At 28.7% G+C, this 71,942-nt stretch overlaps 6 protein-coding genes and 1 pseudogene across 6 annotated transcripts; 2 read left to right on the top strand and 5 right to left on the bottom strand.

Annotated features, from left to right (window-relative positions):
• Window positions 1-8,834: 8,834 nt before the first annotated feature.
• Window positions 8,835-14,616, bottom strand: LOC145750810 (uncharacterized). Its single transcript, XM_082566886.1, has 17 exons — window positions 14,520-14,616; window positions 14,135-14,229; window positions 13,356-13,919; window positions 13,056-13,244; window positions 12,696-12,789; window positions 12,504-12,589; window positions 12,352-12,425; window positions 12,069-12,275; window positions 11,228-11,956; window positions 10,875-11,050; window positions 10,625-10,777; window positions 10,313-10,486; window positions 10,161-10,223; window positions 9,863-10,068; window positions 9,474-9,733; window positions 9,226-9,366; window positions 8,835-9,016 (listed from the first exon to the last, which is right to left on the bottom strand). The coding sequence occupies exons 1-17, from the start codon at window positions 14,594-14,596 to the stop codon at window positions 8,867-8,869; spliced, it is 3,438 nt and encodes a 1,145-aa protein (XP_082423012.1). The 5' UTR covers window positions 14,597-14,616; the 3' UTR covers window positions 8,835-8,866.
• Window positions 14,617-22,641: 8,025 nt separating this feature from the next.
• On the bottom strand, window positions 22,642-29,147 carry LOC145750809 (uncharacterized). The gene is made up of 9 exons (XM_082566884.1): window positions 29,009-29,147; window positions 27,357-28,670; window positions 26,980-27,191; window positions 26,709-26,840; window positions 25,776-26,610; window positions 25,423-25,625; window positions 25,079-25,172; window positions 24,539-24,613; window positions 22,642-24,470 (listed from the first exon to the last, which is right to left on the bottom strand). Exons 1-9 carry the CDS (start codon window positions 29,145-29,147, stop codon window positions 24,229-24,231), a joined length of 3,246 nt encoding a protein of 1,081 aa, XP_082423010.1. The 3' UTR covers window positions 22,642-24,228.
• A 1,675-nt stretch (window positions 29,148-30,822) lies between these two features.
• LOC145750808 (uncharacterized) lies at window positions 30,823-38,871 on the top strand. The gene is made up of 23 exons (XM_082566883.1): window positions 30,823-30,832; window positions 30,915-30,989; window positions 31,051-31,134; window positions 31,672-31,854; window positions 31,920-32,079; window positions 32,260-32,405; window positions 32,469-32,605; window positions 32,869-32,979; window positions 33,104-33,154; window positions 33,231-33,347; window positions 33,472-33,664; window positions 33,876-33,976; window positions 34,095-34,277; window positions 34,497-34,688; window positions 34,867-34,980; window positions 35,111-35,309; window positions 35,444-35,668; window positions 37,462-37,569; window positions 37,849-38,005; window positions 38,093-38,200; window positions 38,403-38,538; window positions 38,664-38,763; window positions 38,834-38,871. The coding sequence occupies exons 1-23, from the start codon at window positions 30,823-30,825 to the stop codon at window positions 38,869-38,871; spliced, it is 2,928 nt and encodes a 975-aa protein (XP_082423009.1).
• Window positions 38,872-39,304: 433 nt separating this feature from the next.
• LOC145750807 (uncharacterized) lies at window positions 39,305-40,021 on the bottom strand (annotated as a pseudogene).
• Window positions 40,022-43,467: 3,446 nt separating this feature from the next.
• On the top strand, window positions 43,468-48,139 carry LOC145750805 (uncharacterized). The gene is made up of 11 exons (XM_082566882.1): window positions 43,468-43,525; window positions 43,688-43,784; window positions 43,847-43,995; window positions 44,218-44,353; window positions 44,407-44,569; window positions 46,200-46,348; window positions 46,737-46,920; window positions 47,255-47,365; window positions 47,441-47,464; window positions 47,620-47,821; window positions 48,039-48,139. Exons 1-11 carry the CDS (start codon window positions 43,468-43,470, stop codon window positions 48,137-48,139), a joined length of 1,374 nt encoding a protein of 457 aa, XP_082423008.1.
• On the bottom strand, window positions 47,228-55,315 carry LOC145751509 (cell division cycle 5-like protein). The gene is made up of 16 exons (XM_082567681.1): window positions 55,233-55,315; window positions 54,982-55,077; window positions 54,474-54,643; window positions 53,920-54,153; window positions 53,452-53,670; window positions 52,697-52,814; window positions 52,200-52,361; window positions 51,604-51,764; window positions 51,195-51,336; window positions 50,514-50,678; window positions 50,192-50,370; window positions 49,722-49,774; window positions 49,113-49,300; window positions 48,832-48,984; window positions 48,574-48,723; window positions 47,228-48,235 (listed from the first exon to the last, which is right to left on the bottom strand). Exons 1-16 carry the CDS (start codon window positions 55,275-55,277, stop codon window positions 48,143-48,145), a joined length of 2,328 nt encoding a protein of 775 aa, XP_082423807.1. The 5' UTR covers window positions 55,278-55,315; the 3' UTR covers window positions 47,228-48,142.
• A 301-nt stretch (window positions 55,316-55,616) lies between these two features.
• LOC145749971 (phosphatidylinositol 3-kinase catalytic subunit type 3-like) lies at window positions 55,617-58,864 on the bottom strand. Its single transcript, XM_082565872.1, has one exon. It carries the CDS (start codon window positions 58,602-58,604, stop codon window positions 55,857-55,859), a length of 2,748 nt encoding a protein of 915 aa, XP_082421998.1. The 5' UTR covers window positions 58,605-58,864; the 3' UTR covers window positions 55,617-55,856.
• Between the last annotated feature and the right edge of the window lie 13,078 nt (window positions 58,865-71,942).

Raw genomic sequence — 71,942 nt, 5'->3', positions numbered from 1 at the left:
TAAATTTAGTTTACTTTTATATTACAATATCAATGAATGCGTGTTCGTTTGTTAAAATTAGGTTTAAATTAAAAAAAGTTAATATTTAAATTTATAATTTATTTAATAAACCTACTAAATAAATTATATTTATAAAGAAGAATCAAACGATTTCGAACCATATTTTATTTATCAAATAAATCTAGTTATTATGGTTCGAAATCTTAGATTTCGAAACATATTGTTATTGTCATTATATTTATTATTATTATTATTATTATTATTGTTTTTATTCTTATTTGACAAAATTTGAAAGACGATAACTTTTGTTCTTTAAAACTAAAAGTTCTAAATTTTTAGTATGTTTGTTATTATCCCAACGAATCGCAAACCTCCTATTAACGACATTTAAATGTCACTAATTACTAATTAATATATTTTATTATTAAAATTTAAAGATTAAATTTGCTGAAATTTTAATATGTTGTTGGTATTATTATTTTGTATGTTGCTATTTAAAATGAAGATTTAACTCTAGCTAAATATCGTTTAATCATTATTTTAGTTTTTTTATAAAATAACGAATCAGTCTGAGTTTAACGCTTGAATAATTTAATAGCGTTCTGGTCGCCGTCAAAAATCGTCCTTTTCGCTGTCCATTAAAGTAAAAAATATTGGTTGAAAATTTAAGTAAAATGTTAAAATATAAGTAAACAATGTGTAAAATTTTCGTTTTAATTGTTTTGTTATTATTATATTTTAATACTTGTTTGATTACTAAAAAATTAAGATCGGTATTTTGCTTTTAAATTTAGTTTACTTTTATATTACAATATCAATGAGTGCGTGTTCGCTTGTTAAAATTAGGTTTAAATATAAAAAAGTTCATATTTAAATTTATAATTTAATTAATAAACCTACTAAATAAATTATATTTATAAAAAAGGATCAAACAATTTCGAACCATATTTTATTTATCAAATAAATCTAGTTATTGTTTTTATTCTTTCTAGTCAGAATTTTGAAAGACGATAACTTTTGTTCTTTAAATCTAAAAGTTCTAAATTTTTAGTATGTTTGTTATTATCCCAACGAATCGCAAACCTCCTATTTACGACATTTAATTATCACTAATTACTAATTAATATATTTTATTATTAAAATTTAAATGTTAAATTTTCTGAAATTTTAATATGTTGTTGCTATTATTATTATTATTATTTTGTATGTTGCTGTTTAAAATAAATATTTAACTTTAGCTAATTATCGTTTAATTATTTTGGGTTTATTTATAAAATAATGGATCAGAGTGAGTTTAACGCTTGAATGATTTAATAGCGTTCTGGTCGCCGTCAAATATCGTCTTTTTCGCTGTCTGAGTTGAAGTAAAAAGTATTGGTTGAAAGTATAAGTAAAATATAAAAATCTAAGTTAAATGTGTGTAAAAGTTTCTACTCAAAAACGGTATAAAAATTAATTTTTGGTTGTTTATAATAAATATTAATTGCTTTTTTTTTTTAAAAATCAAATCAATATTTGGTTGTTACATTTTTATTGATTTAAAATCATGATACAAATAATAAATTTTATAAAATCTCCATAATATTGTGTAAAGAACATTTATTCGATAATTATATTATAAAGTTTAATACATAAATTGGAATTTTGTGTTGGTTTAATGAATTTTTATCGCGTTGGTTATGCTCTATTTTTTCTTTGTTTAATAAGTTTTATCTTTTCTTATTTTTAGGGTCGCGGGACTGGACTAGTTTTATTATGGTTCGAAATCTTAGATTTCGAAACATATTGTTATTGTCATTATATTTATTATTATTATTATTATTGTTTTTATTCTTATTTGACAAATTTTGAAAGACGATAACTTTTGTTCTTTAAAACTAAAAGTTCTAAATTTTTAGTATGTTTGTTATTATCCCAACGAATCGCAAACCTCCTATTAACGACATTTAAATGTCACTAATTACTAATTAATATATTTTATTATTAAAATTTAAAGATTAAATTTGCTGAAATTTTAATATGTTGTTGGTATTATTATTTTGTATGTTGCTATTTAAAATGAAGATTTAACTCTAGCTAAATATCGTTTAATCATTATTTTAGTTTTTTTATAAAATAACGAATCAGTCTGAGTTTAACGCTTGAATAATTTAATAGCGTTCTGGTCGCCGTCAAAAATCGTCCTTTTCGCTGTCCATTAAAGTAAAAAATATTGGTTGAAAATTTAAGTAAAATGTTAAAATATAAGTAAACAATGTGTAAAATTTTCGTTTTAATTGTTTTGTTATTATTATATTTTAATACTTGTTTGATTACTAAAAAATTAAGATCGGTATTTTGCTTTTAAATTTAGTTTACTTTTATATTACAATATCAATGAGTGCGTGTTCGCTTGTTAAAATTAGGTTTAAATATAAAAAAGTTCATATTTAAATTTATAATTTAATTAATAAACCTACTAAATAAATTATATTTATAAAAAAAATCAAACAATTTCGAACCATATTTTATTTATCAAATAAATCTAGTTGTTTTTATTCTTATTTGACCGAATTTTGAGGGACGATAACTTCTGTTCTTTAAAAGTAAAAATTCTAAATTTTCAGTATGTTATTATCCCAACGAATCGCAAACCTCCTATTTAGGACATTTAATTATCACTAATTACTAATTAATATATTTTATTATTAAAATTTAAAGATTAAATTTTCTGAAATTTTAATATGTTGTTGGTATTATTATTTTGTATGTTGCTATTTAAAATGAAGATTTAACTCTAGCTAAATATCGTTTAATCATTATTTTTGTTTTTTTTATAAAATAACGAATCAGTGCGAGTTTAACGCTTGAATAATTTAATAGCGTTCTGGTCGCCGTCAAAAATCGTCCTTTTCGCTGTCCATTAAAGTAAAAAATATTGGTTGAAAATTTAAGTAAAATGTTAAAATATAAGTAAAAAATGTGAAAAATTTTTTTTAATTGTTTTGTTATTATTATATTTTAATACTCGTTTGATTACTTAAAAATTAAGATCGTTATTTTGCTTTTAAATTTAGTTTACTTTTATATTATAATATCAATGAATGCGTGTTCGCTTGTTAAAATTGGGTTTAAATATAAAAAAGTTCATATTTAAATTTATAATTTAATTAATAAACCTACTAAATAAATTATATTTATAAAAAAGAATGAAACGATTTCGAACCATATTTTATTTATCAAATAAATTGTTTAAATTATTAAGAAACAAACCTAACTAAAAACTTTTAAACAAAATCTCGGTAACGGAATTACAACTAAAAACTATTAGATATTTTTTTAAATAAACTGTTAAACAGAACAAAACAACCTCATTTCAAAAAACCTAACTACCATTTTAACAAAAACTATAAACATAACTGCAAAAACAAAGTTCCCAATCAAAGTTAATATGTTTAAAACTCTAAATGGCTAAATTTTAAATTAGTAATAAAATTGATGTCACAGAAACAATTCGTTAGACCTAAATAAAATAGGTTTATTCAATTTTATTTAGTAATATATCTACCCATAAAACCAATTAATAAATTTCATAACTACCTTCTCACAAAACTTAAAAAAATGGATATTATATTACAATGCCATTCCATTTTTTTACTAATAAAAATAATTAAAATGTTTTAAATCATTTAAACCAGGCAGAAAAAGCATTTCTACAAAATCCCTGATGTTGTAATTCCGATACCATTATAGTAGATAAAATTTATAAGGAACATTAAAGTTTAGTTTTTATTTAAAGAACTTAATAACTAAAATTAGAGAATTAAAAATATTAAAAGTTGCATTGGTTTAAATATCAAGTTATAAAACTTTTTGTTTAATTTCGGTAACGAAATTACTCATAATTATTTTTACAAGTTAAAAACCTAAAAATTTCTGATTTTTAAATTTGTTGTTTAAATTATGTTAAGCATATGTTTAAACCTCTTAAACTAACACATTACAAATCTATTGTAATCTGTTTTGTAACTATTATATTAACTTAAAATTAATGCCTAAAATAAGCATAAAAGTGCAAAATAATTTGTACATTTTAAGTTTAAAAAAAAATCACTCTTAAAAAAGTATTTGCCTAAATTTTTTTAAATTTAAACTTTAAATACCAAAACCAAAGGAACAAGTAAGTTAATTTAACAAATATTTAAAGTTTTTATTTTTTTTAAATTCACTTTTCCAATAAGAATTGCCCAAATATATTTACATAGCATAGAAACATAAAAAGAATGTATTAGCAAACAAAATGTTTAAATTATAATCATCTAACAAATAAAGCGTTTCTATTACAATTTATAAATCAAAATTTTTGCATGTTCGATATATTTTTAATAGAAAGCCTAAAAGCCTGTTTACACGGCGTACGCAACGCAACGTAATGTAAGATTTTGCAACCATTTAAAATGAACACAGTCGTTCACACGTAAGAAAGTTTGCGAAAGTTACGCAAGATTTCGTAAAGTTTTATAGCTGAAGCATAATTTAACCCAGATTTCGAAAGCGGTATACTTTTATTAGATAATTCGTATTTGTTAATCCCTACAACCCCTAAAGTTATAACGCAACCCTAATCATGCAAAAGCACTCCTAACTTATTCAATTTTTAAAAAAAATTGCAAGATTCATGAAATCACGATAATTCATTTAAGTTATAAATGACCTTAAAGTCAACATTATACAATATTACTAAATGAAAGGCAACTAAGAACAAAAATATGAAAAGAAGTCACAATAAAAAAATTAAAATACGTAATTGGTAGATTCAGCCTTTAAACCTATACAACTTAAAAACTATCAATACCTTCAGATTGGCACAAAAGTTAAGTTTATTTTTTAGGTTTATGATGGTTAATTGGTTTACAATCAAACATTCCTTGGTGGTTAATTGGTTTACAATTAAACATTTCTTAAAACATTTCTCACACAAGCAATAAATACACCGCTATTTTTTATAACCCCTTTCTAGATATATATTTTTGTACGGGTTTATTAGCAAGTAATCTTTCAATGGCAACTGCCAAAACCATGTTTTAAAATGCTGAAATTGATGTAAACCAAATTTAGTTTTTTTAATTTAAATTTGGTTTACAAATTTTTAAGATTTTTTTTGCTACCTAGAATATCAATCTTTTTAAAAATATTTTAAAATATATTCATTTCCGCAACATGGAGATAGAGGTTATTTTAACTATTTGTATTAACTATTATTCATTGTTTAAAATACTTACGACATTTTTAAAAATGCTTACGATTAAGCAAAATTAAAATTTTATTAACTAAATAATAATTTAAATAACAAAAACAAACAAAAATTTAATCCAAACAGTTTTAGTTACTTTATTAAAAATAATAAAGGAAAATTAATTTAACATGTTAAAAAGATGACTGTAAATCATAAGAAATAAAATTAATATCAAAAAAATTTTAATAAAACGATTATGTTTTAAAAAAAACGACGTTAGGTATTGTTTAAAAGAAAACAAATTCAAACACGTTTTAATGAAACGTTATAAAAAATTAAAAAGTTTATTTTTACCGTTACACACATAAAAAAAATTTTAAGAGACAGCGTTATTAAACAATAAAATGAATTAATATTGTATAATTTGGCTTCAAATACTTCAATAATGAATTAAACAAAAAAAAACTTTTTTTTTAAGGATTTTAAAAGGAATTAAAAGTTTTTTATGTTTTTGTCAGGAACATGTTATATTAGCATTATTACGTAACAATAATACAAATAGTTTTATAAAACTTGTATATTTTTGCGTAGTCATTTTAGCGATTTTATCGATAACAGGTCCAAAGGTTGCAAAGCATATTTAAAAGTGTAATTCTTTAAATATTTTAATTCATAAGATATTTTTTTAATTTACTTGTTTTATCGACTATTTTGTGTTATATTTAATATTTTAAATATGTTAAACTAATTCTAAAAATATTTAAAACAACATATCATATACTTTATAATAAAGTATAGTGTGAAGTGCTTAAAAATCGAAAGCAAAATAATTAAATCTACTACTTGTAGTTTCTGTTATTACAACAAAAACTAGGAACTATGGATGCCATAGGCTATCCCATTATTAAAAAATTGTTTAAAAATTTTTTGACATATATTCATCAATCTAAATGTGGTTTATATAAAAAATAATTGGATTTATTTAACTATATATTGGTTATGCGAAAATAACTAGGTTTATTAAAATCATAATTTGGTTTACGTTCACAAAAATGTGGTTTACTTAATCACAATTTGGTTTACTGAAAACAGCATTTAGTTTATCAAAATCGATTATTTATTGTAAACTAATACAACAGTAAATTAAGCATTACAGTAATTATGACAACGATTTAAAATTTTATATGTATTTCGAAACATTCTTTCTTATTAAGTAAAAATACTTCATTTAAAACTGTTTAAGAATTAGAATTTATAGTTTTTAAAATGTACTTTTTTTTAATTATATATACATTATTCAAAAAAAATTTTTTTAAAAACTGTTTTCGAAACAAAATTTTGTTACCAAAGTTGACATTGTAACAATATTTTAGCTTTATTTTTTTAAAACAGTAATCAATAGTTAGTTTTTAATTAAAATTCATATTTATATTAAATATTTGTGTTAATATGATAACAAATTCATATTGCTTAAAATAAACAATAAATTATGGTAAAACTATTTTTAAATGCAAATTCCTTACAACATATTTTTCTGTATAATATTTGTTTTATATTATACGTTAATCAAATATAATTATGCTTTAAAAATTTATAATTTGTTCAATAAATTTAATAGAATTAAAATTTTGAATCAATATCTTAAAAGCACACAATTGTTTGAATTTATCATATTAGTTAAATGTTAGTGATAATAAATAAAAAATAATTAATTTTTTGTAATTTATTTAAATAAATGTATTTCGAAATATTATTACTTAATGATTAAACCTTTTTTATTAAAGTTTTTATTATACCAGTGCAGTTATTGTAACCATTTTTTTGTATATTTATATGCGTTGTTCGTTTTTTTTAGAAACTTTAGGTACTGATTCTTGGACATGGGTGAACGTTGTCTGCCGTTATTTAGGGTTATTAAAATACATGTAAACGAAGTGTTTTTTTTTTCAAAAAGAGTTATTACTGTAGTGTGCCTCTAAGCACTACTTACTTTAAAAGGCAAACGGCTTTAGGCGGTTACAGTTTTGTTATTTTATTAAGCACTCTAGCTTTTGACCACTAGGTGCCCGCTAAAGAATATTTAACAGTTTTTATGAGTAAGACTTACATATAAACCGGTAGTGTGGCGAACTGGTCATGGCGTCGGACTACGAGTCGAAAGGTATTTTATAATTTTCTTGCAATCATGTTTCGATCCAGTTCTAGGAGTCAAAGGGTTACTCCATTGGTTGACTCTGTGCTTCTTTTCAAAGTTCCTTTGATTAAAAATGTATATCACCATTTTGCCCTAATTAGAATATTGAAATTGTGAGGACCGTTTTTTGTCATTTTAACTTGTTTTGAATTGCCCTATACAATCAAAATACCCATCGAAAAATTATAGGTAGGGCAATTTTATTGCGACTATTCTAAAGATTTTTTTTGTTTTATTTCCATATCACCTTAAGGTGATATGTTTAAATTTTTAGAGGTAGGGGTGTGCTGTTAGGACGTGGTTGAGCTATCCGTAAACGCCGGGCTCAAGGACGAATAGTGTGACGTTGGTGTGGCTTAAACCCGAAACCTTTCGGCTCGTAGTCCGACGCCATGACCGGTTCGACACACTACCGGACAACTATTCTAAAGATTGAATATTAACATCCACAAAACGTCCTTAATGCCGCCTAACGGAACGAAAGATTGCAAAAAGAACCCAATTAATAAATACTGCCCACTGACGGTTTACAGTTTATTTGCTTAGAGACAGTAGCTGTTACAAAAATCTAATAAAAAATTCCCTCTGTTTTCGCTTTACTGTATTTTTCCGTTGTCAAAAATCACAATTTGTTGTAAAAGGTACCAATAAATTTTTCTTCTTGTGTATTTGGAATTAAAATTTGTTAGGTTTGCAAACTTATTAACAACAGACAAAACATCGTTTATGACAAAAAACAATGATGTTAAATAAAGGTGAAGAACGTCAACGTACGGTGGTAGTAATTAAAAAGTGTAGTAAAATACAATAAAAAACACACAGGTGATTGAACTAAATATAGGGCTTAAATGTATATACAATTAAACGTATAGCTAATCACAGTAAATAAAAACACAAAACAAGACATAGAAAAATACCAAGTTGTGTATCTAAGTGGTTCCAATAATATTAGGAATAAATGTTTTAAGCATAAAAAGTGTACAGTGGTAACTTAAGCAGTGTGGTAATATCATGCGCACACAATTTGAGAAGTTTAACTATTGACTTGGCAAGTTATTTCTACGACTTACGTAAACACAGGTCGACGATTTTCATATAAACAGTGTAGGCTATATAAAACAGTTACGTGAAATAAAAGCAGTGAAGCATATTCCTTAGCAAAGTAAAAATATCAAATTAGAATTTTAAGTGAAATATACTGTACCGCTTGAAATTAAACTAAAACAGCAGAAACACATAGCAACAAATACTTATAAAAACAACAAGTATCAGAAGCCTTTGCGCCTTGAAAAAAACCCTTAAAACAATACAAAATCTTATATACATCAAATAAAAATAGTTCGATTTGGTGATTTTACTTAAATCAAATAAAAATAGTTCGATTTGGTAATTTTACCCTAAATGATGAACTCAATGTAAAAGCGTAATAGAAATATAGAACTGATTGTCGTTAAGCATTAGAAAAACAAAGAACGAAAATTAAAACTTGAGGGTACAGCTTCTTGTACTGCAGCCAAGAGAGCTCGATTTTCTAAATTTTCCTGGTTTAAAATGCGTTGCTTTAGTTGCTTGAAATAAGAGTCAGCATTATCTTTAGTAGGAAATTCCTGTAAAGCAAAGAAATTAAACATAAGCTCCAGTTGAATAAATAACATAAACAACTTTTTGCGGCACACTTATATGTAATATAGTAAAAATTTATAATTTACTTTCTATTTGGGCACATGTTGTTAACACTAAAATCTTATTTTAAATAAATTTGACTAAGATATTATGTAAAAAATTATGGTTTATGTTTTTAATATTAAATAAATACCCTAGTGTGTGGCAATGCAATTCCAGCCAAGTAACCTAAAAGTTCTTGTTTTTTCATTTTCATCTGATTTAAGTCATTCAATTTTATTGTAACATTTTCGATTTGTTTAAATTCATTTGAAATAGATAACTTGGATTCATTCTTAAACGTATTACAAATGTTAGTAAATTATTTATTTTTTTAAAGCATTTACTTACTTTTAAACAACATTTAAAAAATTTAACAGTGTTTTTAACAAAGCTGCTTACCTCGATTTTAATTTGTTTTTTGTTATTAAACATTTCGGTTTCATCGTAACTTGGGTTAACTGTTGTTATTTCAGTTTGTTTGTAATCTAAAATTCTTTTAAAGTTATTTTCATTAGATAACTTATGGGGGTGTTTTTGAATTAAGCTTTTGCTAGAGCTGGTCTCTAAGCAATTGTTGTTAGAGGGTAGTCTTATCACATTGAACGCTTTACGTTTATTGAGAAAAGGTTGTACGAAAGGTGAAGGTGACAGAGAAGTGCCTGTAAAATAGTAACTTTACTTTAAAATACATTTAATACAAAAAAAAAGTTGTATAGCTAATTTAAAAAGCAATTTAAACATTGTAGTGTAACTGACCAACGTTTTTTAAAAAAATACTTAGTACTTACAAGCAGACAAAGACATTGGAATGGGCGATATAACTGGAGAAACGACTTCAGTAACTTGAGATCGTTCGCTACTTCCCTCTAGCGGAAACAAAAACGGGTAGCTAAGCTTGCGATCTTCAATGTCTGCTAACGACTTGGAATATTGACTTCCTACTGCGTCATTATTACTAGTTCGATTTCTTTTTGCCATTGGACAACCAGATAAACTAAACAAAAAAAAATATTCTTATTTACTTAAACTATTTTTAAGCACAAAGTTAATCCAGAAAAAAAATTATGCAATATTACTATCATCCACCTTCGATGTGACGTATAATTTCCAGTCACGTGACCTGAACCGTTACAACCTTCAGTTGGGCATCTGAAAAATAAAAAAAGGTATTGTTACGAAAGGCTTAGCATAACAAAAATAAAAAAAATAATCGATCAGAAAAATACAAGTTAGCTTACTTCATTTCCAAGGCGCAAGCAGTCACCAAACCACGTGGTGCAAGGGGGCATCCAGACAAGCTTCGATGTGAGGTATAGTTACCAGTGGAATGGCCACTTCCATCACAGTCTGGCATAGGACAAGTTAACAAATCTTTCTTTTTGCCGGGAATTCTTTGACGAACTGGTCCAATTCTAATGAACAAACACATTAAGCCTAAATAAGACTGTAAAATACAAAATAAACCGTCGTGACATTCAAATAATAGTATTACGTTAATTTTACTACAATAATAACGATCTAAGGTGCAAAATATAATCAAGAATACTTACGGGAGGTTTGCCAAAGCAGGGTTTACTTTAACCTCTTTTGAATTAGTAAATTTACTAAGTTTTCCAGCAATCAACTGTTTTGATTGAGGAATAACAGCGTACTTATCTCTTTGTAAGTCAAATGGTTTTGGTAACTTGTATTTGTTAAACCCACTAAAATAAAAAAGGGATATTTTAAAAACAAAATTTAAGAAATTAATGTTTTGTTAAAATTAAACCTTTTTTTTTAATTGTAAAACACTGTTTTTACTTGTTTGTTACGTCGTTTTCCTTTTCAATCATTAATGTATATTGAAAATTTGTGTTGTTAGGTTTTATAAAATGGTTTATAGATTTTTCAGCCACAAAAGACGAATTCGATTTCTTGTTAGCTGTACAAGATAATGGCAGCAGTCCTCCAAGTAATCGTGTTAAATCTTGTTTTCTCTACCATAAAAACATAGATAATACCTTAATATTTTACAAAATCTCCAGTTTATTTGACCTTCGGATAAGGTGAACCAGACAACGAAATATATTTTAGAATTACTATTAAGTTTTAACATGTTACATGCCAAAACAAAAACTGCAGTTAAAGATTTTAAAATTACATTAAATACTTACTTTCTCAAATTCGGATACATTTTTAAAGTCAGACGCCTCCTTTGCCAATACAGAAGTATTGTTTGATACTTTTGTAGAGGATTTACTTAAATCTAACGGAGATTCAGCCGATTCTTGACAACTTAAAGCACATTTGTCCTTTACGTCTAAAATCTCTGCTGACAAACCCCTCGCGGTTAGAGAAGGTAACTCAAAAAAAGGTTGTTTTTGTTGGTGTCGGCCTGGGCTGCCATCATAACCCGAATCCCGGCGGGAATTTTTGCAATTTTCGTCCGAATCTGTGCTGAATTTAGCAAACGCTCCGCTAGGTGGACCCGATGAAAATTTTTGCATCATTAAAACATGTGGAGGCAGTAACGGGCTAGGATTAAACATGGCTGAATAAGGATAAAAACTCGTGCGTTTGGGCTCAAATAAAAGCGAACTATCTGTGTTGATAGCAAAGGTTTGTTCTGCAGTGCCTGATCGTTTTAGACTCTTAAAAACATGTTCTGGGGGGCCCGGATTAGCTAGTACAGGCGATTTTTTCATAATTGTTTCAATGCTATGAGAAGTGGTCACTTTTGCACGTTTTTTTGTGCCATCATCGTTGTTTGTTTCGTTGGATTCGGTTTCGCTTGATAGTGAACGTCGCCGTTTGTTAGGTTGTATTCTATTTTCTAAACCGGTGGGTGGCGTAATGGCGACGTGTTGCCTGTTAATACGATCTTGCAGTAGACTCGGATTAAACTATAAAAAATAAAATTGAATTTTTTTACGACAATTTTATTTTAGATAATATCTTTATTTTTATTTTAGATAATAAATGTAATAAATCCAAATAAGAAACGAAAACACAAACCTGTTGGGGCGCTGCAACCTGTTGTTTTATTCTCATAGCTTCAACAACCGATGCAAAGACTTTTGCATTAAATATACTTTGATTAATTATAGCTTGATTTTCGTGAGGTAGCAATTGTAATGAGTTCGCCATTGGTTGTTGATGATTTGTAGTCGACTCCACCGGTACGTGATTTAGACTTTGTTTGACTTCTTGCCGTAGGGTTGCCTAAACGAAACGATGATATATTATATGGTTTTAAAATCCCGAAGTGTTATTTTTAAGTTATAGCATTTAAACTCACTGCTTGTTGGATGGCCTCCGATATTGAAAGTTTGTTTAAAAAATTTGAACTCTTAACAGCATGATTGTAGGGTACTGTAAAAAAATAAAATTATTTTTCAATAAAATTACAAAAATAAACTTTTTTAATTATCTGCTGTGTGCTTTACTTACTTTGAACTGGCGAATGCGCCTTTTCCGTTGCCTTTAAATGTTGTTGATGTCGCTTATTTAGAGCCGCAATCGGGCATCCTGAAAGACTGTCAAAAAAAGGAAAACTCTTACGTAACGCTTAAAAATATTCACAACCTTTAAAAATTTACATATAACAAAATTTTAAATCATAACACGTGTTTATTAAGTTACCTTCGGTGAGTTTGTCGGCTGCCACTGACATGGCCCTTTCCTACGCATCCTGGTGTCGGACATTTTACAGCTCCATCATGCATAGCGTGAATAGCTAGTAAAGTTTAATTTCAAATTAAAAATTTAAATGTGTGATATAATTTAAATTACTAGTTATAGGAAGCCAAATAATTTTAGTTTGCACACTTGATGTTTCTGAAGGTTTTTGTCTTAGGTTACCTTATTTAAAAATTTTTATATAAAATCCTTTAATTCGTAAGAAAAAATTTATTAACATATTTTTAAATTATTTACAGGCTGTAAATTGAGTTTTTTTATTTTAAGTCATTGCACTATTTTTAATAATTATTTATAATATACCTTCTTTAGGCATGTGCTCCTTTAACGGACACCCACTAAAGCTTCGGTGATTGGTGTAAAGTCCTGTCACGTGACCACCACCGGTACAACCAGGGGTGGGACATTTGCTGTCTTTCCGGTAGTTATTTGCGGATATCTGGCAAAATAAATTGCCTTCTTCCTGAGTTTCGCTGTGTAGCATTGCCGTTTCTAATATAAAGAAAAGGGACATAAATTATATAACTTAAAATTATTTTAATAACTTGACAATTATAAAATAAGACCTAAAAAATCATTTTTACAGAAAAAAATCAAGTTTACCTTTACATTCTTGTCTTTTCTTTATTTCAGCACCGGTGAGTGGTTGTTGCAGCTCATCGGTGGCATCATTTGAAAGCAATTTATCAGAAGGCGAGTTATGCGTTTTGCAGAAAGACAATCTTGGCGATGACAATTTTAATTGTGTATTTTCATAAAACATTGCTTTTTTGTTAGCAGAAGCTTTTAAACCTGAGTTTATTTCATGATTGCAATTAACCGGCGAATGGCAAGTGTCGTTGACATCGGTATTATTCTTTTCTGTTGCGGTCTGACAGAGCGATGAATTCCAGCAGTTTTCAGTTTCATTGTCCCACCTCTCGTCGGAATGGATGCCAGCTGTTTGCGCAACTTTGTTTTCTTTTCTGTCGTTTGCTATCTTCGATAATATTGCCCAGGCTGCAATGTAACCCTTGTTTTGCATCTCGCTTTGATTTTCGTAATCTATGACTTCTGTCTGCTGGTAAAAATGATTTGAAAATGCGTTTCCACTTTTTTCGCTGCTAGAGGGCGACAAAGAAATACTTCGGTCGCTTAGACTGGCAGTTTGTTCATAAATAAAATCATCTATCAAGTATGAAAAATTAGTTTTTAAATTACAAAAAAATAAAAATAAGAACATACATATGCTAAAAATAACAACATTAATATCATTATTTTTAACTTGATTTTATAGCCTACTAAGTATAAATTGATGATTAATACTGTTTAAACTCTTAAAACTATTTTTTGTACAAGCGTGTTATTGTGATGGTAGTATACGATTAGGTATTAATATAAACCTTTGTGATTTTGAATAACGTCGCTCAATTTTAAATCTTCGATATGATCGCTTCGTGCATCCTCCAGATCCGAAAGTCCGGAGGAAAGATTAATCCTAAATATTAATAAAAAATGATTTACCGTTTAGGTAATCGAACTTCCATGAATTCTAACTTCGTTAAAGTAAAAGATATATTTAGGATGTCCCAGTTTAAACAAAGGGATAGCGTGATAAGACAAAACTCAACTCAAAGTTGAACTCAAAATCATTCATTTTGGCGACCATAAAATAATTAAGAACGGATAACAAACACCATTCTTTTATTAAAATTTTATAATTACATGTTTGTAAAAAAAACTAAAAAGGAAAAAAATCTAAAATACCTAACAAAAAAATAAGCTCACCCGAAGCGATTGTCGTTTTCTTTTGATACTGGTGACGTGACCAATGACGTCATCGATCGCTCAACGGCGGTATCCATGATTATGTGTTGATATCTTACTAATAATATTAATAATGTCCAAACTAGTGATAAAAAAAAATTTTGTAATACGTTTTTGTTTTAATTTAAAAAATTAAAAATTTTATTTAAAAATACAAACCTTGAAACAAAATGTCGATATCAGGTTTGGTTTGAATTAACTTTATTGTCAGATGCTAATAAATTTTCTAAAAAAAATAATAAACAAAATAAAACCTTGTTTATGCAATAAAATTTATATTAGAAAACTTTGGTTTAGCATCACATAAACCTTATTTAAAAAAAGATAAATGGCGCTTTAATATAAGTTTTTTATCTTTGGTACGAAAACTATGTTAAAAATAATTTCAACTGTCCGCTAATGCATTATAGTATTTTTATTGATTTTAGGTGTACTTTTACAAATATATCTGACAAAATTATTTTGTTCATTTACGCAAAATCATTTATAACGCCTTATAGCCTAAAAATCGTAAAAAAAACAACTTGTTTCTCGCTAAATTGTCATAACCAGCCAGTCTCTAAAACGGCACTAACTCCCAAGTTTGCGGCGAATTTTTTTCCAGGCAAACTTTCTCGACAACTCGATGGGGCATCTGTTAATCGCCCCCATACGACACCTGCATGGCGTGCTATCCAAAGTAAGCGTCCTTGCTAACACGACACAACTTTGCATTTGAGAAAAGGAGAAACGAGAATGACGTCTTATGCCTGCCATCTGTCTCTTACTACTGCAAACTCATTGGCTCTTTTTTCCTTTCTCCCTCTCTCGAATTTCGAAAGTTTTTTTTATTACTTTTTGTGTCGTCCTCGCTTGATGTTGCAACATGTTAAAAAAAAAGTAATCCACAGTGGTTTTGCATCTTACCACTTTTTTAATTAAAAAAAAACTTTTTAAACTTTTAATGCCATTGAGAAATCGAATCCTTTTTTTTAATTATGTAGCAAATTTTAAAACCTACAAAATCAAATATTTTAATTTAAAAAAATAAATATTGCAAAATATTTTTTTGACACGTTTTTAAGAAAGAGTGTTTAAATCACTAAGCAATTAAAACACTACAAGTGCAAAAATAAAGAAATTACTTGCGCCTCAGTAATTGCATGTACCTGCGCATGCTTTCGTTTAACGAATAGCTAAATCAAACTAATCAAAATCACCTTTTAGATTCGCTTCCTATTAGAGGTCAGAATGTAAAACTTGGCATGCAACAACAAAAGTAAAAGCGAAAAAGTGCAATTACCAACTGCGAGGCGAATTTAATTCGACAACAAAGCGTGTTTACTTTAAAGATGAGGTAACTCGAAACCGAGGTGCACGGCTGTTCTGAGGGAAACAAATGGAAAATTTAGACCCGTTTCCTTCCTACAGGTAGATTAAGAGACAGGTGATTTTGTGCAAGTATACAAAGCCCAGGCGTGATGTATGTACATAGATTTATTGCTGCACGTCGTGCTAATTATTACTCGTTATGTGTTCTTGACAATAAACACCGTCGCGTCAATTTGTTTTATGAATAATAATGCCCCTTTATTGCCCGAAAGTAATTATTTTATTACGCGCTTTCCCTAACGGTTCAATCTCATTACAAGCGCATTAAACTCAAATTTGCACGAGTTTAAGTTATTGTTAATTTCGATGAGAAAATAAGTCAAAATTTACATATTATTAAGGGTAATTAGATTTTTGTCTAATTCCGACAATGCGTGGTGCAGCTGAATTTGGACGAATTTGTTAAGTTCCGTCGTTAAAAAAGAGATTGCAGATGTTTTTGCCAGATGGTTAAACATTGCAAAACAGGGTCAAAAACTAGTTTTGGTGTGCTGAACTGCATAGGATTAAGTTATCATCTACAGATAAGCGATGATCTATTGGTTTGTTTATTAATACCTAATCATAAAACACGTATATCCATTTGCAACGTTAATCCGGTATTACAGTAATCATGAAAATCCTTAGTTCGGCGAAAGAAATTTAAAGTCAACGACCACGCCATTAAACAACAAAATATTGGGCACCAGTCAATTCTTTTTAAAATATTTTTAAAACGTTTAGTTTTATTCTATTGGACCAAAAAAGTTTCAAAATTTTGTATTTAAAAAATAATAAAATTATTTTAGGTCATATTTTTTTTTTTTTTTTTTTTTAACTTTTTAAACGTTTGCTTAATTTTTCATAAATGTTAAACGGTACTATATACTTTATATAAAACCTTTTTTCAAGATATATATCAAACAAAAATTTTAGGACCGCGCAGAAGTTATATTGGCAGGTTTTTTAATCACTTGGTTTAAAACAAACGAGCGTTGCGATAGAACGGACAATAATGATATACAACACGCTTATAAACATATATTTTAATACAATAACGTGCTTTGGTAATACGGCAGATGTTACAGCGCACTTTATCTTTTACAGAGTAATCAATGAACAGAAAAAATCGATAAAACTAAAGATAAAAAGTGAGTTATCACTTTTACAAAACTATTACCTTACGCAATATTACTCAATATAAATTTTTAAAATTACAATGTAAAAATATTAAAATATATATGTAATTCAGTTAACCATAAATAGAGAAATTGATGATTTTTAAATGTGTATTGACTTTTTTCAATTACCTGCTTGTTAAAGATTTTTCATTAACAAGATTATCACAAAACAAAGTCATTTTTATTGGCCAATTAGTACAAGGCCACGTATAGGCCATCTGTCCAAATTATTGCCGTTTCAAGAAAATTCAATTTATCATATGATAATGAAGTTTGATTTTGACTTTAGAAGGTATTCACCTGTTTGTTAGCCTGCCTTTTAATTATCTGCAGTTTATGTGTTTGACTTGTTATTTCCCTATAACGTCTGCGATTGGCCTTTAAATTTTAAAAAGCAGTTCTTGTTTGCTTAATACGATCTCGGAAACCAGCAAAGCGAAAGCCTAGTTACGTGTTATTTATAAGAGGTGCGAAAAAGCAGCACGCGACGCGCGCGTGTCGAAAACGACCGGATTTTAATAAAAGTGCACAGGGTTCGCAAAATATTTCTAATAAAAGGTACAATATAGTTATAATTTTAGACTGGCTAAGTCGCGTATGGGTATCGAGCGATCGATGAACCAGAGTTGTAGCAATGTTGACAGTTCGGTTAAGTCAACAATAAGCATCTGGCCAACGGGACTTACTCTTCCAAACAGACGTCGAAAATAGTAAAACTCCAAACAAATCACTTTTCAATACGCAGTGAAATGTTATCGATTTTATACAAAATAAATATTTCAAGTAATATTTTAATATTGTTGTGCTATTTTAAAATGCTATAGCGTTTTTGGGCACACACAAAATTCTTGCCACGCCTTTTAGACCTCACTTTTGATAGTATCACAATACAAACCTACTTAAACACAAACATTAAAAATTAATATAGATTATACCCTATACTAATTTTTTTGTAAAAAACTAATATTTAAGAAATCCCGAAAATTTTCTTAAATATGAAAGTTATTAAAACTTCACGTTAAAAAATTATTTTAATATTGCTCTGCATAGTTAATTAGTTGCCTTAAACGCATATAATTAGTTCTTAGTGACAGAAAGTGTTATTTTACAGTGCGTCGCGGAAATTTGCAAAGAAACGCGATCACATAACTGCTTCCGTTTGCACTAAAAGAACAACTAATGCTAAACATAATAGTTTGTTTCTAACACTTTAAAACATTTTAATTGGTAATACGATAACGTTAGTGAAAATATTTAAATTGGCTTGTTTTACGACAAGACATAAACAGTTAATGTATTATTTAATTTAAAAATGAATGACTATTTTATTTCTTATTTATAATAAAATTAATTAATTAAACAATCGATTCACAAAAGGAAGAACTAATTCCTAATCCTTGGATGATAAAAGGCAAAAAATTAATTTAAATAGGATTAATGTTTACATCCAAAATCAAATTATATTTTAAAGGATTATTAAAATAATTTAATCAATTTAGTTAACAGTTTTTTTTTTTTAAAAAAACAAAATCTTTAAATACGCAGGAATTTATGTCACTAAACGAAATTAGCTTAGTAAATAACCTCCTAAGGAGTCAGAAATTGCCTAATTACATTGCATTTCAATGTACAATACCTTACAAAAATAATTTCTAATGAAACGTAATTGTATTAGAAGTCGCATCATTCTAAATAAACCGCTATGTTAGGGTTCGATTTAGTTTGTTTTAACCTCATAATATCAATATAAATGGTGGTTTAATGTCGATAGCAAAGCTAAATTTAATTTTTGCAATTGAATTACAATCGGCCGTTTAAATTCTAACGCGTTGTTTGATCTTGGTAATTTGATTTTGCGGTGAAGGGTTGACAAGCAAACAAAACTATGCCCATGCAGTCGCTTGAATCAAAACAAAAATTAAAATTCTTGTTTGCGGGAAACACATGTTGTTATTGATATTTAAAAATCATTTAAGAAAATTGGAATCGAATATTACACAATAATTTAATTCAACTAAATGAGCATCATAATTGCAATTTGACATTTTTTAAAAGTTTACTAACAAAAATTGTTTGCAGTGGTCACAGAGATTTACTAAATGACAACGCATGACATATGGCATTTACGTACTTGAAACCTCAAAATAAAAAAACGTAAAATAATATCTTTTAATTGAAATCTGATTGACACTTTTAGTTACTTTATATATATTGTTCTTAGTTTTTTAATGTTTTCACATGCTGATTAAAAAATAAAAATGGCGGCAAAACAAAATTTATTTTTTTCTAAATACTTTGGAAACTTGCACAAAAAATACTAATATTTTTAACATCTGTGTAACGTTAACGTTTTTATGTCTAAAGTAAATCTGTAATAGTGTTTTAAATGTATTTTAACGTGCTTTTATATGTGTAATGTTGTACGCTTTAGTGTTTTAGTATTGAACCATAAGCTTTCCCGCTTTTAATAATACAAGTATAGATAACAGAGTTAGCTGAAGTGGTTTTTACGGTAATCCGTTAAATGGGAATACCTGGGGTTTAACTATATTATGGAAATCGCCTTGTCCTAATAAACATTCAGGGTGAGGGTTATATACAATTAGAATCCTTATTATATCGACACCTAAACGTTGGGCCAAATTACGAGACGCTCGAACTTTTCTTGTAACATTTGTTCATACATTTCTAGATAAAATTTTGCAGTTTATTTTACAAAGTATTGGTTTTGTCTAATTTCCATTTTACAGACATTAACTATAGACTGGTAGAGTTTTGTGTTTATACGTAGTCTTTAATTCTGCTTTGCGTCTTGGGAAAAGCATTCGAGACGCCTGTCGATCTGAAAAAAGCTCAGACCTTTTTCACCGTGTCCTATTCGATTTGGTAGACAAGAAGTTTCGACTAAAGTAAAGGGAGTAAAGTAGATGGGAAAATAGCGTGACGCTTTAGGACCGAATATTCGACTCTGTGCGGTTCGTAAAAGAGGTTACCTTCCCCACGCGACATAAGCGATTGTAATTCAACAATGAAGTTGCTTTTAAAGACCATTTACAAGGTTTAAAATAGCGTTTATAAGATCCTGGAATAATAAATATTCTTTGCTATAATAGGCCTTAAGAACATGACGGTAGGTAATATAAGCGACGCGTTAGCTATATCCGCCTGGCTAATCCCGTCGTAATTAGATTGAGCATAATTTACGACAACAAACACCGGCAAGTTGATGGATTTACGCGAAAAACAAACTTAAATGTGATTACGCGTCAATGACTCGTTTATCAACGCTTATCAAACGAACAACCTGAAATCTTTAATAAATTTTTAATGAGGTCTTATCGCTGACATCCTACAAATTCCCAGGCGTTTGCTGGTCAATTACAGCTCCACAATATGTCCTTTACCTACAAAAAATGTAAGTCCCTTACATACAAAAAAGTTTTTGAAAATGCGTGAATATTAATAAGGACTTATTTAAAATGTAGCTTTATCATAGTTTTTAATATGTTAGATATAATCACAAAAATATACTTTCGTTTTTTTTAATTTACACAGTCTATTTTTATTACCAAGAACTATCTAATAACCTATAATACGTCAAGCAATTATGTGGTCTTTGTTTTTTAATCCAAATATCGTTTTAATGTGCGAATAGATGAGTTAAATCGATTTCGCAATTGCCTTAAACGCACTAAAACATCATAAATATTTGATTTTTCCATTATATTTTCATAGCGAAACTTTTGCTTATAACTTTTGTAGTGGGCATACTATTTTTTCCTTAACGCAATATTGCATAAAAATATCGTATTGCATATTAACTTTATGCATATTTCATGTGGAACTTAATTGCGTACCCTGCTTCATTAAAAGTCAAAGCATAAACTCTAATATATCAAAATCACTGACTCCACGGCTTAGTTAAATTACCAATATACTGTCGCCACTGTTAACTAATTTTTCAATAGGTTTTATTTTTTTTTAGAAAAAGAATTCTTCCAACAAAATTTAGCGAAAAAAGTATATTCTGAAAAAGTCAATTAAGTCAAAAATTGTCATATATATTTTTATTACACACACTAACTTTTTTACCTGTGACAAATTGGGCGCCAATTGGTTTTATTACCCTTTTCTACTTTTCCTCTTCTTATGGCTAACAAAAACATTTCTCTTTATAAAGGTCCTAAACCCTAAATATTTAAAACAAGTTAACATAATTCACAACATATTAGAAATATTTATTAGTTAATTTAACTGACATTCAAAAGCCTTGTTTGATATTTGAAGATAGTTTTTTGATGTTATTTAAACACGAACTGGGCAAATTTTATATTTTTTATTACACCCGGACCGGATAATTTTTTTATGTTAGAATACTAGACGTCCTTAACCGCGTTACTTTTTAAGTAAAATGTTTTTTTATATGGGTGATGTGGTTAAAATACTTCACAGGATAAGTTTTACAATCGTACGGTCGGTAAACATTATTGTGTAAAACCCACCCTTGAATTTAATAGTAAAGGAAATTGAATGGTTTTATATTATAATAAATACAAACTTTTTAACCATTTAGAATAGCCCGTTGCCATATAAATATTTTTTTCCCAAAATTATTAAAAATCCTATCTTTTTAAACATATTATTTTAGTTGATTTGTTTTTTAATGTAAATCGAAACAAAACAAATCATTGAATGTAATGTCATTTGCATATACCCACATAATGTCCAAATGTAATTTATGTGCGGGTTAAAATTGATTACAACATTATAATCAATTTGTGAATGCAAAAATAAATTCTCCATATGTTTCTAACTTTAATGTGTATCGCTGACAGTTTATAAGATTTATTTTGACATGTTTTTGCGAAACATTTTCATTAATCATCAATTTTTAATGACAGAACGCCATATAGTATTATTTTTTTGTCTCTACAAAAATCTTAAAACTTTTGTTGTCAATTTTTGGTGCATAATAATAATTTATTTAGTCTAAATACTTACTGTATAATAATTTAGTCTAAATATAATACTTTCTTAATTAAAAATAAAACAGAATTAAAAATAAAATGCAGGCGTAAAAATTAAATTTTTTAATATTAATTTTTTCCCTTTTTCGGAAAATTAATTTTTACACTTTTAAAAATGCTTCGTCTGATGCATTAAAAACAACTAAATTATTACTTCAACCTAAACCAGATACGGTTTAATTTTTTTAAGAGATTTAATAAATAAAGTTGAGGATTAAAAGCTATATAAGTGTATAGTAAAGTTTTGTATTACTTAGTCGTTGTAGATATTACAATACAAATGTTTAAGAGGAAAAAGATCTACAAAACAATAACCAGTTCTTGGTAAAGCACTTATAAAGTAATAAAACATTTAATGTATAATGATGATGTACTATAATAATACATTAAAATATTTAATACATAAATATTTAATACATAAAACAATTTTTAGGGATTTAAAATATTTTGTTAAAAAAATTATTTAAAATCATTTTTCGAGTTCTTTCATATGATTATTTATACCTTAATCAAGTTATAGCGAAAGTAACGTTTAAAAAACTATAATTCATCGAACACCGTCGCTTAATGTGACTTTTATTACATGGTGTAAACTAATAACTGAAAATATTTCTAAATGGACTACGATTAATTGTCGACTTCAATCGCTTGAACAATGCGACAAAAGTCCTGACCGATTTAAACTCAGATCCCACTGTAAATTATGCATGAGTCCTTTACATGACCGACCCTGTATTAACTTTAAATCATTGTATTAAAGACTGTATTGTCACAATTTGGTATTACGTGATAAAAAAAATGGTTTATGTCGCTTTATAGATAAAATCGTTTTATAAATTGCGTAAAGTTTTGTAAAGATCAACAATATTAGAGACATACATGGCTATTAACCTTAAACAAAAAAGCGCCTTACACCTGTTATCATCTAAAAATAAAGTTTAATGTAAAATATGTTGTTTTTTTAAATGATTATCAATTTTTTAATAAAAGCGAATAATATGACAAGCTATAAATTATCCTTGTTCGCAAAGTAAATTTGTATTTACGGTCGTATTAATTGTAAATTAGGCATACTAATTTCAAAAATAAATATAAATAATGTTATTTAAGTTGATATAAATAGAATTAATTCTTACCTTATTTCTAAGAAATGGAAAAAAAATATCCACGTAAACAGTTTGCGGTCGAAAGTGCAGAATTCAATGAATAAAAATGAGTTGAATATTTTCCTAACCTGCTGATAGGAATATTGCGGTTTGAGAACTAATAATGCGTCTTTCCAAACAATAACGCAAATCTATTCGATGACAAGAAATTGGAGAATTAGTTTTACTTTGTCACCGTAATCTAAATTCATGCGGTTAGCGCAGTTCAATACATTTTACTTTTATACAACGTATGCTTAAGGACATTCATTGTATTAAAGTAAAATGTGTCTTGAAATTATATAGCAAGTGTTGTGAACTAAATTCGTTGTAGAATCAAATAAAACTTAACTAGTTTTAAAAACACAAAGTTAAAGTAATTTTGATATTAAACAAAAAAATGTAAAAAAATGCGTAAATGTTGTTCTTTTCGTTGAGTAGATGATACAATCTTCCTGTTAAAAATTTGTCTAGTTGCAAATTTTTAAAAATTTGTGCTGGAGGTTTACAAATGTTTTTGATGCATTTTGCATGTATGTATTGACAACGTTACACGATGCCTTTATCTCCTCAACAAGCAAACACTTGTCTTTTGATTCCTTCAAATGATCGCTTGTTAAGTTACATTACTGTTGAGGAAGTGATTTCACACAGCCCAGCAGTTTAAAATGAATTCACTGTTTTGAGACTGGCATACGATTGCTTCGTCCGCTACAAGTTAATGACAACTTCACAACCAGCAGAAAGGAAGTAGGGTATTTTACTTTTTGTAAAGCGAATAATTGGTATAAGGCAACAATAAACAGTGTAAAGCGTAATAAGTGTTGTCCTATTTGACGCGGTGTTGTGTTACCAAAACGAGAAAGTAAGTGGTTGCAACTGTCAATCAACAAAATTTAAGCTAATTGGCAATTTATGATTTTAAAATATAAAAAATAATATTCGAGAGAGCTAACGTATCTAAAATTTAAGCGATAGTTTTTGGCGAACAAGTTAAGGCTAAATGGCTCTCGCCTGACACCTGGCGCTTAGTGTGAGTTCCATTATCTAAAAGTGATGGCGAAATTTTGTTATACGAAAGCAAAAGTTTTGGTTCGTTTTTGCCTTTTTCGCTCGGAGTTGTTTTTTGCTCAGATTTAATTGTGTGTTTGTTTTGTTTTGATGGAACAGGCTTAACAGTTCTTCCAGTATTTCGAAACGTTAAAACTGCTGAGTGATAAATATATGTTAAAATTGGATGATATTTAAATTAAAGGTTTGATTATCAAATATTTTACCTTGATTATCATAATATTTATCTTTATCCCTTTTTTGAAGGTGTATACGGGTATTAGGAGTGAAAGCTGTTATTCCTAAAATAAAATTGTTTCTTATAAAATTTTACTTATTTTTAATATTGATTTAGTAGTACCTGTTATATTAATTTCACAATATAATAATTTTTGATATATTATAGAGCATCTGCAATTGGTTACAAAAAAGTCAAAAGCATAAATGTATTTGTATTTAAGAACAGAATTTTGAATTTCGGCTTTCTCAGTGAGTTGTACATTTGTCATATGCAAACGATGTAAAAAAATGACAACAAAACCAAAAAAATGGTTTTTAAAATAGATAAAAAGATTTATAAGATAAAAGATTTTTGAAAAATTTTTCATTAAAAAATGATTTACTTTTTAATTCTTACTTCTTTTATTAAATTTACACTTAAATTATATTCTATTTATTAATTTTAACTGTCTCTTAAAGAAACTTTTGCTTTCTACTACAATTTTGAAAAAATTTTTCATAATTTTTTTTTTAATTCAATTTCTTACCCAGTGATTGTACTGTTACAGTTCCGCAACTACTCGATCTTGACTTTTCATCTAAAAAATTACTTCTTTCCGGTAAATCACTAAGATTAAGACTCTTTATAAAAAGAAAATTCAGCATTAGGTACACATACAATTTTTTTCAATTTTAGTAAAACTAAATATTTTGACTTTTTAAATAAATATGTGTTATTTAAAATTATCAAATTCGGTTTATAATAAAATGTGATATGCCACTCTATTTTTTTTTTTTTAATTTTTAATATTGCACTTGTGTTTTTCATATAGTTAATTTATGTATATTTTATCAAAAATTTAAGAGTAAAATAAAAAAAAATATTTCCTACATCAAATCGCGAACTAAGAGACGAAGTAGCAGTTGAAATTGATCTGTTTGAGTTGTTTCTTACTGATGGAATTACACTTTCTGGCAAAAGATCGTGGAAATTGCGAACGTAAGAATTGTGAGCGTCTTTTAAAGCGCTTCGTGCTCCTTCTGACAATTTGGCAAAATTAAATTGATTGAAGGAAGGCTCATTTACAAATTGAGCTTAATCAAAATATAAAAAAGTTTAACAAATTTAATATTGTTCACTAAGTTTTTTTGTAAATTTGTCGTATAAATGTAGTTTGCTTTTTAATGTAGCGAGTTGTGCCCCAAACCTTTTTTTGTAGTTTACATCTTATAAATGTATAATACCTGAAGTTGTTGCCTTATCTTTAGCATTAAGTTTTATTGGTCGCTGTTTGGCTGCTAAGGTTTTTGGACTTGTTTGAGTTAAAACCTTTCTTTTTTCACGAGATTTGACAATTGCTTGTAGATTATTATTGGCAAATTGTCTGCCACAATCGTATTGAAACTGCCTATAGGTTCGACTGTGCATTTTTGGGCTAGCCGGGCATTTTTGCAAAGTTTTAGCCGATGTTTTCGTAGGCACAACAGATGGAAAGTAATCTTTTGCTTTGTAGGGCTGATAAGAATTACCTAAACGAAGTTGAGCGTTACCAGAGCGACTCAATATAGAGGGGTCAGCTGACATTATACGACGAATTCCAAAATTTGAATCACCCTCGGAAACTTTATTACGTTCAACGAATGTTTCTTTTTTGTCCAAGGCGTCATGATAAGTGGTATTTAAAACTGGCAACTCATTTACTTCATTTGTCTTGTGAAAACCTTCTTTACAATTAGTATGTGTAGAATCGTACAGTTTTGGCTCACTGATAGTTTTGTTATATGTTTTAGGTTCGTACAACTGTTGCTTTCTTCGTCTTCTATCTTCCCATTCTTCGTATTGCCTTTGCAGCTGAAGATGAGTGTATCTTGGTACCAAATTTGTGTGTTGTGATGTCGATAAGCTAGATTGCGAATATCTACCGGGCGGAGGCGATGTTTTTGAAACCTTCAAAGAGTTTGACGAAGATTGGGACAAAGCGTTTATCTTAAATTTTGCATTTAAAGACGCATTTTTCCTATTAGTTGATGATGAATTAAGCGCCCGTTCTCTAGCTTGTTGTTTTAAGAATTTTTGCATCTAGATTAAAAAATCTTCAAAGTACTAATATATTACTTTGAAAAGTTATAAAACAAGCATTATATTGTACAAAAATTTAATTGCAGTGTTTAATTTACCTCAATAATATCTAGTGAATCACGGCGGGTCGGATAGTTATTAGTTGTAAGCGAAGGTGAAGAGCGCCGACTAGCGGGAAAATAATCTCTTGATATAACACGAAACGGTGTCAGAGTTCCACGAATCGAAACCTGGCAAATATATAAAAAATCACCAACCTGAATTAAAATTTTAAAAACAATTATGGCAAAGTTAGTAATACATTAGCACCCAGTTCATATTAATTTATTTTTATGATATTTTATTAAGGACAAATATTAGGGTTTATACCTTTCCAAAAGCGTTATTAAGATCGTGATTCATTTCGTTGTTTTCATAAGTTACTTGATCATTCAAATTTTTATCCAAGTTAAAACAATCGGCTTTACCAGCCAGTTCTTCGTCTGTAAAAACTTCTTCGTCGCTTTGCATTAGCTCAACTGGGGTAAAATGAAGATAATCTCGGGGAACAACATGGATTTCAAGATCCAAATCAAATTTCACTGTAAAATTAAAATAACAATTGACCATAGAAATAATACTACAAACAAGATATTATTTTTTTATCAAAAAAAGAGAAATAACACATTTTATGTTACAAAATGTAAATTTTAGACAGTTTTTAAAAATACAACCTTACATTTGTTTATAATTAAGTTAAAGTTTACCTCTTTGTTTTTTCCCTGCGCTCCCAATACTCCCTCTTTTCTTCAATGCACTGTGAGGAGGTGAATTGCTATATTTTCTTTCGCCAAACTTGATCGAAGATAAATCATCAAGAGTGTCACTCTCACTTAAATTATCGCAGTCGTCTTCGGGGTTTACCAACATTGAATTTATGGAGTAACTGGAGGGTGGATACCTGTTGTAGGAGGCTGCAGAATTCATATTTTCTCCCAATTGATTTTCAGTAGAGTTCGTATCAGTAAAAACTAAAAAGTTTGTTTCTTGGTCTTCTTGTGGCCTATCGTCTATGTTAATTTTGTCATTGTCAATCTTTTTTATTATTTTTTCTAAATGTTGTTTTTCGTTAAAATCAAATATGTCTTTGCTTGACAAGGATTGCGTGCTTGTTAAAGGCCTACTTCGGGGAATTGTTTGGTTCGAAAAGTCGCTAAAATTACGAATCAGTTCGTTTTTAAACTTATTGTTAATAGTATTGTCTATTTCTTTACTTTTGCAGCGTTCACGTCCTCTACTTCTAGCAACAATGGGTTTGAAAAGTAACTTTTTATTTGTAGATCTTTGTAAGTTACTAGTATCCAAACATTGCCATTCATCGGCGGCCTCGGCTTGGTATTTCAAATTTGTTTTGATAATTTGTTGAAGTGCGACCCTATTCTTACTTTCGCTTTGACTTTTCTTTTCTCCGTTTTCAAATCCACAGTTTTGATCTAACTCTGGTTCACAAGATAGATATCCTGATGTCACCTTTGAATAAGACTCGTTACTACTGCGATCGGCACTTAGCTCATCATAAACGGAATAGTAATCGCCTATTTCAGATTGCGTATAATCTTGTTCACTTGTGGCATGTGGTACGCTGTATTGTTTAGTGTCGTTTGTATCTGTTACGTCAACCTTGTTTTCTTGTTGCGCTAATATCGTTTTACAATTGTATTTTCGGGAAGTGAATGGCCGCCGCATATTGTCACCACATTGCCCTTTGTCTGTTGTAATGATTTCACATTGAATCTCGCACAGCAAATGACTTAAATCTGACCCGACCTCGGCATCATTATCCGCAATTTTGCTTACATCACAATGCTTTCCCTCCCCACTTACATCTTTAGAACTGTCGGTATGGTGACAGATACTTGCATGTGCTGTATCAGCAGCGCTTTCGTTTTTAAGGTGTCTTTTACCCTGACGACTAAATATATATTTTCGCCGCGGCTTTCGCTTAAAAAGACCGCTCACCTCTTTCTCGTGATACGGCGTAAGGAATTCAGTATTTTCTTGCAAATTAGGGTCAGCAACAACTACAACGAGACAAAATTTGTTTAATTAAAAAAAAATTAAATTTTTAAGGTTTATTTCCTGCATAGTAAAGTTAAATTGGGAGAATACTTATATTGTACAATAAATAAAAGTCCAAAAACGACTTACAGTAATATTCAAAAATAAAAACTACATTATGTTCAAAGCAATGATCTAGATAAATTCATATTTTAATTTTCGTCTAAAAGTTGCCAGTGGATGATCAAAATGGCCCCAACTTAAACAATTTTAAAACCAGTTGAAAGCATACAAATAAATAACAAAAGTTCGATTCGGACTGCTATATATTTAGAAAAAAACTTGTGTTAAAAGTCCTAACCTCTTCGCCTTGTTCGTTTGATGGCTTCAACGTCAGTATTAGATCTAACAGGCCGTCGTCTTGGTGTCAAAAATCGTTTTAAATATTCTTTTTTAGTTTCTGAAATAGCTGTAACTGGTCTTGCCCTTTCTCTAGACATTGTCAAAATTGTCAACGTCTTTTTGTATTCTGTATCTTCCTGTTTACTTAGAAATCAGCTAGTATATGCAGGGCCTGTTAGAACATAGAATATATCAACCCAAAATAAAGTTTAATTTATAATTTAAAGTAGGTATAATACATAAAAGTATTTAAGTTGAAATTAACTCCAAAATGACGCTTGTAAATTAATTTCAAGTATCGATTTACAATAGCAAATGTTATACTTGACTATCGATTAAAAGGTTATTGATATATGTCAATTACTAAATGTGCGCTTTTTTATATTACGTTAAAAATATATATGAGTTTTTTCAATAAAATGTTTTAAATTAACTTTTGTTGCATGTTTTACTAAGTTCACCACTGTTGAAAAATTTTTAGCCTTTACACTGTCCGTTTTTCAACAAATGTTTTGCTACTGTAAAGTTTGTATACATAAATAAAATTGTTTTACCAACGAAAATTACCAATTTATTAAAAATCCATTTTTTTGTTTAGACTTTACGCAACATTTAAACATACTTGTTTTAATATTTTTTAGTACTTGAGATTAATGGCAAAATAATTTTAAAATAATAATTAATTTTTATCCTATTAAAATTTTATTAATGTCTTGCTTGCAAGTGTTAGGTAAAATGCTTTAATTTGCAAATACAAAGAGATCTTGTTCTATGATTTATTAAACCAGTCAGACAGTTTAAGTTACTGCCGCCTATAAACTGGTAGGTACTTCTATGACAAAAGCTTTTTGACTTTTACTCCAAAAATATTTGCAAGCCTACCTGGCCAAACAAAGTTAATATAAAATCACTACCAAACTTCAAAGCGCAAATCAAAACATTGCCAAAACGTGTGCTGAAGCAACGTTTGTACAATTGTTACGTCATAATCGGAGTGACAGCTATTTGCGTTTTAAGTTTCTTTTAAATGTTTTTTAAAGTTAAATTAGAGCCGATTTATAAAAAATGGAGTTTTTTTTTATTTGCGTTTTTTGCACATTGATAAAAGTAAATAATAAATACGATATACAGTTAATATTACAACAATGCGACGGGAAAAAATGACAAAATCAATTTAATGATTTGAAACATGCCAAAAGTAATAATGTTTACATAAAGATTTTAAGTATGTTATGGCATGGTCACCAAACCCAAAATAAATTAAAATAATATTAATTACGATAAAATAAAATACATTAATACACATAAAAAAATAAAAATGAAATAAAATAAAGTAGTGAATGAAATAACAGAACAAAAGCAATCCTATGATGGTACAGTGTAAAATAATCGACATAAAACAATTACATTTAATATAACCTTATTTTAAACCAAACCTTATTCTATCCCATACTTTAAGCGTTAGCGTTAAAGGCATCTTTTAAATACAAGAGTTCCAAACACAGAGAAAGTAAATCGATTTTACTTCAATCGATTAAATAATTAATTCATTGAATATCGATTTTTTTTAAAAAGTCATTTAATTGCATAGATTTTTATAACACTTCACATTTCATGCGCATTTCACACAAGTAGTTACCGTTAGTTTTTTACTGCAACGGAAAAACAGTCGTACTTTTATATAACTCGGTAAGACAATTACAAACGTGCATCAAAATAAAAGACTATAGTAAAGTTTTTACTTGGTATTTGATTTTTACTGAAGTGTAAAACATGAGATGTAGTAAGTCTAAGTTTAGTTAAACAAATATTAAACTTGTTTTTAGATAACATCAAGTTTTCTGTCTTATTTTAATTTTGTTTAGGTTTAATACAGGCAATACAAACATTAAGCTGTATTAAAGATCCAGCACTTTTTAAACAACTACCTGACTTTATTGGTAAAATTTTAGAAATATATTTTTGGGTTAAATACCATGTTAATTTTTTGATTTTTTTCAGTTCATATTAAAATGTTAGGCAGTTGTCCTTGCTTATTGTGTTTGATAGTTTTTACTTCCTTAACAAATGGAAATTTAATCCTAGGTGAGTTGTTTTAAAGTGAAAAATGATATCGCCATATTTTTACTTAGTGAAAAAGGATATCGCCATATTTTTACTTAAAATTTAAAACCTATGTTTTATTGAAAGATATATATTTTTTACATAAAATTTTTCTATTTGACTTTTAAACTAAATTAAAGAGGTCTTTGCAATTTAAAACATTTTTGTAACCATATAAAATGCAGTCTATGCAGTAAATTAGATATTTATATCAATTGCCTAATTTTAACACAAGTTGTACTTTAAAAAGGTGCAACTGTTTTTACATTTAATTGTTTAAAAAAATTACATTAACTAAAATTTTGGTAAAGTTTCTATACTTTAAAACTTAAACTATGAAAAACGTTTCAATTTCTAACTTATATGATGTTGCTGACATTTGAACAGTGTAATTAAAAAATTACACAAATATTTACGTTTAAAAATAAAAAAGATCAAAATTGTTTTATTTTAAGCCACAACGCAGTTAAATATTGATAAAAATGGAAACAAATTATATATTGCTGATTTATATTGTAGGTTTTTTGTCTGATGTACATATTGATCCTATTTTAATTCGACAATCTGTACGGGAAGTGTGGGATAATAAAATAAGTCACCTGTTTAGTAATTCCAACCGTGAGCGTAAAGCAAAACAATTTCAGGCGATTGAAAAAACGAAAATTGTCGATCTTAATAGTGAAAATGACGTCATGAATAAAGGTAATTTATCTTTATTTTTATTAAATTGATCTATATTGTAAAGATAATAATTTTTTATATGACAGTGTGCCAATCCCTTCAATACAGACCAGACATCTTAATTGTGATAAACCGCTGTGCGTGCTCAAGCAACCTTTTGTTTTTATCTACCGCGCTTAAACTACCAGTTTTCGAAATTTCAATCCATCCCAAAACGTTGTGTAAAAAACTATGCCAAGATAAAGAGTAAGTCCGCGTGTACAAGATATATTGAGTTATAAAGATTTTATTTTAAGTGTGTAAAGAAGTATTGTACAACGCAAGCGATAACCTAAGTACTAGTTTTCTATGTAATCGATACTAATTTAACTTATTCCTTAAGTTTTAAATCTATATTACCTCCTTTGCTGTAAACTGTATCTGTAGGTGTACACAATCAAAAATTGGTTTGAATAAAATGGGATTCTCTGTAAAAACTAAGAAATATTTTGGGGAAACTTACAAAACGCTAGGAAAGCAATTTCAAAGTTGTGGTTGGCGTAAAATGATTTTAATCTATGACGACTCCATAGGTAAACCAAAATCCTAATTTAAATAACGAATGTGAAAATATAAATGATATTATTGTTCTGCAGATGTTAGTCAGATTAGTATATTTATCGACCAATTAGAAAATCGAATGCATCAGGTAATTGTACAAAAGCTGAACGCCCGTTCAAATTCCATTCAAGAGAATCTTTCTTTTACTTCTTCTCTTATTAACAATGCTATGGTAAAGACTAAATAATGTTATTATTTTGTTATAAAATGTATAATTTTGTTATAAAACTAACCAATACCTTCTCCATAATATGATATATTAGCAATACTAATAGCCAGCCCCCCTTGTGGAGATATATTAATATCGTAAACTATGCTCATTATATATAAATATAGAAAATCCATTTGGGGGTAATTACTTATTAATTAGCAATTAGGTGGAAGTTCCTTTGTGTTTTTTGACTGAGTAAGTTTGTTAAATAACTTATTTGACAGGAAGACGTTTGGGAGTCACTGAATGGAGATGCTGACCATGAAAATTCTGGACAAATTGCCTTTCTCTTATTCACAAGCGAAGCAACTGTGGGAAATTTTGTACTAAAAGTGGTAAAAGATATATTTTCTTGAAATTTTTTCTTGCAAAAAGTTTTTTTACAAATTAACCTATATTTGTTAAGATATCTTTTTTAAAAAGTTTATTAACTAAAACATTTACAAAAAAACTTTGCAGATACCAGACCTTCCCTTTAGTTTCTACGTCCAATATTACATTGTTGATATGGTAAGTATATACATAATTAATCATACTTTATAAAACTCACCTTTTGTGCAAATTAACTGATATACCTTTAAAAAAGGACTGGATGAATTATTATTTTGTGCAAAGTCTTTTGTTCCGAGATGGTGTTACTGTAATTACAAAATCGAAAAAACATGAATTTTCACCAGTTTTGGAAAACTACGAACGAAAAACCGTATAAAATTTTATATTTTTAATGTAATTATTCAAAACAATTGTTTTAACCTTTAAGTTATAATAAAATAACTATAGCAATTAGTTTTACTACAAAATAACGTTTATTTACAATGTTTTAACAGAATATTATTAAAAAGTTGAACAGTCGATTTGGTCTATTATCTTTGGTTATCCAAGATATACAACAAAACCAAAGTAACTATTTATCAGTTACGTCAAAAAGTTGTGTTGAAAACATAAGCAAATATTCGAAAAACGATAATGGTTTTAACATACCCAACTTGATAAGAAAGCACATGGGATCACCTGAACAAGGTAACATGTAACTTATTTTGACCATGTAATTTAAACCACTAGCGACTTAAGCCTGTATGGATATTTTTATAATTTTTGCTGATCGTTCTTTTAGGGTCTGTAAAAAAGTTACATGTTGCTATTTCAGTTGTTAAATAGTTAGACAAATTAAAAATTAAATAATTGTCTATACACAATTGGTAGGCCTAATCGTTTAATATGTAATTTACAGAAACAGAAAATAAATACCCGTATTATGTAAATGATATTTCAACTGAAATAGCTAACACGACAGATGACTTACAATTTTGCAATATTGATGCTACTGGCAAGGTATATACATATTATCTTGGAATGAATTTTTTAAATGTTTTTGATGTTGCATTTAAGTATAATATTATATTCATTCTGCTTTATATAAACCAAGTTTTCGTGTTAATTTCATTTAAAGGTGATATGCCAAGATTTGGATCAAAATCCAACATGCAAAGAAAAGAAAAGTTACCAAAATATAAGAATTAATTCACGTACCACTGTTAAAAGTAAACTTTCTCAACCTGCCTTTTCTATATCTGCCCGTTCTCACTATGGAAATCGATTCAAGAATAAGACGTTTCGAGTTGTTACAGTCGAGGTAAATAAATAAACAATTATTATGTTACCCAAATAGCTAGTTATTTGCTTCAAAGCAAAAAAAGATGATGTTATTAATCTCTTTATTTTTGAGGCATAAAAGTAGATTACATAATTAAAATTAAACTTGTAAATTATTCAATATTTGTTAACCTACATCAGTGGTTGAAAGCGCATACAGCATTTTATTTTTCTACCCTTTTGCCAAAACATTATTAAGGATGAACCATTTGTGTTTGTACGTAACGGATCGAACGGCCAACAAACTTTCTCCGGGTTCTCGATTGATCTACTTAACATGCTCTCTGAACTTATTGGATTTCAATATGAAATATATCAAGTGAAAGATAAAAAATACGGGACGGTTAGAAATGGAAAATGGAATGGATTGGTTGGAGATGTTGTTTCCAAGGTGATCTTAATTGATTAATAGAAGTTGCATCGCCCCTTCTTTTAATTAAAATTGTATTTTTGACACTTCTAGGCTCACGGTTAACTATTTAACAATTTTAACCTTGTCTTAGTTAAGATTACACTTTTTTTAACTGCTTTAAAATTTAAATGTATCCCTGCTCACTTATTAATAATAGAAAGCAGATATTGCTATAGCAGCAATGACAATAACTCCACAGCGAGAAATGGTACTGGATTTTACAAAGAGATACATGGACTACGCTGTTGGAATTCTCATGAAAAAACCAAAGGTATTTTTTAATTTTTGGCAAAAAAATACCACGATAATAGAAGTTAAAATAAAAAACTAAACACTTGAATAAACACATAGTATTTATTTTAAAAAATAATATTTATTTTTAAAAATACTATGTTTTCAAGAGTGTAAACAACCTTTTTGCCTTCTTGAACCCATTTGACAATACGGTTTGGTACTCAATAATAGCTGGATTATTTTTGGTTTCAATTTTGTTATACGTCTTAAACCGAGTTTCGCCCAAACGTATGCCAGGTCCTCCATATCATGATACATCCCTACACGGAACATTTTGGTTTGTTTACAGCTCTTTAGTACAGCAAGGTAATCTAAACATGTAATTGTACCTTCGTAACATACAAATGCAGCGGATTTTCGTACGTAATACATATTTAATATATATTTTTTTGCAAAATATTATAAAATAAATTAGGTAAAATAAATTTTTGATCAAAAAGGTACGGATATGAATTTGGTGACGCTGTCTTCTCAAATAGTGACCGGGGTTTGGTGGTTTTTTATTCTTATCATCATTTCATCGTACACTGCCAATTTAGCAGCTCATCTGACTGTAACAAGGTTGGAAAATCATATCAGTTCGTTTAGAGATTTATCCAAACAAAATGAGATAACATTTGGAACTGCTCTTGACACCAGCATATTTGATTTTCTTAAAACCAAAGGTAAAGTGACAGCTTTGGAGAAATATTTTCTCAAAGAATTTTGTAACTACAAGTTAAGTTTAATTTTTTGCTTACAAAAAAACAATCTTGTTTTATTTAAAGGGGAACTCAACAAAAAAATAAGGCCAGCTAATATGTTTTTTTAAACTGTACTGAGTTTAAACTCTAATTAAAAATATTTTCGAGCTTATAATAAGCCTGATTTGTTGTTTTGAACTTCGACTGCGAACCCTTTATGACGTCACCGGGTTGTACGCGAGTTTGTTAGCTATACGTTATGATGCGGCCATAAGCTGTTTCAAAGTCGCACAAGTTTTATATAAAAGTTAAACTATTATAAAAACGTTTATAAGCTTCCCCAAGAATAGTTTTACATTGCACAAGTGTTTTTATTCGTTTAGATAAGCATAAATAAAGTTTTTAGGTATGTTGCAAGAGTTAACATTTAACTGTTTTAGATTAAACAAATAGACTCATCGCCATGCCAGACTAACTCGACTTATCATGTAGCAATACAAAAAATGATGTTAGTAAAACAACGCTATAATATGTGGTAATTTTTATTCTGTAACTAAACGCTTAAAAATTGGTATTATTGTATAAAAGGCAAAAAAATGAAGTCGCAAAAATGCAAACGCTTTTTATTAAAAACTTAAACCTTTAGAAGAATTGTTATTAGCCTTTTAAGATATTCTGTAAACCATAGTTATGTCTATTGCTGAAAACCAAAATGATGTTAAAGACTTAAATTGTTCCTGTTGGACAATTACAATCCTTTGCATTTAAACCGGTTTGGGAGGCTGGAATTACTAATAGCAGTGATGGGAGTAGTGTTGTTTTACAAGAAACTGAGCATCTGTTCGTGTAAAATTATTTAAAAACAAGTGAAAAAGAGAGTCTAAGTTGCAACGAAATTTTAAATTTTAAACATGCATTTATACAAGAACATTTTTTTTAAAAAGAAAAACCTTTATTTAATGTGGTTTGTCTCAATAGAAATATACATAATATTGCATTACTTATGATAAGCGAATTTAGTGAAAATCAACAAATAATTTGGCCTGTTTCATCATAGTTTATACATACAAACACACAGTGGCATAAACTTATTTCTTTTAACAGCTAAACGCAGATATCACACAGTTTGCGTTCAGCAGTCTGACAATAGAACAAGTTTGTAATTGGCATAAACAACTTTTTGCTGCATCTAAACGAACAAAAACACTAGTGCAATGTAGAACTATCCTTTAGGAAGTTTATAAACGTTTTTATAATGGTTTAACTTATCTAGAAAACTCGTACGACTATAAAACAGTTTATCACCGCATCATAACGTATAGCTAACAAATTCGCGTACAACCCGGTAACGTCATAAAGGGTCTGCCGTCGAAGTTCAAAACATTGAACCAGACTTATAACAGACACAAAAATATTTTTAATTACAGTTTTAAACTCAGTACAGTTCAAAAAAATATATTAGCTGGCCTTATTTTTCTGTTGAGTTCCCCTTTAACGCCGACCAAAAAACAAACATTTCTATTGACTATTCAAGATACTGTCAAAAGAGTTTCTGGTTTGAGTAGCACTAAAACCACAATATTCGTTCTTAAGCCAGGCGTTTACGTATAGCTCAAAGACGTCAAAATACAACACCCTTCATTGATAAAAATATACTTAACCCCTAAAGGGAACATGGAAAGTGTTGCATAGCTTAATTCACTATAGTTGTCTTTTATATAAATTGGTTTGCTAATTTGCTGAATGAATATCACACATCGTTTCGATATCTTAAGGTAAAAACAGCAAAGACGCCGAATCGATGTGGTCCAACTTGTGGAAAGTAGTAAATGGTTCAAACTCAGTGAGTGATCCTAAACAAGGATTTGCTAAAGTCAAACGCGGTAAAAAAATCAAAATGCTAAACACATTTTAACCTTACTTTTTTTTGATTAATTTATATGTGATTTTGCATAACAAAAATGCACTTCAGCAGAATCCCTTGTTATCTAAAATTCAAAAATTTACGGCTATAAGTCATGGTAGAAAGACGGCTAGATAAGAAATTAAAGTATATTTTAACGCTACTTAATTTTTTTTAATTAAATAACAAATATTTAAGAAAAGTATATTTTATAGTTAACTTCAAGAAAATATTTTAACAAAAGTATTACTATTATTAGAAAATTATGCTTTTATGTGGGACGTGGCAGTTATTGAATATTTAATACTAACCGACCCAGACTGCATGTATTCTACTGTATCTGATTCGATCTATGATAAGGGATACGGAATTGGTGTGGCACAGGGTAATGAAATACGGGATGCAATGTCAATGGGGTAAAATGACGTTCTTACAAATATTATTTTGTGATGTAAAAATGCAAAACCAACAATAAAAAATATTGATGTTAATGTTCCCTTTAGCATTCTTGAGTTACAAGATAGCGGTGAAATCAGTCGACTAAAACATAGATGGTGGTCGAGTGTTGGTATGTGCCAGATGGACCACAGTGGTAGACGAAGTCACTCAAGGTAATTTTCAATGGGATAAAAATTGTTCTTGCTTTACTTAAAAACGCAAAGCTTTTAAAAAAATATAACAAAAACTAGACCAGAAAAGGTATTTTCCTCGTCGATCAAAGGCATAAAAATGATCAAATTTTGAATGAATTTTGGTTACTAATTTAACCCAAGTTTCAATTGATGATTCTGTTTGTTAATCTGCTTTTTATAGTGAGTTAACTCTTGAGAATTTTGCTGGGGTGTTCTGTGTGCTTGCTTGTGGATTAGTTATAGCAAGTTTGGTGGCAGTATTTGAAATATGTCGCTTTATGAGGCAAAGCAAAACCAAACGAATGGAAAATGATGAAGTAAGGTTTAACATAATGTTCCTATACACACTTTATGAATACTATATTGAATTTAAATACACTATAGTTTAGAAAAAAAAAACTACTTATTAATTCAATTTATGTAAACATTTTTACGGTCACAGAAAACATCACAGCTTGTACAACATCATGTGGATAAAAGAACACGACGTCCGAGGGCTTTTGTTAAGAAAATGGTTGGCGACGATATTCATATTGTTTTAAGTGACAGATATCATTAAATAAAATAAAACAAAAACAGATATGTTATTGTCTGTTTTGTTATTTTATCTAGGGTTATGGGCACAAAAATATCAGCTTTTACAATACTGACAACCAAGAGGATTTTTTTTATTGGTCGCATTGTTTTAAATTTTATTTTGTTTACCTAAAACACCATAATACTGAATTGTGACTGTGGTGGTCATTAAATAGACATTTTTTAGTAAACTTAGGCTTTATTTAACTTGATACAGTCATAAAGAAACAGAGTAGATAATGAAAGAAACAACAATTAAACAAGCCAAAAGAAAGCCAATTCACAGTGTTGTCAAACAACAAAATCAGAGTATCCAAAATACTTAAAACATAATAGTCTTTATTAATTTTACCACATTCACCCTAACTCAAGAAAACATGGTTAAGGTTACAGTAAAAGGTTAAGTAATAAAAACAAACAAAGAATAAACAGTTTAGAAACATGTAATGAGATTGTCTCTGATGATCAGGTGCTCAAATCTCCAAACCGATCAGGTGGTCTAGATTGTCAAGAAGATCTGCGTACTTCCACCAACTTCTCAGCTGGCTTAATGAGATCTATATTGGTAAGGTTGCTATCTTTGTCAATATTATTCTCATTCTTGACTGGAACTTGAGCAATATCAGTATTATTTGAACTGACAGATTTGTAAAACTTAACATTTTCCAAAGCAGGAGGAGGACAAGGGGCAAGATCCCCAATAAAAACCGTTGACTCGCGGCCATCAGGAAACTTAACATGGGCAAAACTGGTATTTACATCCAACAGCTCAACTTCTTCACACAATGGGTCATTTTTATTTCACAAACTTTCTCAAGAAAACACTGTTAGGCTGTACTGGCCAGCTAGGAAGAGATTTTCCAAGCATAGAGCGTCTATCAAACATGAAAAATTGTTCATTTGGTGTGCAGTTAGTAGATGTGCATAAAAGAGACCCAACAGAATGAAGAGCCTCTGGCAAGTCACCCACCCTTCATCTGGCAACCCCTTTTCCTTAAGTATAAGTTTAACTGTGCTCCAGATAGTTTGATTATATCTCTCACATTAAGAATTGCCAGTACAATGGTAAGGAGTTGTTTTGCTGGTACAAATTCCCCTGGAGCTTAAGTATTCTTTAATTTCTTTAGACAGAAATGCTGAGCCCCTATCACTGTGTATATAGTAAGGTAGGCCGAAAAGAGCAAAAAGAGTGGAAAGACAATTAATAACAGTTTTTGCAGACATATCTTTACAAGGAAAGGTAAATGAAAAACGGCTCCATTCATCTACAATAACAAGAATATAAGAATAGGAACCTCTAACAGGTCCTTTAAAATCTACACTTAATCTTTCCCAGGGACGTGTTTCTTTGACTAATTTTTCTTCACTCTTTTTGTAAAATCGCGGCTTGATTTCAGCACAGATTTAACAATTTTAACAAACTTGTCGAGTATTATCAATTGAGAAAGGATGGTTTCTTGACTTTATAAAATGATAGAGACGAGTTATTCCAGGATGACCTAGCTGAGCATGCAACTCTTGGATGTTTAATTCTGCTCCTAGATTTCCACAAATTCTAGATAAGGTATCAGGTACTCTTGGGGGGACCAGAAGCTTCGGCCTGCAAAAAACGCGGGGGTCGGTGACGAAATTGCCGCGTAAAATGTCAGCTTAAGACCATATTTTACCGATATTCAAAATAAAATTTCACAAATAGTATAATACATAAACAAATTTTAATAAGTTGTTACGATAAATATATATGTTAGTTTTTAGAATATTTTTTTTTTAAATTGTTGTCTTAAAAATGTCTTTTTAAAACGGATTAAAGACGGGCGCTCATGCCCTGCAAAATTTACTTACGGCCTGCATAATTTTTCATCTAACTGCGGGAAGTCCACGACGTAAAGCCCGCGTTTGATGTCAACGTAACACCGTATTTATCGAAATTCAAAATTTTACGACGAATCGCTCTCGGCCTGCGAAATTTTTCATAAAACTGCGTGGAGTCTGCAACGTAAAGCCCACGTATACCTTTAACGCAAGACCATATTTTACCAATATTCAAAATAAAATTTGACAAAAAGTAAAATAGTTAAAAAAGTTTTGACCTGTTGTTAAGATAAATATATATGTTAATTTTTGGAATATTTATTTTTTATAAATCTTGGGCTGTATATTAAATAAACTTGGATTTTTTTATATAGTAGATTGAGTACAAAAGCGTAAAAAAATGATGTTTATCTTTTAAATAGTTGTTTTAAAGCAATTTATTTTTTCCTAAAATTTTATGCTTATGTGTTTGTTATGGTTTTTTAATTTTTTAGAAAATGGGTTTTATTTCAGTAGGATTGAAAAATTATAATTAAACTTATTCGTAATTTCGTTTTAAATATTGATAATATAAGTTTAAAATCAATGTGATGTGTTCTAGCACGAAGTTTTTACCTCAAAAGCGTTCGTTTTTAATACGTTTTAAAATTACGTTTTCGAGAAAAAAAATTAAAAAAAATAAATATTCCAACAATTAACATATATATTTATCTTAACAACAGGTTAAAACTTTTTTAACTATTTTACTTTTTGTCAAATTCATTTTGAATATTGGTAAAATATGGTCTTGCGTTAAAGGTATACGTGGGCTTTACGTTGCAGACTCCCCACAGTTTAATGAAAAATTTCGCAGGCCGAGAGCGATTCGTCGTAAAATTTTGAAGGCCTAAAGCACTTGTCTTTAATCCGTTTTAAAATTAGTTTTTGAAACATAAATCTTAAAAAAAAATATTCTTAAAACTAACGTATGTCATTAACGTAACAGCCAATTAAAATGTTTTTATGTATTATACTTTTTGTCAAATTTTATTTTGAATTTCGATAAATACGGTGTTACGTTGACATCAAACGCGGGCTTTAAGTCGTGGACTTCCCGCAGTTAAATGAAAAATTATCCAGGCCGAAAGTAAATTTTGCTGGCCATAAGCGCCCATCTTTAATCCGTTTTAAAAAGACATTTTTAAGACAACAATTTAAAAAAAAATAAATATTCTAAAAACTAACATATATATTTATCGTAACAACTTATTAAATTTTTTTTATGTATTATACTTTTTGTGAAATTTTATTTTGAATATCGGTAAAATATGGTCTTAAGCTGACATTTTACGCGGCACATTCGTCACCGACCCCCGCGTATTTTTTGCAGGCCGAACCTTCTGGCCGAAGCTTCTCACGGCCGAAGCTTCTGGCAACCCTCTTGAAAGCATGTCAGGCACTATGTTTTCTTATCCTGGACGATGAATTATACGATAATTAAAGGCACCAAGTTCAGCTCTCCATAATTAAAGGTTAGCATTTATAATTTTACCTTTCTTTGTAGGATCAAACATAAAAGAAATTGCACGCTGATCTGTAATTAGCTGGAACTGATGACCATACAAATAGTGCAACCAACGCTGAACTGGTTCCATAATTGCTGCAGTTTCTTTTTCAACAATGGGGTAGCGTTTTTCACTGACAGAAAAAGTTCATGAAAGGAAGGGCACAGGGCGACCTTCTTGACATAGTGTTACAGCTATTGTATGGTCAGAAGCATCGCATTCTACGCAAAATGGTAAATCTTCTCGGATACAAGAAAGGCAAGCGGACAATAATTTCTTTCGGAATTGTTCAAAAGCCGAAACAGCTTTAATACAGAGAGAAAAATGACAACTGTTGGTCAAGGGACGTATCTTTTCGGAAAATCCTTTAATCCATTTGGCTTAGTTAGCAAACATTCCTATGACCCGCTGTAGTTCTAACTTTAATCAAGGAACAGGTAATTTAATTAAAGGTCGCAAGCGCTCAGAATCGGGCTTTATTACTCTGTTAGTGAGTGACATGGTAATTGTTAACTAAGTAGTTTAATTTCCTTTTTACCTATGATGAACTTTTCTTCATTGAAAGTTAAATTTTCAGTTTTTGCAGCAATATTGTATAATTAGTAAACTTAGGCTTTATTTAACTTAATACAGTCATAAAGAAACAGAGTAGATAATGAAAAACCACAATTAAACAAGCCTAAAGATAGCCGGGGACGCGGAATTTGAGGGAATGGAAAATGAAGGAACGGAAATTGAAGGAACGGAAAATGAAGGAACCGGAAAATGAAGGAATGGAAAATGAAGGAACCGGAAAATGAAGGAACGGAAATTTAAGGAAAGTGAAAAAAAGAGAAGCGGAATCTTAAAAAAATAAAACGCGGAAATTCCGTAGACTATTTATTTGTATTTAAGTCAATATTATTTTAGAAATTAACGGGCATTTTATAAAAGAGAGTTAGGGTATGCTGGGGTACTAAAAATTAATTCATTATCGCTTATCAGTTTTCGATTAAATGACAGTAATCCTAAATAAACAGTCAACGGTATTTCCGCGTTTTAGTATTTAAGATTCCGCCCTCTCCTTTTTTGCTTTCCTTCATTTTCCGGTTCCTTTATTTTCCGTTCCTTCATTTTCCGTTCCCAGAAAGCCAATTAACAGTGTTGTCAAACAACAAAATCAGAGTTTCCAACATACTTAAAACATAAGCGTCTTTATTAATTTTACCACAGTGACATCACAGATAATTTAAGACTTAAGTATATTTGCTAAATAAAATAGTTTATTTTTTTAGCATAAGTGTTTATTAAACAGTAAATAGAAAAGGGCAAAAAATGGGCTCGAAGCCAGCTAAATTGTTGGGAAATGAAATACAAGGAAAAATCGCACCCGGTAAGGCTAAATATTAACTTGGGTAAAAAGATATATATTTTAATTTTGACATGTTATTTTTACCAACCTTATTAGTTACCTATCTAGTTTACCAGCAAAACATTAAACCCATAGCCATACCTGTAAATATTAATAATTCTAATATAATTTATTTTATTTAAGTTCAAAACAAACGTGCTAGAAAACGTAATTACAAGTTAAAAAAGCGACAAAAAGATAAACAACATAGTGCACCATCCGAACTAAAATTTATACAAAGGTTTAAAAATTTTTAAACAACTTTAATGCTTGAAGTAAGTATTTTAATTTAAAATATATTAGTTGCCTAAAGAGATGGCTAAAATATGAGCCCATGGACCGACTTCTAAAAGAAAAGATAGTTCCATCAGTTCTTCAAACATTAGCTTATACAGAAAGTAAAACTGTATTAGAAAAAGAAAAGAAAAACGCAAACGTATATGTAATAACAGGTAGCTTAAAACTATGCTTAAGTAATGATTGATATATATATATATAATAATAATAATAACAAAGCTAAGTGGGCAATATATACCCAGTTCATTGACCTTCAAAAGAAAAAATGCTGTTTGTGGAGCGGAAGTAAATTATCACAACAAACAAAATGTAGCCTGTGCTGTGGCAATTAACTAAAACAATAGATGCTGTAAATTTTTAATTTTTTAATAACGCAGAAGGTACTTGTAAAATTAAACACGAAACTGAAATCGGCGACATTGAAATAGCCATACTGAGAAAAGGTGACATATTTGGTGTGACGTCATCGCTGCTAAAACCAGGGTACCAGGACTCTATAGTTTGTTGCAGGGGGTAAGTCAATTTAAAATTTTAATTATATCTGACAAAAAAAAAATTAAAATTAGGTCCAAGCTGATGAAGTTCAGCATCGATGTATTTGATGACGTCACAAAAAAAGAAATTAAGCCAGTCACGTGGTTACCCGAATTACGAAAATTCTGTTTAGATACCACGACTGAAATTGGAAAAAAAGATTACAAAAAAAACATTACCCGAGTTCTGGAAAATGTAAGTTTAAATTATATTAAAACAAATGTTTTAATATTTATATATCCAATTTTTTTTTTCTACCCAGAATCTATAAAAAATCAATAGAAAGGAATTAACTGTAATTTTAATAAAGTAAACGCAAATACAAAAACAAAAAGGGAAAATGCAAACTAAAAAACAGTTTAAAATGAATATAACACATTACCACAATCACTGCTATTGCTTATATTATAATAGTTCTATTTATATGGTTAGGGCGGGGCGCTAGAAACTGTTGGAAAGAAACAAATGGAACGGAAACAAATGGAAGGAAAAAAATGAAAAAGAAACAAATGGAAAGGAAAAAAATGGACAGAAAACAAATGGAAAAGAAACAAATGGAACGAAAAAACTGGAACGGAAAAAAATGGAACGGAAACAAATGAAAAGGAAACAAATGGAAAGGAAACAAATAGAACGGAAATTAATGGAACGGATTTTAATAAAGCGGATTTTTTTGAAGGATAATTTTTTGGCGGAAGAAAACGAAACGGGAACTGTTGGAAAGGATAAAACATAAGCAGAACGGAAGCTGTTAGAAAAGGATAGATGAAAAACTGTTGGAACGGAAACTGTTGAAAAGTATTAAACGAAAGCTGTTGGAAATGATGGAACAGAAACTATTGGAACGCATAGAACGAAAGCCATTGGGACGGAAACTGTTGGAAAGAATAGAACAAAATTATTGGGACGGTAACTGCTGAAAAGTATTAAACAGAAACTGTTGGAAATGATGGAACAAAAATTGTTGGAAATGATGGAACAGAAACTGTTGAAAAGGATACAACGAAAGCTATTGGGACGGAAACTGTAATCCTTTCCAACAGTTTCCGTCCCAATGGCTTTCGTTCTATCCTTTTCAACAGTTTCTGTTCCATCATTTCCAACAGTTTCCTTTTAATACTTTCCAACAGTTTTTGTTTTATCCTTTCCAACAGTTTCCGTCCCAATAGCTTTCGTTCTATTCTTTCTAACAGTTTCTGTTCCATCATTTCCAACAGTTTCTGTTTAATACTTTCCAACAGTTTCCGTCCCAAAAGCTTTTGTTCTATCCTTTTCAACAGTTTCCGTTCTATCCTTTTCAACAGCTTCCATTCTATTCTTTCCAACAGTTTCAGTGTTATTTGAAATTATTCCTACAGTTTCTTTTTTTTCAATTTGTTCCATTTGTTTTCGTTTTATATAAACTTATTCCAACAGTTTCCTTATCCAATATAAATCCGTTTTACATAAATCCGTTCCAACAATTTCTGCCCCATAAGTTTCCGTTCCATTTAATTCCGTTCCATTTTTTTCCTTTCCATTTGTTTCCGATCCATTTGTTTCCGATCCATTTGTTTCCGTTCCATTTATTTCCGTTTCATTTGTTTTTTTTTTCATTTAAATCTGTTCAAACAATTTCTTTCCAATAGATTCGGCGTTCCCGTTTGGGCAAGCAAAGATTATGTTAGTAGCGGTAATATAAATTTTTTATTCCATTACTTTAAACTAAAATTGTTTTTTTTAAATCCGTTTAAAAATCATGAGATCAACCAAAAACCTTAATTTAAATCTGTTCTAATTAATTCTTTTTATTATTTTCTACCGTCCCCAAAATAATCTATTGCAGACTTTAATTTTTTCAAATTGGAACAAGGAGAATCTAACCAATTTAGTTGACGAGTTGAAACCGGAATCAATTTGGTTATTACCCAAAGGAGCAACCTTGGTAGCAAAAAACGAAAAAATTTGTGGATTTTGGATTTTGTGTAAAGGCAGGTAAGACAGACTCTTTAATATGCAGAACAAATCTTAAGACATATTTTAGACTAAAGGCCTGTTCACACGGCGTACGCAACGTAATGCAAGATTGCGTAACCATTTAAAATCAACAGCGTGACACGTACGAAATTTTGCGAAAGTTACGTAAGATTTCGTAAAATTTTGTGGCTGGAGCAAAAGTTTTCGTAAGCGGTACACTTTCAATAAATATTTTTTATCAAAATTTAAAAAGAAATCCCTAGAACTTGCAAACTTACAAGACGCAATGCAACGTTACCCTGTCATGTGAACAAGCCTTGCCCCTTACCTAAAAACAATATAGTTGTACAAAATATAAGTAAATCACAGCAACTTAATTTTACCTATTTCTAAATATTTGTCACAGTTTAATGGTTAAAGATGAAAAAGACTTACTAGTATGCAACTTACAAGCAAACAAATACCCGTTTGTTATATGCGAAGCAGAAGCACTTGTGCATAAACCTTCAAGATTTACTTTGGAAGCAAACGAACCTTCATTTGTTTTGTTTTTAGATCCGGACTTTATACAACACATTGCTATTTTTTCGGTAATTAACAATCGATAGAATAAATAGAAAAACATAAAAAATGGGCCTGCTATAATAAGACGAATATTCCATACTAAACCTTGACGCAAATTTTCTATTACGCCACAAAGATGGTTTTACAAAGTCACCCAATGGATTTGTCCTTATTCACAGACTATTGATTTTAACGCAATATAAACTAAAAACCTTAAAAAACCTGCAGCATGACTGCAAAACTTTAAAGATACATTTGCACTGTACAGTCCCCTTAATCTTATTATGTTAAACATATAGTTGTTTTAAACTATATCAGATTTCCGATATTTTAAGTTTAATTCTCCCTTTTTAACTACAGAACGATCCGAAACATTTCAAAGATTTTAACAATCACGTAATGAAGAATGTAACCATGTACAATCACAAAAGCAAGGTGGAAAAGCAACAAAACATCACAATTTTACTCGAAGTAATTTAATTTTGAATTATTAAAAAATATCTACATTTTAATTAAATTTTAAATTAATTTTTGTTTACTCTACAGGTCCTCATTGTTGAACTACGGAAGGTACGAGTTTTATAATTCAAATTAAAAGGCCACACAAAAATTTTAGTTAAACGTTAGATAGCGTATATAAAAAAACTTACGCTGCATTTTTAAAAGCATGCGAAAACAGTTTAAACTACAATATAACATTTTAATTCAATTTCAAAACCATGTAGTTTGAAATATTCTCCACTCTAGCGCCATCTCGAATCCACGAAATATTGCTTCGAGGAACGTACAAGGGTGTGAAAGAGAACGAAATAATCGCAGACAACGTGAAAAATAAAGAATATGATTGGGTATGTTTGCTAGTTGGACAAGCAAAAATCCAAGATGGTTTTAAAGAAACTGTTGTGAATGCAGTAACATTACTGAAAGGTAAGCCGTAAAGACTCCGTCATAAGCTTAAAAAAAGCATATCCGATTTAACGCTAAAGCTGTGTTTACTTACCATCAGTTAAAATAGCAAATAGTCTGTGATAAGTTTAACAAATATATCTACACGAACCAAGCTTTAAAAATAGATTGAAAAAAGTCCAGCTTAACCTAAACATGCCTTAACAAATAGGAATTAAAAAAATGGTATATTTTACAGGCCCGTCAAGCAATAACAATAACGTTGTTGTTACGAGCATGAAAAATTGCGTAACTTTATCGGCTATGATTGACGTCATGGGTGGCGTCACTAGTAAATAAGGTTCAGAGAGATTCAATTTGGCCAATCATTTCTGCATATTGTTGCTGCAGCTCCTTCTCGCGGGCAACTTGGACATCGTATTCACGTTGCATTTCCTATTTTGAGAATATATCAAACTTACAATTTAAAACCTTTAAAAAAATCCCCTTTTTCCCTTTAAAAACCCCTTTATGTACCCCTGATGTGGAAAAGTTGACTTCAGGAGCAAAACATGAAGTAATATAAGTTACCAAAACCCAGTCTTAAGTTGACTTTAGCAGTTATTATACAATATAATTGCATGTTAATTAAACTGCTAATTGATTTTCACTTGGCATAAGTTTATATTGCTTAAAGCGCCCTATTTAAAAGCTTAACAGCTTGAAAGCGGTGAAGATATAGCTCAGGACCTCAGAACCCCACGTGGTGAATCCCACGCCGCCTATTTACTTACATCGAGTCGCTTTGGTATTGCGCCTTGCTCGGATCTCAGTAATTCTTGAAATGTATGAAGTTCAACTGACGAAGTGTCAACTTTTTCGTATATCTCATTTAATTGTTTCATCATGCTTCCATTTCTTACTTGATAGCCGTTTGTTAATACCTTAACACAACAAAATTGACGGTTTTTGCTATAGGGGTGTATATGGAAAATAACAATTCCTTCATATGTCAAAATATATTTTTTTAATTTTTAAAAATAACTCTATACCTTGAGTTTTTTCTCAAGTTTAGCTGCCTTTCGTGCTTCTTTGATCATAATATTTCGATTCGATTCAAGTTGTTTCTCTAATGATTCAATTCTGTCTTTCTTATTTGCTCTGTTAGCTCGCGTATAGCGATTTTCACTCGGAACATAAAGAACCTATACTCAAAACACTAATTCTAGTTGGTTCAAAATAAATATTTGTTATATAATATATGAAAAAGGCCAAAAAAACTTATACTTTTAAGAAGTAACTTATCAAAAAAAACAAAAAACAATTTGTTAACCTGACTATAACAATCTCTCCAGACTTTTGAGTAAACATCCATTGAAAAATTTCCGTGTCCCATTCCACTTTTTACAACACCCATCTCCTCCTGAAGTAGCTTTTCAGCATTTTGTAGCTCACTGGGAGTAATTTCAACATACTGATAAGTGTTTAAATATTGAACGTGGGTCGATGAATTAGCAGCTTCTTTTAAACAAAATACAAAAATTTTAATCTGGTATTCGTCATATTACTAAAACACTGGTGAAGGGATAAACATTTCCCTGAAATTAAAGGGTATTTTCCAGAGGAGAGATACGGTAAGAAAAGGTTTTAAGAAAGGTTTTAATGGTCAGTAAAATGGCATTTTTAGTCAACTCTCTATTCAGTAAAATGGTGTTTAGTGATAGAACAATAAAAATGGTTTATATAGGTTTGGCTTTTTATAATAAAAGCAGTAGAACAAAGTAGTATTATCTATGGGTCAGGTTGGCTTGACTTAATATTTGTATTAGGTTTTAATCCGTCATCATAATAAATTAAATATTTTAATATAAATTTAAAAAAGGCTTTAATTAAAAATTCAGGAATAAATATTAATTAATTCGTATTATTAATGTTAACTTGCTTTTTCCTTTTCCTGGAAGTTGATTATCAGATGGATTGTTTAAGGCATCATATCTATCAAAAAAACAAAGTTTGAAATTGTTTTTTTATTACCATTAAAATTTGGAAAAAAAAATAACATCATGTGACCCATTTTTAAGTTGGGTTAGGATAGAGGGGGAACAAATGCAGTCGGCCAGCTAGTTCATTGTGATCTATGATACCCCAATATGTTTAAATATTTATCCGGCCCACAATAGAACATTGTGTCACTGGCTTTAATAAACTTGTTTTTTGACGTGGTCTTTTAACTATATTGCATATATACACAAAAAGGAAATAGAAATCATTGCATTAATAAGAAAACTTGATGACAGACATTGTTATTGCATGTTAGTAATGTCACTTTTCGAATCTTATTAAGTTTGCATTGTGGCCGAACAAAACTAAAAGTTTGCTTAACCCTGGTTTGTAAAATAAAAGTAGTGTTACCTTAACATTGTGACCATCTCTCTCTTAATAATTTCCTCGGCAAACTGAAGTTCGTCAAGTTGAGTGGAAGAAGTTGAGCGAAGAGTGGACTCATTAATAAGACTAGGCCTGGGAAGATCGTTTCTCACAGCTGTATGTCGTCGTGACAACCTTTCCTCTTCTTCTGCATTTATGATAGCCTAAAAAGTAAAAAAAAAAAATTTAATTTACCCTTTTGGTTGAAGAAAAAAAATAACACTAAAACATCACCAAAAAATTAATAAAGTAAGAAAATAATAATTTCTTAAATAAATTATTTTATAATTAGATTATATAAACTGACTTGTTTGCGGAGTTCAACATCAGCTTGATCTTCCACATCCATTTTCTGTTGTTGCCCATTTTCACCAATTTCATTCTGCTCCTCATCTTCCGGAAGAACAATTTCAAAATCGTTCTTCGGGTTTGGAAGAGATGCAAGACTTGATCTTAAATTCAATTTTTCCTCCTAGTTTAGGAAAATTTTTGTTATTAATTAAAAATTTTCAGAGCTTAACTACTATTTAAAAATAGCACTACCTGTGTTTTTAAATAAACACGTAGCAATGGTAAGAATTGCAAGAATAAAAAATTTATTTAAATTCATGAAGTTTAGTGAAACATACATAATTTTATGTATATGCATGTCCAAATTATGGGCTACAGAATAAATAAAACTGTAACTTGTAGTGCGCAGGTATATTATTGCACAAAAATATTAGTTGGGAATTTCCGCAATATTAGATATTGACTAGAACAACTGAAAAAAGTATTTTTGTGTAGTTACTGGTTAACTATAACCTTTTCGACCCAATGATTTTTAATGTTTATTAGCTAATTAGTCTTTAAACATTAAATTGTGTTAACAATGTTATGCTACAGTTATCCAAAACCAAATAAAACCCAAAAACTAAATTGTTTTTCTTAAAACTAAAACTAAATTGTTTTTCTTTTAAATAACCTAATGTTACTAAAAGATTCTCACCTTTGGATTAAAAGGAGTCATGTCTTCCCGATTTATGTTAAGTTTATCTCTGATCGAAGTGTAACCTGGAGTGGAAGAGATATCTCGTGGGGTTATACCCGGGGTCATTATTGTCATTCCTTTGCCTGCTTCTGATGGAGTTCTAAAATATTTTTAAAAAATATCTCAATTTTAAAAAGTTTTTTTAACTAGTTGATTACTCGTTCTATAAGTTGCATTTTAATTGTTGTAAAAAAGTTAAAACTAACAACCAATATATGCCACATTGCCACAAATATTTACTTAATAGCAGATTATTTTTTATTTTTAAAAAATTTAAATTTGAATTCTATATGAATTAAAATAAAACTTTTTTATTTAATCGTTTTTGGTACTGATAAAAAATGTTTTGTTCAAGCTTATATATTACCGGAATGGCGTTGCAATAACCATGTTAGGTGTTTTAATATCAGGCCTCTGTGGTGTTATTCCTGTAAAATCTGTTTCAACTGGAGCATTTATTCCACCTTTGAGTGGAGTGTCCACGTTTGTCAAAGCCATTATATTCAATGCTTCCTTCATTACCATATCCTATCATATAAAATCCTACTTAGAATTCGATTTTAAAACATTTTAAAAGAATTTTAGTAAAAAGGAACTCATCTGCTTCTCCATATAATTTATTTCTGGTAAAAAATTTCTAACAAATCAAAACACCGCCACATTGCGCAGTGGTTAGAGCATTTGACTTTACTACATAAAAACTTAAGTTTAATTCCCACTGTTTCTATGCAGTAATGCTTTGATTTGCTATTAACTTCTGCTGAGTAAAAACCAATCAGCAGATTGATTATCAGGCAATCATAATCAATAATTTTCAAACTGCAAAAGTCTACTTGAGACTGGGTTGGAGTAACCTATATTACTCTATAAATCAGCCTCCCAACATAGAAGAATAAAAAAATACTCAATAAATGTGTAATGCCCATTTTTGTTTTCCATAAGCGAAAAAAAATAATATCTTACAGAATTAGGCATTGGAGTTCGAGCTGTTCGCATTTGATCAGGGTTGGGGGTGACACTGTAGTCAGACAACAATGTATCAGAAGCTATATCTCCACTTTCTTCTATGGCCAACTTTGCAGCTTGACCAACTTTAACAACCTCTTCCAACTCAATATCTGATATCTAAATAAATTATATTACAGTTTAAAATAACTGTTAAGAATAAATTTCTGGTTTAAAGTCTTCCAATAGCTTATTTTAATAAACAAATTAATAATAAAACTAATTTACTTATAAATTTTGTTTTTTTACAATGTGTATATTTTGTAAAAATTTCAAGTTAATATTTAAACTATTTATTTTTTTGTTATCATTTTTTTAATGAAAAGAGATGCAATTAGAAAATGTCTCAATGTTGGTAAAATGGGGTTTTCAAGCATTTTTATTCAAATGTTTATTCCGTGACTTGGTTTTTGGTAATATGATACTAGTTTAATTTTATATAAATTTAAGTTTACCTGTGGTGAGGGCAAAACCAGTTTAGATCTTTTTTTAACTGGTTCACTTGTCATAACTGGAAGAACTTTATCTTTTAATTTTTGTTTGTCTTTTCTTTTTTCACGTTCCTCTTTAAGCCTAAACAAACTCAAATTATTATAAAAATCAAAATACCAATAATTAATTTTTATATTAGAACTTCAATAAATCACTTTATTTTAAAAGATTTATTAAAAAAATAGCAAGGTCAAAAAAATTGTTCAAAATTGATTTATTAATAATGGTTTATGCCTGTGGTAATGGAAATATGACTGTATTTCATTAATACTCAAATGCAAAATATTGAAGTGCCTATAACAAATATTAAATATTAAAATCTGTAATAACAATAACTTTTTTAAGATATTATAATTTCCTGTGCTCATGTTGCCAAAAAGAAAAAAACTCTTTTGTCTACTGATGTTTGGTTTAAAGCAATCAGTAAAGCACCAGTGAGTTAAAAATTGTTTAAATAGATTTCAAACAACAAGAACTTGATTAATTGCAAGAGTAAAACATGTTTAGTGACCATGCCATAATATACTATAAAATCTTTGCATAAACATTATCACTTTTGGCATGTTTTAAATCATTAAATTGATTTTGTCATTTTTTCCCGTCGCATTGTTGTAATATTAATTGTATATATTTCGTATTTATTATTTACTTTTATCAATGCGCAAAAAACAAAATAAAAAATAAGAAAAATAAGAAAAAATAAAAAAAAATAAAAAACCTTGGTGGCTCTTTTTCTAAATGATCTTGTCTTAACTTGTTAAAGTTTCTGTCCGCAGGATCGAACATTTCTTTTGAAATATCATGAAAACCTAACGCAGGTTTTTTCTCAAACGGAATCTCAGCATTATAATCAATCCTTCCACGACGTTGGCGCTTCTTCCTTACAGCAATTCCTGCTGCTTTTAATTCTCTTCGTTTTTGTAAAGATGCCAGGCGTCTGTCAAAACAATTTATTTTATGTATATGATTATGAACAATTCTCTTTGATTTAATTAAGATTATTATCTTACCTAAACAAAAAAAAATTAAATAGCAAATATTTTACATTAATTTTCCTAATAAACAAAAAATTACAAATAAAAGAAAAATTATACAATGCAGCAAGTCAATGCAACTTTACAAAAATTAGTCATTAAAATGTTACTTTCCAATGCCAAGAATAGTTTTTAAAATAACAAAAACTTACCTTGCTTCCTCCAGTTGCTTTTCCCTTGCTTTCCTTTTTGCTTTTTTACCCTGAGTATTTGCTAATCTTGCTCTCGCTTCACTCAACATCTCATGTTCATCTTCATCCATGTCCACTGGATCCGGGCGAGCCGGTTTAGTCTCTGGAGCAGGATCAATTTCTCCAGGTTTCAACTTACGAGGATCATCTGCTCCCAAACCATCTTCATCTTCCTCGTTGTGAGCAGCTTTATCCCTGTTTAAAATTTCAGTTATTTAAATTTAGCAACAACAAATAAATACCGGCAGCACACAAAAAAGTTGCTTTAAATTTATAACAGTAGGTCACTACATATTGAGATTTAAATACATTTTCCAGGTATATTTTTTTACCTTTTTCATTGTTTACCTTAAAAACTGATGTCAAAATATTATTTAAAAAAATATTCACAAAATAGCATTTAGACTTCGTTTTAAACTAATTTAAAAAAAAAAGGTAATATATACAATAAAAAAAATAATTGCATGGCCAATACCGCCTGCAAAAAGTTAACATGAAACATAAAAGCTACTTACAAAAGATATTCATAATGTTCCAAGCATTGAGATGCAGTTCTTCCTACAATGGGAGCGATTGTCCTCCATTGAGTGGGCATTAGCTTAGCTAAATGAAGAAGTTTTTCCTCTTCATCTCTCGACCACTCTGTTTTCTTGATGCTCGGATCCAACCACTCATACCATCGTGCCTAAAAAATTAAATCTTTTTATAAATAGGTAAAATTACATGGTGTTGTTATTTTATACTTGTATGATGACTTATGGATTTGTCAAGTAACAACCTTACATAGCAAAAATGAATTGGAGAATTAATATTTTTCTAATAAATTCATTTAGCATTTAAACAATATCTCTCTCTTTCTCTCTCTGTATACTTATGTATGTCCAACTAACAGGCATTAAAAAAACACGTTTTAGTTAGGTGAGCAGATAAATTAAGATAGGCAAATAGTTTTTGCAAGTTGTGACTACAACAAATACAGCTCATGGAGAGGCAGTTAACTAATATAAATTAACAAATACAAACCTTGCATTGTTTAGCAGACTTTCTATGTAACAACGAAGCAATTCGAGACCACTGATTTAATCCATATTTCATCACAGCCGCTTTTAAAATCTCATCCTAATATAATACAATTTTGTATTATTTTAATTATAGTGTTATAATAGGAAAGTTGCACACTTTTTCACAACAGAAAAATTGAATATTTATCAAAATTAAAGTTTTTTTCAATTTAGGTTTTAAAAACACAATTTAAAAAAAATTAAAAATCTAACCTCTGTGTTTCTCCACACACCTCCCTTGATTGTAATTCTGGGCATTTTTTTTTTCACTTGCAAAAAATAGTAAGAAATTACAAATATCTGGGTATCATAATAAAATAATGTTATTGACCAATAATAAGCTTTTTATTGTAAATCATTGAACGTTTTAGTGACAATTATGTAAAAATTCTAATAATATAGTTTTTAAGCTTAGAATAAAACCAAATACAATACGAAGAAAAGCATACAATTTTTGTAAAAATCACTCTACAATATTTTAAAATAACACAGTAAATTTATTAATGTTTAAACTCAAGTATAAACAAACTGGCAAATATAACAAAAATATTTAATACTAAAGCATTTACAAGTCCATAAGAAATAACTACAATAAATTATAACAAATAACATAATTTGGAAAAATAGATTCTTCTGGGTGTAAATAAAAAATGCTAAATTTGCAAAAAAATTAGTATTTTAAATATGTTAAATTTGTTTTTATATTTATATATTGAGTTTCTAAATTAATTTAATATCATATAAATACACAAAAACACATTTTTAAACTATTTAAAACAAACAAGTAATTGCACAATCCCAAATTATAGCAAAATAAAGACCACATTTAGCTAATTTTTACTTTCTTATATATTGAGCCATTTTATGAATTTGTTCTACCATAACAGCAAACAATGCACTGACACTTTCATCGATTAAAACTTGAAAATTTCTAACAGCTTCTTCATCGCTTAATTCCAACATAAACTTCTCTTGAACTTTTCGAACAGTTTTGTCTGGTTCCAGGGCAATATCAGGAACACTTGCATCAGTCATTAAAGAAAACAAATTAAGAATTAAGTTTGATTGTCGCCGAAGATGAAGAAAAGCAGTGTAACAATGCTTTCGAAACTCTTGATAATGTGTGCTTGTAATTCCACCCATAGCCTCAACCATCTCTTTGCTTAACCTCATTGGCGGAGGTAAGGGTTTAGGGTCTCTTCCCAAAATGTACCCAAAATCAATGTGAAACAACGCCCCACTTTTGCGCAACAAAAGATTATCCAAGTGACGATCTCCAACACCTAACAAATACGTAACCACGCAATATCCAGCACAGCTTTTTATGTAAGTGTCCATTACATCCGGATCTATACCATACTGGTGAGAATCACTCGGCTGATGCTTTCTAAAAAAGTTTTGAATTGAACCTTCTGTGGCCAAAATTTCAGCAACAGATTGGGATTCAACGTGTTGAACAAAACCATGCTTTGAACTTGTAGCCAACACTTTGTATGGTGTTAACTTTAAGTCTAAATTTTCCTTCTGCAATAACTTATCCATTAGAGTTATAATTTGTAAAACCAATTGGTCTTGCCTCAAATCATCACCATGTTTAAAAATAGTTGTATAAGTTCCACCCGTTGTTGTTGTAAAGGTTAATTTAGCAGGCATAAGATTGCTTTTGTACAGGGTAGCTTTTTCACACAGAATTCCATTGACTTTAACTTCAGGATCAAGTGGCAACAAAAGAAAATCAAAATTTTTAAAGTTAAAAGCTTCTTTAGGGTCAGTAGAATCATCGCACATCAACATTGCTCTTAATTTTTCGATTTTCTTTTTTCGATTGCCACTGTCCCGATGCACAGCCTTCATCAAATCAACAAGTTTATCTAAAAATTTTTGTTGCCATGACAACTGAGACCTTCGAAGTTTGCATTGGCGGGTACCTTTTAACAATGCGGTGCTGAATCTCCGAAGAACAGTAATATACATGTCTGGAATCTTTTTATGTTCTTTGTCAGAAGTATTTTCTATTTGCTCACATTCAATTAACACATACCAGTAAAAAAAATTTGTTAGGACTGAGTTTTTGCAAGCACGTTCAATTAAAAATGTTGCAAGATCGAGATTGTTTGCCACTTGGTGGGTAGATTTTAGTAACGAGCTTTCCGAAGACAGTTTTAAAAAAGAAGGTTGAAGGTCATGTTGATGACCAGGTGAGGTGGGGTCATGGTCATGACTTTGTGAAGAAGATCGAGATTTCAAAGAATGCTGACTTTCTAAGCGCAACATCTTGTCATAACTCTCCTTAATATCATCAAAATTTTCATATTTAAGAGCCTGAACAAGTTGCAAGAGATAAAGTAACAGATTTTCATCAGTGGTCTGGCTTAGAATTTTGACAGCATATCTGCGAACAGTTGGATTTTGAAAACTTGGTGATAATAATTCCAAGGCATCGGCTACATCAATTGGGGCCCATTTTTCTAACAGTTGTAATGCAACTAAGCTCTCTTGTTCACGTTCCCATTTTACACAGCGTAAAAACTTGGTTAATGCCCGTTTGTGTTGCATTAAATAATAGCGAAACTTCCAAACAAGATCTTCTTCTTCTTCCGTTAGTTGTCTAGATATGGGATAGTTGATAATGCTTGTTAATTGATCACGAACCACCGCGTTGGGTTTTAAATCATGTTGACCAGTTCTTAAAGATCTCACCAGTTTATGATGTTTTTCCTCAACAAGGTTAGTGGCCACAAGTTCATGGTCTGGAATTACAACAAGTGATGGGTGAGTTCGAATTTGTACAGGCTCATTACCATCTTTTTCAAAATAAACAATTGTAAAATCAGTTTCTTTGTAAAAGACTCTCGGAAATTCAACCATGAGATACATGAAATTCTGCTTTCTCTTCTCCTGTTCATTTATGACTTCAATTTCTCGAAAAGTAAGTCGATCAAGCCAGTCAACTTTAGTCATGTGACCTTCCCTGTGTTTTTTCGCAAGTTTTGCAAGTCTGGTCATTTGTTGATTACCTTGCAAAGGTGGTTTATGAGGTGTTAATGTCGGAATGCTACCATCACCAGCTCGATCTGGCCAGATGCACAAATCATGTCTGCCTTTTTTAAAAGTTCCATATTTTCCAAACAAACAAACACAAGTACCACCAACAGGTATTTTTTTACCAGGGCCATGTGTATCCCATACTGTTATCACAGCTAAAGAAGAACGCGGCAAGTCACTGTATCGCATAGGCAATTTTATCCATTCATTCCAAGAGTGTAAACTTCTTCCAGGGGTAGCAACATGATGTTTGTAAGCTGTCTGCACAGGTAAACAGACAGGTCTTCCATCTTCAAATATTTGAACAGTTGTAAACATATGACTGCTTAACTGATCTTCTACTTTCCCTGAATTACAAAACTTTAAATCTGAATCATTTAAAAGTTTCTGAAAACTACGGTTTGGACGTTGCCCTTCCAAGCTACATATTTTAATCGAGACTTCAATATCCAAATCACAACTATATATGTAAGGAAATCGATCAGGAATAGGATTTCTTGCACTTTGTGTTCCACTTAAACTAGAGGCATTGTCAGCCATGATTAAAGTTGTTTTTACTTAAATTTTTTTAAATCGCTTTGCCGAATATTTAAATTACCACTCCATTCATTAGCTTTATAAAACAATTCCAAAACCTTGCTTTGTTTGGCATGTAATTTTTCTCGATAATTAATGTCCGATTCTATTTTTTTGTAGTAAAAATATACTCCAACTAGGCCCACAAGTTCAATTGCAAGTAAAAAATTTCGACACTTGCTTAAAGAAGCTTTCCAGTTAGACATTTGATTAATAAAAATTTAAAGAACTATATCTATAAATTAAACATATTATATTTTTAAAAATTACTTATTTTCTTAAAAAATAAAGTATACAATTAGAATATTTTCAATGCTAAATAGCAAAATCCTGATCCAGATACCACCACAGAATACATAAAATAATTGAAATTTTAAATAAAATAACCTAAAAATGTTTTTTTAATGTTTTATCACTAATTTACATGGCCAGACTTTCTGCAATGCATTATAACCTTATGAAAATAACAGTTTCTAAAACATCAAGATCATCTTTGGACAAGTTCTTATTCTTGTGCTTAAAAATACTTTTTTGAAAAAAAAATTTATTTAATTTAGCTTTAACGTTTAAAACTTTAATACATTTTATCATTTCTGGTTTAATTGTTACATTTATTTCTTTAAAAATGTTTTATTGCACTTATCTAAATTTTAACATATTAGCAGATTTACAACAATGAGCTATGACAGGTTACATATCTAAGCGGCAATACTATCGAGAAAGACCAATATCAAACTAAAATTAATAAAAATAATAAAATTTTATTTACCAGTTTACTGTATTTAATATGGGCCTGTTATTTTTTAGTAATACCATTTATGGTAATTTTTGTTATACAATTAAAATAAAATTTTATTTTTGAAAGTTGGTCTTCTTATTGATGCCACCCTTCTTACAGTCTGGAAAGTAAGGCAGTTTTCGACCTTTTTGTTTAATGAAATATCCGTTAAATATATATTCGAATTATGTATCTATTTAGTATATATATATTTAATTTAGTTAATAAAACTCGATTCATTAATCCGTTTGATCCGTTGATCTGTCAAATATATATTTTCAATAGGTGAACTAAGTGGAATTCACATAATTTATGTTTGTGTGTTTTACTTAAATATGCTACTACAAGGAGTCAGTATTGTGTGTGCGCAGATTTTTTTAAAACCGTTTAATTTAGGCGTGCAAAACGTTAATTTAAGGCGTGTATTTTTTTCCTTAAAAAAAATATCCTGCATGCACGCTCTTGTTCTTTTGCATACTGGCCCTTCTCTAATTCTCTTTACAACAACTAACAAACTAAAAAAAAACTTGCTTGCATAATCAACCAACACATCATGCTGTCAAACAGTCAAACGCATACGACCAAAAAATTGATGCAATTCAATGCATGCCACAGGTGTTACCATAAATGTCCCACGTATCTCATGCTAAAGTGCCCTTGAGCCAGTCTGGAAAGTAGGGCAGTTTTCGACAAGATCTCGTGCATGCAAGCGTAAAAAAAAACGTGACCGCATGTGCACGCGTATTAAATTTTTCGGTCTATACGTGATTTATTTGTGTGTTTTACCTAAATTTGGCCTAAAAATGCTACCACAACGCATCAGTATTGCATGTGCGCAATTTTTTTTAAAAAACCAGGCGTGCAAAACGTTAATTTCAGGCATGCATTTTTTTACTAAAAAAAATCTTGTGCGTGCACACTGCCCTACTTTCCAGACTGGCCCTTGAGTAAGGCGCTATAAACGGTATGAATTCCTGCTGAGCCAGCACTTAATCAGCAGCATAAGTGTTGGGCAATTTTTTTAAACTATTATATCTCAAACTGCCATAGGCAACTCGAGACTGGGTTGGAGTAAGTCGCGCATTCGACTTTCCCACATCGAGGTTAAAGATATATACAAAAAAATGATACCTTAAATTAGCACTTTTTTCACTTAAAAGCTTGCAATTTCATGAGATGTTTACATACTGAAATATTGTAAAATAAAAATCTATTGACTTAAATTAAAATTGGGAAAAACCAATTTACTCTTTGTGCTCCTTTGACTGTCACAAATGGGATCTGTATTATCGAACGCCGCCCATGCCCTGACCGAAAATGTGTAAACTTTTAAAGTAAAATTTTTGCCCCTAAAAGTTAAATTTTGGCCCTTAAAGTTAAAATTACGGCTTTTTCTAACACTACTAACTGACTTATATTAATTTTATAGACCCTTAAACTATTTCCGCGTAATACCGTGTTGTCGCAAATTTAATTTCGCACGCCAATGAGCTATCCCTGACGTATTAGTTAATACCTGGAGTTTTAGTTAACCCAATAAGACAATTTAAATTTTGTACGAAAGAAAAAGACTTCACCCGCAGCAATCACTCATCAGTTCATCAAATCCTGTTTATCGCCCCCCCCCCCCCTGGCGGAAAATGTGAACTGGTCACGATAAATTGCATGTGATAAAGTGACCAACCGAAATAAACCTACCTAAAGAAAGAACGTGGCAGAATGGCCTTTCAAAACGTATATCACATACAATGCACAAAAATAATAAACAACCACCAACTGGCGGGGGCCACATATATAGAGTAATTGAATATAAATGTTAAAAACTAGTTAATAATAGAAAAGAAAGAGGAAACTTGATAAATTAAAATATATTACATTGCTAGTTCAAAGAGAGATTGCATAATTAAGTTAAGTTTGTGACGCAAAGTGTTAGAGTAGCTGAATAGATAAATAGCCGAATAGCAATATGGGGTGCGGGTTCGTTTGGCACATGTGCTAAAAAATGTGCCAAGATGGAATGTGCCAATCTGAAAAAATATCACAAATTATGTGTCAATCTGCGAAATATGCTAGTAAATGTGCCAATCAATAGTAAAGGATTAAAAGTAATATTAACGTTTTAGATTGTCACTACAAACAGACCATTAATCCTGTTATGTCTGTCTGATAGTCAGTTAGTCATTAGTGCATTGCAGATATGTTGTATGTAGATTATATGGCATAGTATGATAGTATCTTGTCTCTTTGTAATAATTACATAAAAATTTTGCCCGAATTGCCATAAAATTGCAAGCTGGTTTTGTAAGTGCATTGCCTGGTTGCTTTTTAAATAAGCAACATGACAATTTTAAAAAAATGTGAGCAAAATGTGAGAATCTTAATTATGTGCCAATAAGTTGGAAGTCATTAGGAAAAAGATATGGTTTAAAATAATACTGTAAATTATGTGCCAATTTGCAAAACTAAACTAATTTTTAAAAATGTGCCAATAAGTTGTAGATTGTTAAAGATAATGAAATGTTTTAAGATAATGGTATAAATTATATGCCCATTTGCAAAATTAAGCTAATTTTTTAAAATGTGCCAATAAGTTGGGGATTGTTAAGGGTAATGATATGTTTTAAGATAATGGTACGAATTATGTGCCAATTTGCAAATCTGAGCTTATTCTCAAAAATGTGCCAATTTTCAAAATTGAGCTAGTTCTTAATTTTGTGCCAATTTGCAAAATTGAATTAGTTCTTAATTATGTGCCAATTTGCAAAATTAAACTGATTCTTAATTATGTGCCAATAAGTTGTGGATTGTTAAGGGTAATGATATGTTTTAAGATAATAGCATAAATTATGTGCCAATTTGCAAAATTGAGCTAGTTCTTAAAAATGTGCCAATTTGCAAAATTGAGCTGATTCTTAATTATGTGCCAACAAGTTGTGGATTGTTAAGGGTAATGATATGTTTTAAGATAATGGTATAAATTATGTGGCAATTTGCAAAATTAAGCTAATTCTTCAAAATGTGCCAATTTGCAAATCTGAGCTTATTCTTCAAAATATGTCAATTTCCAAAATTGAGCTAGTTCTTAATTATGTGCCAATATGTTGTAGATTGTTAAGGGTAATGATATGTTGTAAGATAATGGTATAAATTATGTGCCAATTTGCAAAATTGAGCTAATTTTTAAAAATGTGCCAATAAGTTGGGGATTGTTAAGGGTAATGATATGTTTTAAGATAATGGTACGAATTATGTGCCAATTTGCAAATCTGAGCTTATTCTCAAAAATGTGCCAATTTTCAAAATTGAGCTAGTTCTTAATTTTGTGCCAATATGTTGTAGATTGTTAAGGTTAATAATATGTTTTAAGATGATAGCATAAGTTATGTGTCAATTTGCAAAATTCAGCTAATTTTTCAAAATGTGCCAATTTGCAAAATTGAACTGATTCTTAAAAATGTGCCAATAAGTTGGGGATTGTTAAGGGTAATGATATGTTTTAAGATAATGGTACGAATTATGTGCCAATTTGCAAATCTGAGCTTATTCTCAAAAATGTGCCAATTTTCAAAATTGAGCTAGTTCTTAATTTTGTGCCAATATGTTGTAGATTGTTAAGGTTAATAATATGTTTTAAGATGATAGCATAAGTTATGTGTCAATTTGCAAAATTCAGCTAATTTTTCAAAATGTGCCAATTTGCAAAATTGAACTGATTCTTAATTATGTGCCAATAAGTTATGGATTGTTAAGGGTAATGATATGTTTTAAGATAATAGTATGAATTATGTGCCAATTTGCAAATCTGAGCTTGTTCTTAAAAATGTGCCAATTTGCAAAATTAAGCTGATTCTTAATTATGTGCCAACAAGTTGTAAAATGTTAAGGGTATTGATATGTTTTAAGATATTGGTATAAATTATGTGCCAATTTGCAAAATTAAGCTAATTCTTCAAAATGTGCCAATTTGCAAATCTGAGCTTATTCTTCAAAATGTGTCAATTTGCAAAATTGAGCTAGTTCTTAATTATGTGCCAATATGTTGTGGATTGTTAAGGGTAATGATATGTTCTAAGATAATGGTATAAATTATGTGCCAATTTGCAAAATTGAGCTAATTTTTCAAAATGTGCCAATAAGTTGTGGATTGTTAAGGGTAATGATATGTTTTAAGATAATAGTACAAATTATGTGCCAATTTGCAAATCTGAGCTTATTCTCAAAAATGTGCCAATTTTCAAAATTGAGCTAGTTCTTAATTTTGTGCCAATATGTTGTGGATTGTTAAGGGTAATGATATGTTTTAAGATAGTGGTATAAATTATGTGCCAATTTGCAAAATTGAGCTAATTTTTCAAAATGTGCCAATTTGCAAATTTGAGCTAATTCTCAGTTGTGTGCCAATAAGCTATGGATTGTTAAGGTTAATGATATGTTTTAAGATGATAGCATAAATTATGTGCCAATTTGCAAAATTGAGCTAATTTTTCAAAATGTGCCAATTTGCAAAATTGAACTGATTCTTACCTATGTGCCAACAAGTTGTGGATTGTTGAGCGTAATGATATGTTTTAAGATAATAGTATGAATTATGTGCCAATTTGCAAATCTGAGCTTGTTCTTCAAAATGTGCCAATTTGCAAAATTTAACTGATTCTTAATTATGTGCCAATAAGTTGTGAATTGTTACGGGTAATGATTATATGTTTTAAGATAATAGTATGAATTATGTGGCAATTTGCAAAATTGAGCTAGTTCTTAATTATGTGCCAATTTGCAAAATTGAGGTAGTTCTTAATTATGTGCCAATAAGTTGTGGATTGTTAAGGGTAATGATATGTTTCAAGATAATGGTATAAATTATGTGCCAATTTGCAAATCTGAGCTTATTCTCAAAAATGTGCCAATTTGCAAAATTGAGCTAATTCTTTATTTTGTGTTAATAAGTTATGAATTGTGAAGGGTAATAATATGTTTTAATATAATGAGATAAATTATGTGCCAATTTGCAAATCTGAGCTTATTCTCAAAAATGTGCCAATTTGCAAAATTGAGCTAATTCTTTATTTTGTGTTAATAAGTTATGAATTGTTAAGAGTAATGATATGTTTTAAGATAGTGGTATAAATTATGTGCCAATTTGTAAATCTGGGCTTATTCTCAAAAATGTGCCAATTTGCAAAATTGAGCTAATTCTTCAAAATGTGCCAATAAGTTATAAATTGTGAAGGGTAATAATATGTTTTAATATAATGAAATAAATTATGTGCCAATTTGCAAATCTGAGCTTATTCTCAAAAATGTGCCAAGTTGCAAAATTAAGCTAATTCTTTATTTTGTGTCAATAAGTTATGAATTGTGAAGGGTAATAATATGTTTTAATATAATGAAATAAATTATGTGCCAATTTGCAAAATTGAGCTAATTCTTCAAAATGTGCCAATTTGCAAAATTGAGCTATTTCTTTATTTTGTGTCAATAAGTTATGAATTGTGAAGGGTAATAATATGTTTTAATATAATGAGATAAATTATGTGCCAATTTGCAAATCTGAGCTTATTCTATAAAATGTGCCAGTTTGCAAAATTGAGCTAATTCTTTAAAATGTGCCAATTTGCAAAATTGAACTATGTTTAAATAATGCTATGTTTAAATAATGTTTAAAAATTAACTGTTTTTTATTTTTTTTTCAGATTTTTTTTATTAATATACTTTTTAAATGTTTTGATATAATCCAACAAGATGTGTGAAAATGTGTCAATTTGAAAAAAAAAGTACGATATGAGAAGATGGGACAATCTGAAAAATTTTAAAATGTGTTAAAAAAATATTGTGCAAATTTAATAAAAGGGCAATACTTGGAAAAAAATGTGTCAAATTATTAATAAATGCACAAAACCTAATAATAATTTTTTAAAATGTGTCAAAAGTATAAAAATGTTAATTAGGATTAAATGTGCTATTAAAAAAACAGGTCCAATAAAAATGGTCGTTTTTTTTTTTTTTAAAGATTGTTATTTATTTTTTAAATGTTGGCCATTTGTATATCATAATATTAGTAACTCAAACATAAATTAAAATTTTAATTTTTTTCACTAATTACTAATGAATAGGTGTTTATTTAATAAAATTTAAAGATTGTTATTTATTTTTTAAAATTTGGCCATTTGTATATCATGAAATTGGTAACTTAAAAATGAATTAAAATTTTAATTTTTATCACTAATTACTAATTAATTGGTGTTTATTTATTAAAATTTAAAGATTTTTATTTATTTTTTAAATTTTGGCCATTTTTATATCATAATATTAGTAACTCAAAAATGAATTAAAATTTTAATTTTTATCACGAATTACCAATTAATAGATGTTTATTTATTAAAATTTAAAGATTGGTATTACTTTTTTAAATCTTGGTCTATTGTATATTATGATAGCAGTAACTTAAAAATAGATAAAAAATTTAATATTTGTTTGTTTATTATATTTAAATTATTGTTTATTTATTTAAAATTAAAGTTTGACATTAAGTATTTAAAATTTGATATAATGTATTTTATAGTATAAGTAGTTAAAAAACATATTTAAAAAATATTTTTTGTTTATTTATCGTATGTAAATGTTTGTTTCTTTATTAAAAATCAAAAATCAATTTTAGGAATTTAAAATTTAGTCTAATGTGTATCCTGATATTAACAACTTAAAACTCGGCTAAAAAAATATTTTTTAGGAATTTAAAATTTAGTCTAATGTGTATCCTGATATTAACAACTTAAAACTCGGCTAAAAAAATATTTTTTAGGAATTTAAAATTTAGTCTAATGTGTATCCTGATATTAACAACTTAAAACTCGGCTAAAAAAATATTTTTTGTATGTATAATTTTATTTTTATTCTTACTAATCCGAATTTTGAAATCGAATAACTTTTGATTTTGTGTATATAATTTTTTTAAATTTTAGTATGTTGTTTATTATCATATTGTGTTTCAATCCTCCTATTTTGATAATTTAAATATTATTAATTAGTAATTAATAGGTGTTTGTTTATTAAAATTTAGAGATCGTTATTAAGTTTTCAAATTTTGGTCAGTTATATATCATAATATTAATAACTCGAAAATGGATTAAAAATTTAATTTTTGTTTGTTTATTATATTTAAATTCTTGTTTGTTTATTAAAAATAAAGGTTTAATATTAGGCATTTAAAATTTAATAAAATGTATTTTATAATATTTGTAATTAAAATACATGTTTAAAAAATAATTTTTGGTTGTTTATTTTATTTAAATGCTTGTTTATTTATTAAAAATCAAAAATTAATTTTAGGAATTTAAAATTTAGTATAGTGTATATCCTGATATTAACAACATAAAACTGGGTTGAAAAATTAATTTTATTTGCATAATATATTTAAATGCTTGTTTGTTTATTAAAAATCAAAGATATGTAATATTCTTAGTTAAGGTGTATGCATATTTTTTTTTATTTATAAAATTTTATGCTAAACATAATTAAATAATTTCGAACCATATTTTATTTATCAAATAAATCTAGTTATTATTTTTATTCTTACTAATCCGAATTTTGAAATCGAATAACTTTTGTTTTTGTGTATATAAATTTTTAAAATTTTAGTATGTTGTTTATTATCATTTTGTGTTTCACTCCTCCTATTTTAATAAATTAAATATTATTAATAAGTAATTAATAGGTGTTTGTTTATTAAAATTTAGAGATCGTTATTAAGTTTTCAAATTTTGGCAGTTATATATCATAATATTAATAACTCGAAAATGGATTAAAAATTTAATTTTTGTTTGTTTATTATAAATAAATTCTTGTTTGTTTATTAAAAATAAAAGTTTTATATTAGGCATTTAAAATTTAATATCAAATAATTTTGAGTCATATTTTATTTATCAAATAAATCTAGTTTTTATTTTTCAAATAAATCTAGTATAAATTCTAAAATTTTAGTATGTTGTTTATAATATTATTGTGTCCCAATCCTCCTTTTTTCATAATTTAATTATTACTAATTGCTTGTTTATTTATTAAAATTTATAGATCGTTATTGGGTTTTCAAATTTTGGTCAGGTATATAATATAATATTAATAAGTCGAAAATGGATTTTTGTTTGTTTATTATATTTAAATTCTTGTTTGTTTATAAAAAATTGAAGTTCGATATTGAGCAATCAAAATTTAGTATAATATATTTTATTATATTAGTAATTAAAATACATTTTCAAAAAATAATTTTTGTTTGTTTATTATATTCAAATGCTTGTTTACTTATTAAAAATCAATTTTAGGCATTTAAAACATTGTCTAATGTATATTGTAATTTCAACAACTTAAAACTAAGTAAAAAAATCAATTTTTGTTTGTTGGGTATATTAAATTACTTGTTTGTTGATTGAAAAATTAAAGATTGATATTTTAAAACTTTTAAAATAATTTTGTTCTGAAATTTTCTTAGTTCAATAATTTAATACATTTTTAGTCTACTAATTTAATACTAATATTTGATTTAATAAAATAGTTAATATTCTTTATTAGGTAAATTTTATGCATAACTTTATTTATTAATAAAAATTAATTTTAAAAATAATCAAATGATTTCGCACCATATTTTATTTATCAAATCAATCTAGTGTTAACATTAATATTTGTGGCATGTTTTAAAACCACCATCTTTCAGCCAGAGACCTGGCAGAGAGTAGCAGAGAATTTTGCTTGGGCGGATAATTATAAAAAATAGTGATTCCAAATATTTTATAATCCTAATGTAATTTATATAGTGTCACGTCATTTTATTTATTTATTTGTTTTAATTTTTTTATTATTATTTATTATAATAAATTGATGTTAGTGTTTAAAATCTAATTCAATAATAAATACATATATATCAAGGTAAAAGTGTTTTTAAAAATAAAATAAAAATAAATATTTTTATGCCATGATTAGATCACAAAGACTTTAAAAAGTTGCACTTTTAAATATTTTATTTAAAAAACAATGTGATTTTTGTAGAAAGGTCGGAGACGTTTGTAAATTAAAAAAAACTTACCTAAAAATTAAATTATCACTGCGCTATAGATAAATCATGTTATCCAAAATTTATATTTTTATGTGATTTTTTAAACGTGATTAATGGTTAAACTTACGATATATAAACTATTATATTTAGAAAAATCTTTACATTATCCTGAAAATTTAAAAACTTAAAAAAATATTTTTAACCAGCGGTTTTATTGTATTGCTTTTATATCATACAACAAATTAAACTTTATGCATTAATCACTGATTTTTAAAATATTAAAAAAAAGCAAAAAAAAAAAATCAACCAGTTTTATAATGATACTTTAAGGATGTGTTAAAGCATATATATTTTAACTTTATTTAAAAACGACCATTTTTTATTGGACCTGTTTTTTTAATAGCACATTTAATCCAAATTAGCATTTTTATACTTTTGACACATTTTTAAAAATTATTATTAGGTTTTGTGCATTTAATAATAATTTGACACATTTTTTTCCAAGTATTGCCCTTTTATTAAATTTGCAATATTTTTTTTAACACATTTTAAAATTTTTCAGATTCTTCCATCTTCCCATATCATACATATTTTTCAAATTGACACATTTTTCAAATTGGCACACTGGCAATTCACACATCTTGTTGGAATATATCAAAACATTTAAAAAGTATATTAATAAAAAAAATCTGAAAAAAAATAAAAAACTGTTAATTTTTAAACATTATTTAAACATAGCTCAATTTTGCAAATTGGCACATTTTTGAGAATAGGCTCAGATTTGCAAATTGGCACATAATTCGTACTTTTACCTTAAAACATATCATTATCCTTAACAATCCACAACTTATTGGCACATAATTAAGAATCAGTTCAATTTTGCAAATTGGCACATAATTAAGAATTGCTCAATTTTACGAATTGGCACATTTTTAAAAATAAGCTTAATTTTACAAATTGGCACATAATTTATACCATTATCTTGAAACATATCACTACCCTTAACAATCCACAACTTATTGGCACATAATTAAGAATCAGTTCAATTTTGCAAATTGGCACATATTTAAGAATTAGCTCAATTTTACAAATTGGCACATCTTTAAAAATAAGCTCAAATTTGCAAATTGGCTTATAATGAATACTATTATCTTAAAACATATCATTACCCTTAACAATCCACAACTTATTGGCACATAATTAAGAATCAGTTCAATTTTGCAAATTGGCACATAATTAAGAATTGCTCAATTTTACGAATTGGCACATTTTTAAAAATAAGCTTAATTTTGCAAATTGGCACATAATTTATACCATTATCTTAAAACATTTCATTACCCTTAACATTCCACAACTTATTGGCACATAATTAAGAATCAGTTCAATTTTGCAAATTGGCACATAATTAAGAATTGCTCAATTTTACGAATTGGCACATTTTTAAAAATAAGCTTAATTTTGCAAATTGGCACATAATTTATACATACCATTATCTTAAAACATATCATTACCCTTAACATTCCACAACTTATTGGCACATAATTAAGAATTACGAATTGGCACATTTTTAAAATTAAGCTTAATTTTGCAAATTAGTACATAATTTATACCATTATCTTAAAACATATCATTACCCTTAACAAACCACAACTTATTGGCACATAATTAAGAATCAGCTCAATTTTGCAAATTGGCACATAATTAAGAATTGCTCAATTTTACGAATTGGCACATTTTTAAAAATAAGCTTAATTTTGCAAATTGGCACATAATTTATACCATTATCTTAAAACATATCATTACCCTTAACAATCCTCACTTTATTGGCACATAATTAAGAATCAGTTCAATTTTGCAAATTGGCACATTTTTAAAAATAAGCTCAAATTTCCAAATTGGCTTAATGAATACTATTATCTTAAAACATATCATTACCCTTAACAATCCACAACTTATTGAATTACGAATTGGCACATTTTTAAAAATAAGCTTAATTTTGCAAATTGGCACATAATTTATACTATTATCTTAAAACATATCATTACCCTTAACAATCCACAACTTATTGGCACATAATTAAGAATCAGTTCAATTTTGCAAATTGGCACATAATTAAGAATTACGAATTGGCACGTTTTTAAAAATAAGCTTAATTTTGCAAATTAGCACATAATTTATACCAATATCTTAAAACATATCATTTCCCTTAACAATCCTCAACTTATTGGCACATAATTAAGAATCAGTTTAATTTTGCAAATTGGCACATATTTAAGAATTAGCTCAATTTTACAAATTGGCACATTTTTAAAAATAAGCTCAAATTTGCAAATTGGCTTATAATGAATACTATTATCTTAAAACATATCATTACCCTTAACAATCCACAACTTATTGGCACATAATTAAGAATCAGTTCAATTTTGCAAATTGGCACATAATTAAGAATTGCTCAATTTTACGAATTGGCACATTTTTAAAAATAAGCTTAATTTTGCAAATTGGCACATAATTTATACCATTATCTTAAAACATATCATTACCCTTAACATTCCACAACTTATTGGCACATAATTAAGAATCAGTTCAATTTTGCAAATTTGCACATATTTAAGAATTAGCTCAATTTTACAAATTGGCACATTTTTAAAAATAAGCTTAATTTTGCAAATTGGCACATAATTTATACCATTATCTTAAAACATATCATTACCCTTAACATTCCACAACTTATTGGCACATAATTAAGAATCAGTTCAATTTTGCAAATTGGCACATAATTTATACCATTATCTTAAAACATATGATTACCCTTAACATTCCACAACTTATTGGCACATAATTAAGAATTGCTCAATTTTACGAATTGGCACATTTTTAAAAATAAGCTTAATTTTGCAAATTGGCACATAATTTATACCATTATCTTAAAACATATCATTACCCTTAACATTCCACAACTTATTGGCACATAATTAAGAATTACGAATTGGCACATTTTTAAAAATAAGTTTAATTTTGCAAATTGGCACATAATTTATACCATTATCTTTAAACATATGATTACCCTTAACATTCCACAACTTATTGGCACATAATTAAGAATCAGTTCAATTTTGCAAATTGGCACATAATTTATACTATTATCTTAAAACATATCATTACCCTTAACAATCCACAACTTATTGGCACATAATTAAGAATTACGAATTGGCACATTTTTAAAAATAAGCTTAATTTTGCAAATTAGCACATAATTTATACCATTATCTTAAAACATATCATTTCCCTTAACAATCCTCAACTTATTGGCACATAATTAAGAATCAGTTCAATTTTGCAAATTGGCACATATTTAAGAATTAGCTCAATTTTACAAATTGGCACATTTTTAAAAATAAGCTCAAATTTCCAAATTGGCTTAATGAATACTATTATCTTAAAACATATCATTACCCTTAACAATCCACAACTTATTGAA

The sequence above is a fragment of the Corella eumyota genome, chromosome 4, assembly GCF_963082875.1.
Source record: "Corella eumyota chromosome 4, kaCorEumy4.1, whole genome shotgun sequence".
Taxonomy (NCBI): domain Eukaryota; kingdom Metazoa; phylum Chordata; class Ascidiacea; order Phlebobranchia; family Corellidae; genus Corella; species Corella eumyota.
Note: the sequence above shows the minus strand (reverse complement) of the source record. Positions and strands in the feature narration are given on the sequence as shown.

Bases quoted from the DNA above. Each gene is read 5' to 3' on its own strand.
- LOC145750810 (XM_082566886.1), bottom strand. From the start codon at position 14,596: ATGGATACCGCCGTTGAGCGATCGATGACGTCATTGGTCACGTCACCA. The intron at 10,487-10,624 runs GTAAGTATTCTT...TTTGTTCATTAG, and splicing joins CCTGCTTTGGCAAACCTCCC to AATTGGACCAGTTCGTCAAA. The intron at 10,069-10,160 runs GTGGATGATAGT...TTTTTTGTTTAG, and splicing joins AATTATACGTCACATCGAAG to TTTATCTGGTTGTCCAATGG.
- LOC145750805 (XM_082566882.1), top strand. From the start codon at position 43,468: ATGGGCTCGAAGCCAGCTAAATTGTTGGGAAATGAAATACAAGGAAAA. The intron at 43,526-43,687 runs GTAAGGCTAAAT...ATTTTATTTAAG, and splicing joins ACAAGGAAAAATCGCACCCG to TTCAAAACAAACGTGCTAGA. The intron at 43,785-43,846 runs GTTTAAAAATTT...AAAATATATTAG, and splicing joins GAACTAAAATTTATACAAAG to TTGCCTAAAGAGATGGCTAA.
- LOC145749971 (XM_082565872.1), bottom strand. From the start codon at position 58,604: ATGGCTGACAATGCCTCTAGTTTAAGTGGAACACAAAGTGCAAGAAAT.
- LOC145751509 (XM_082567681.1), bottom strand. From the start codon at position 55,277: ATGCCCAGAATTACAATCAAGGGAGGTGTGTGGAGAAACACAGAG. The intron at 54,154-54,473 runs GTAAGTAGCTTT...AATTTTAAACAG, and splicing joins GAACATTATGAATATCTTTT to GGATAAAGCTGCTCACAACG. The intron at 53,671-53,919 runs GTAAGTTTTTGT...TTGTTTTGACAG, and splicing joins AAGCAACTGGAGGAAGCAAG to ACGCCTGGCATCTTTACAAA.
- LOC145750809 (XM_082566884.1), bottom strand. From the start codon at position 29,147: ATGTCTAGAGAAAGGGCAAGACCAGTTACAGCTATTTCAGAAACTAAA. The intron at 27,192-27,356 runs GTAAACTTTAAC...TTAATTTTACAG, and splicing joins CGCAGGGAAAAAACAAAGAG to TGAAATTTGATTTGGATCTT. The intron at 24,471-24,538 runs GTAAAATATTTG...TTTATCACTCAG, and splicing joins TAAATATTATGATAATCAAG to CAGTTTTAACGTTTCGAAAT.
- LOC145750808 (XM_082566883.1), top strand. The intron at 33,977-34,094 runs GTATATACATAT...TTTCATTTAAAG, and splicing joins ATATTGATGCTACTGGCAAG to GTGATATGCCAAGATTTGGA. The intron at 37,570-37,848 runs GTAAAAAAATCA...TACTATTATTAG, and splicing joins ATTTGCTAAAGTCAAACGCG to AAAATTATGCTTTTATGTGG.